A 70127-nucleotide genomic window follows, 5' to 3' on the forward strand; every position below is an offset into this window, starting at 1 on the left:
CATACACCCACACTTTGTTGCTATACTTTCTTGAGTCTCACGTTTCAAACAGGTATATGAACTAAAGTGCTCACTGTTGTCCTCCTCAGGTTTGAGGACATTGCTGCTCTGGATGGGGAGGATGATGGCATGCAAGTGATAAGACACATTCTGACTGGCTCCAAAACTTATCAAACCAGGAGTAAGGCACTGTGTGTTCTATGTGTTTGTGAAGGCCTTAGTGTGTGTTTTTATGTGGACAGTCGTATTATTTTACACACTAAGAAGCTTTCTGCCTATTCACTCCAGTGTCTATTATAAAGCATGTCTCACCACTTCAATCTCTGCTTTACAATGGTTTAATAAGTCTCACTTAATAAGTCTCACTTCACTTAATAAGTCTCACTTCACTGCGTTCTCATTCTCTCCTACAGTCAGTAGCTTAGCGGTTAAGAGTATTGCGCCAGGGCCTCCCGAGTGGCGCATTGGTCTAAGGTACTGCATCGCAGTGCTCGCTGTGCCACTTGAGATTCTTGGTTCGAGTCCAGTCTCTGTTGCAGCCGGCCACGACCGGGAGACCCATGGGGCGGCGCACAATTGTCCCAGCGTCGTCTGGGTTAGGGGAGGGTTTAGCCGGCAGGGATGTCCAATTGCGCACTAGCGACTCCTGTGGCGAGCCGGGCGCAATGCACGCTGACACGGTCGCCAGGTGCACGGTGTTTCCTCCGACACATTGGTGCGGCTGGCTTCTGGGTTAAGTGGGCATTGTGTCAAGAAGCAGAGCGGCTTGGTTGGGTTGTGTTTCGGAGGACGCACGGCTCTCGACCTTCGCCTCTCCCGAGTCCGTATGGGAGTTGCAGCGATGAGACAAGACTGTAACTACCAATTGGACACCATGAAATTGAGGAGAAAAAGGCGTAAAAAAAAAGAGCAAGGCCTGTTAACTCCTAACAACACCTGCTCCCCAGGCGTCGATGACGTCGATTAAGGCAGCCACACCGGCACCTCTCTAACTCAAAGGGGTTGGGTTAAATGCGGAAGACACATTTCGATTGAATGCATTCAGTTGTGCAACTGACTAGGTGTCCCCCTTTTCCTTTCATCCAGCAGTGGGTAGAGGGAAGTGTAGAAGGGTTACACCATGTGCACATGCATCAAGACATCACCAACAGTTCAGGAGTAAATCAAAGACTGCTATATCTTTGTTAGATAACTCCATTTACAAAATCTTGATCAATGAACGTATTCACATTAAATCCCCAATCCATATTCTCTCTGTACCTTACAGTCCTTGTTTCTGCATTTTTTTCAAAAAAGGGAGTGCGACAAAGATAAAGACCGGGACCAGCGTTGAGAGGCTGTATGAGATATGGATCCTGTTCCACTGGCCTCAGGCCAGGCTGCTACAGCCTTAACACCCCCCCTCCCACCACGCCACCACGCCACGTACTGTACACACACACTAAACCCCACAAAAGTTCAAATTCCCCAACCCTCCCAAATACATATTATAGATACATACATTTATACCTGGGACACTAATACCTGGGACACTAATGTGGGTACTAATGTGTGTTTGCATGGCGAGTGAGTGTGATCGTCAGAGTGAGCAGTAGGCTGAAGGCAATTACTGAGAGGGTTTTCTTAGAACCCTCCCTCTCAGAATTTCACCCTCCCAGGAAGCATGCAATAGTTCTAGGAATGAAGTGATTCCCATTCCCCTCCCTCGCTGACTCGCCCACTGACTCAGATTCAGTCTGACACGTTCAATCCAGCCAGCTTCTTCTGCCTCGTAGATCGGCTGGGTACACACCAGTGGAGGAGCTATAGGAGGACGGGCTCATTGTAATGGCTGGAATGGAATAAATGGAACGGTGTCAAACACATCAAATCACATGTTTGATACCGTTCCACTGACTCCATTCCAGCGAATACAATGAGCCCGTCCTCCTATAGCTCCTCCCACCAGCCTCCTCTGGTACACACTTTAACCGGGGGGGGGGGGGGGGGGTTAGTCGCTTTCTGTTATAAAGGTAACTTTAGACGTTGATGTTGCGTAACAACCCAGATTTTTTTCTGTGGCTGTAGGCCTATAAAGCTCTTTGTGGCCATTGACCCATCAAAAGAGAACAGGACATTGAAGACAGAAGCAGTATGACTTATGTTGAATATTATTTTTATAGAAAAAGGGATATGTACAGAGTTGGGGGGTAAAAAATGACCAAAATAAAACATTGAAAATACATCTCACTGGAAAACAATCCTCTGCCACAGCACGAGGGTGGGGAGCATATCCCTCATAGCACGGGGATACGCTACAGTTAGTACCACCTTTTGATTTCCAGTGAATCTCATGCGGCAGGGTTCGCAGAACTCCACTTCCCCCTCTGAGAAATACAAACAATTTCGGAAAGGTTCTTTCCCAGACATGGTCTCATGACCAACCATGTGTCCGATGTAGCTTTATTACTGACCAGTGCAGTGATGCGATTTCCAGCTACCAGGGACCTATTTCTGACAGCGCTCCTCGAGATTTAGTTGAACGGTTTCGTTTAGTTCAGCTCTGCCCTCCATAGGGGTGTAGATCACAGGACCCTCATACCTGGAAGGGATAGTCCTGCAGGAAGCGCACCAGTGGGCGTGGCAGAGGCAGTTGGTCAGGACAGTCTGTGCTGCAGTTGATGGTGAGGCGTGCAAGGTGCTGTAGGGAGGGGAAGGCCTGGGGCTTGTGCAGGGCCCGCTTGAGCTTCAGCAGTACTGTGCTCTCCTGAACTGTCCTCTGGGCAGGCTTGCCACAATGAGTTTCCTCCACCTTCCCCTGCTGCACCTTCCTCCCTGGTCCCACATAGTACTGCACCATGCTAGGAACATCAGGGAAGGACAGAAGGCTGGGTCGGGCTGGCGAGCTGGAGTCTAGCAGAAACCGGGCTCCACTGTACTGGATGCGTATACTGGTGGGGCCACGGGCAGTCCTAACAGACAGGGTCAGCATGTACAGGGGATGGCTGCTGTCTCGAATCAGAAAGGCCCCTTCTGACGCTGTCTGCAGAGCTGCATGGGCCTGACCTGCTGTGATGGCTCCCCAGTACCAGCCTGCAGAGATGGGTCAAAGGTTATTCACTTATTCAATGGTTTAGATTTGAGTGATAGGCCTGTAGTAAACAGTTGGCTGGATGAATTGAAACGCAATTATGAAAAACATTAAAACATGAAACAATGATGGGGTTTCAGGGAGCCTGTTGGACTGAGTTGACATTTTGAACATTGCATTTTGCGTTACCTGAGGTATCAAGGTAGAATGTGTTGTTGGCAATGGTGCGCAGGTCTTTTGTGGGGTCCCACTGCGGAGAGGTGCTGTGAATGCAATGAGGGGAGGAGACGCTCCCTGTCCGCATTCCTAGGTGTCCCTCTGTGGGTGTACCAGACAGTAGTGGTCTAGGGCTGTAAACAAGAGACCACAATAATAAGCACGGGACAAGTGTAGGAAACAGTAGGGGGACACTGGTATATCTAACACGTTTAACCGTTCATTACATTTCCCACTACCCTGTTATAGGATAGTCCTAACACGAGGATAGTCCTAACACGAGGATAGTCCTAACACGAGGATAGTCCTAACACTAAATGTTTGTTTTTGCATCGCTTTTGCACGCACAAAGCTCATCATTTGGGAGTGGTGGCTTTGGAAAACCTCAAATCTCTGCGTTAAATCTGGGACAGCTGCCTGCCTCCCTCCCTTGAACATTGGCCAGACAACGAACCCACACATCAAGCAGTCACAGGCTGTGAGTGCGAATTGATTGAGATGCTCCGCAACAGGTGTTAAGACTGTTAAAATTGGTAGTATTATAATATGAATCCCCATATGTACATATTCAAGCCTACATAAAAAAACTTCAAATGAGAATACCACAAATAGCCATGCACACTTTCTATATGGGGCGCTCTTGAAATGTGGTGGCATTTGCGTCCCTTTGCAACCATAATATATAATATATGCCATTTAGCAGACGCTTTAATCCAAAGCGACTTACAGTCATGTGCATACATTTTACATATGGGTGGCACAGGGAATCAAACCCACAACCCTGGCCTTGCCAACGCCATGCTCTACCAACTGAGCCACACAGGAAAAACACTTTATATTGTTTATATAGAACTGTTTATCAATGATAAAACATATTGCAAATCCTTAATACTGCAAAACTTTATGTTTATGCATTGTTTAAAGACCTTAAGGTAGGCAAATTGGCTTGTCCCAGTTGTGATGTGCAGAGTTATATTGACATGTTTTGGGGATTTCGAGATATCTATTATTTTGAATGCTAGACAGTGAACGGAAGTATTTCATATATTGTACAGATCAATAAAAACAAAGAAGGCTATAAAAATTAAAATAAATTTACTAGTACAATGTCTGTCCCTCAGTATTATGTCATTGGTGTTAGCGCCTTGAACATCACTGATTACAAAGATATACAAGGACCTTGATCATTCTCTCCAGTGGCAAACTTTTATCCGGGGAGGAGTTTTAGTCCAGTCTCCTTTTCAGCTAATTTATCACCTGATTTACTTAAACAAAAGACAGATCTCAATAGGTGGTCCAGGTGTCCTCTGACATGGCACAAGTGGGAGTGGGGGGAAAGGCCGATGACATCAGAAGGCACCTCTTTGTATCTCTTTGAATGGCCTACTGCATGAAGTTTGCACTTGTGCCTAAAAAAAAACACTATTTTGCTGAAAACACATTTGTTTACCCTTAAGTGTGTGTAAATTACTGTATTTGTACATGAGACATTGTTTTTCAACAGGAAAATATTTTTTTAAAAGCTGGAGTGCTTCTTTAATGAAAAATATTAGCTCTTCACATCCTTTTTGCAGGCTTATGTCATAGGTTAGAGGATTTCATAAGTGCTGGTGGGTCTCAATCTAATGTGTTACATGGTGTTAGTCTATTAAATGAAGGGAACTAACATTGTGAGCAACGTTATTACTAATATCACTTTAGTAAATTATTTGTAAAGGATTGATAACCTTAGATTTGAGCATTTGAGGCCTCTATTTCAGAAAATCCGAATGAATCTAAAATGTTTAATGTGTTCTCCTGAGGTTTCCATACATTGGAAACACATTTTCATGTGAATATTCTAAAATCCGCATAAAGAAAAGATGCGCATTTTCCACAGAATCCCCGACCCAACAAGGTCGAAAATCTGTCGATGTGTAACCCTAATTGCTTCTGTGAATCGCTCTTGATAAGAGCGTCTGCTAAATGACTCAAATGTAAAAAGCGTTTCTACCGATATTTCTTTAATGATTAATTTTACAAACAGAAAAGATCCCACCATGTCAAGCGTATTTTGTTTTGTCGACATTTGGAAAGATTACCGACACATTTTCTGTTTCCATCTGGTCTATCGTGACATTTGTTATCCAACATGTAGACTACTTTACGCGCATAAAAAGGTTGGATGGAAACATAGTTAGTGTTACCATCATTGGTGTTACTACTCCTACTGTTAAAACAATATTTGAAAACATTAAGCTAACATATTTACAATATTAGTTTTTTGAGAATGGGAAAAAGTACCCTACCCTACCCTACCCAAATATTTTTTCTTCAAAAATGCCACCATAATTGAAGAACGACCCACATGGATCTTATTCGATGATATTCTGTATGTTTTCTGAGATATATAGCCATACATTATGTTAGATCATATTACGTCGAAGATAAACACTTTTGCCTTTGCCTTTTGGTTTTGAATATCAACATCTAAGCATGGTGTAATTTTCCGTCAAACAGGGACAAAATAATGTGAACTTACCCCTGAACACATAGAATCATGATGGTGAGTCTTCAATACCCCATACTAGTCTAATTCCACAGCGGTTTAACAAAAATAAAGCCGGTCGAAACAAAGGAATGTGTTTATTTTGTTCTGAATGTCCCACGCATCTGTTCAGTGAATAGAGAAGTTGCGTCCGAATATCCCATGTGTTAATAGACTGTCTGTAATTAACTAATTCAAAAGCAATAGAATAAATGTATCATTTAGACAACGAGAATACAGAGCAGCAGTGCGTAGAGTGTTGCCACTAGAATGGGTTTTAAGCGTGTGAAGGAAAGACTGTGGGTTTGGCTTTTAAAATTCGCCAATTCCAAGAATTATATTCTGAGAACTGTTCAGCACACCAGCGCCTCTGACGTCATGCGGAGCTGCCGCCGACCCTGTTATAGTTTGTAAACTCCAGTCCAAACCCTCACATTTTATTTTTTGAAACATGTTACAGCGAATGCCAGTGTAAAAACAAAAAGAAATGGATACTTCCTAGTGACGAGTCTAAATTCCTCATAGTCATGTCATAGCCTTGCGCTATTGCTGCGCTTGTTGCTCTGCTCTCCCAGGAATCGGACTGCACCTTCCCCCTACTTTCCAAGAATCATGGTGCGCTTATCTCCGCCCACTAGGCCTGCTGCAGCCTGCCCTCTACTCATTCTGAGAATTGAGTAATGGGTATGCGGAACTATTGGGCTATTTCCAATAATATACACTGAACAAAAATATAAACGCAACAATTTCAATGATTTTACAGATCATATAAGGAAATCCGTCAATTGAAATACATTTATTAAACCCTAATCTATGAATTTCACATGACTGGGAATACAGATATGCATCTGTTGGTCACAGATGCCTTAAAAATGGAATAACTGGGACCTTTCCAGCCTCCAGGAAGTGTGTACAGATCCTTGCGACATGGGGCCGTGCATTATCATGCTGAAACATAAGGTGATGGCGGCGGATGAATGGCACGACAATGGGCCTCAGGATCTCGTCACGGTATCTCTGTGCATTTAAATTGCCATCGATAAAATGCAATTGTATTCGTTGCCGCAGCTTATGCCTGCCCACACCATAACCCCACCGCCACCAAAAGGCACTCTGTTCACAACGTTGACATCAGCAAACCGCTCGCCCAGTATAGTTGAAACTGGCATTCATCCATCAATCAATCAATCAATCAATCAATCAATCAATCAATCAAATGTATTTATAAAGACCTTCTTACATCAGCTGATGTCACAAAGTGCTGTACAGAAACCCAGCCTAAAACCCCAAACAGCAAGCAATGCAGGTGTAGAAGCACGGTGGCTAGGAAAAACTCTCTATAAAGGCCAGAACCTAGGAAGAAATGTCAGTTGGCTTTTCATAGCCGATCATTCAGAGTATCTCTACCGCTCCTGCTGTCTCTATCCATGAAGAGCACAATTCTCTAGCATGCCAGAGGTCATCGAAGGTGAGCATTTGCCCACTGAAGTCGGTTACGATGCCGAACTGCAGTCAGGTCAAGACCCTGGTGAGGACGACGAGCACACAGATGAGCTTCCATGAGACGGTTTCTGACAGTTTGTGCAGAAATTCTTTGGTTGTGCAAATCCACAATTTCATCAGCTGTCTGGGTGGCTGGTCTCAGATGTCCCGCAGGTGAAGAAGCCGGATGTGGAGGTCCTGGGCTGGTGTGGTTACACATGGTCTGTGGTTGTGAGGCCGGTTGGACGTACTTCCAAATTCTCCAAAATGACATTGAAGGCAGCTTATGGTAGAACAATTAACATTCAATTCTCTGGCAACAGCTCTGGTGGACATTCCTGCAGTCAGCATGCCAATTGCACGCTCCCTCAAAACCTAGGACATTTTGTGGCATTGTGTTGTGTGACAAAAACTGCACATTTTAGAGTGGCCTTTTATTGTACCCAGCACAAGGTGCACCTGTGTAATGATCATGCTGTTTAATCATCTTCTTGATATGTCACACCTGTCAGGTGGGTGGATTATCTTGGCAAAGGAGAAATTCTCGCTAACAGGGATGTATATACAATTCTGGGATCTTTTATTTCAGCTCATGAAACATGGGACTAACACTGTTTCTATTTTTGTTCAGTGTAGATCAGGGATGGGCAACATTGATGGAGGTGGGGGCCACAAGAAATATGAACTTATCATGAGGGGCCACAGTGGCTCGTGGGTCTGCATACCCACAGCCGGACTTGATGCACAATTTTCACAACAACAGATTTTGAAATTGCACCTTGTGTATTCTACTATTCTAACTCTCACCAGTAAATTGAGACCTGGACTGAGTTCCAAAAAGTTGCCCATCGTCTGCTGGAAATACAAGAACAAAAACAAAAAACAAATGATTTTAGGTTTGCCCTGACATTAATTTGCCACAGTGATTTGGTTGGTTATTTGTTCAGTAGGGTAAGCTTTGAAACAAACTGTTGTTAAAGGTCACTGAGTTCTTCTTCCTGCCTGGTCTTACCTAAGGCTTACTAATTGAATCAGGTGTGTTAGTACTGAACTGGAACTGCGTGTCCCCAGGACCAGTGAAGAACAAGGATGTAACGTTAACAACCAACACGTGTCATGTGTAATCGGTCAATATGTCATCATGTGATATATAGATGTTTGAGTTGCCTTTACTAACTAAATTCAATTAAGAAGGAATTCGTAATAACAGGGAATCTGCTCTGTGGTAATTATGCATGACGGCCTACACATGTTGATCGCCTGTGCTTATGTTATAGGAGGCCATTCGCTGCCTCAACAGGCCGGACTAGTGCTGTGGCCTGCAATAGTCTTGTCGGAACACTGCTAGAGACGTGTCATCCCTGTCCCCTCGGCGTGGCCCTAGATGTAACAAGAAGCTATAATGCAATTTGTGCTGTGTTTTTTTTATGACACAACATACAGAAAATAAAAACTATATTTTATTTGGAATTCCTCTCATTAGTATCATCTGTTTATAAAAACGTGTTTGATACAAAACATTTAGTAGCAACAGGCAAGGTATGGACAATACATTAGAAAGACAGGATTCTCCTGTATGTGACATTAGCAATAGAGAAACTTGGCTGAGGTATCTGTAAGACAACCCATTGGTCTTTAATTTCTGTCAGTCCATCTGTGTGTATGTGTAGGATGTTGTGTTTAAGAGTGACACGGAAAGACATTGAGAAAAATCAAGTGAAATCCTTAGTTTTATCCTATAGTTTAGGGTTTTCCAAACTTTTTTACTGGGGAACATCCCCCCCTCCCCCACGCACAAGCAAGCCACATCTACTTCTAAGGGCACAAGCAATGTTCATGAAATTTTGTTGGTTTAAAGCTTATTTCCCATAATTCTATACATTTTGTTATGGGGTGCAGAGAAAGTGTTGCCATTTTAAAACAAATTTCCTGCAATTCTACACATTCTGCCATTTCTTATGTGTGTTCATGTGATATCTGAGTGATTCAAAACATTACAACAAAATCAACGGGCTAAAAAAACCTAGATAAAAAAAACTTTGCTGACATGGCCTAGTTGATCTAAGCATTTCTAACAAGGTATACAGTAAATCGCTCTGAAAGGTCTGAAAACTGCTGATGCACTACCCAATATCGAAATTGCAGAGTAAGTTTAGAGTAAGTTGAAAGCCGGAGTGAGTTCCCCCTGCCGACCCCTCTTCTTTCCCATGCTTACCTTTCGCTCCCCCACAGTTTGGGAACCACTGCTATAGCTGATGTTCACGAATAGCACGTACATTATTGACACATTGTTAAAACACAAGCAAAGGCAGGGGAAAATAAAAATGACAGAAATCCCTCCATGTTCTTCTCCTTTTCCTTCTTCGTGGCCAAACAAGCAGCCAGAGGGCGTGGCAACAGGAGGAGGACTCAGGGAAGGGATGCCGAGACGACCAAGCTCTGTCCCTCTCTCTAGCTTTCCGGCCTGCTCTCCCTAGTCGCTGGGCCCTTGATGAGACGCTTGTTGCCTCTCTTCCCTGCTGGGCCACGAGGCTTGGCGAAGGCCTGCTTGAAGGCCTGCTGCTTAGGATGGACCTCATCATACAGGAACTCCTCTGTCAACTCATCCCCACTGTCAATCTCCATCTGTAAACAGACATAATAACACCGAGTAAATGCACACTTCCACACAGACACCAGAGCAGTATTGTAAAAACTCAAAGACCATATTGTGTATACAACATGTGCATTTCAACTGATTACCTTCTTGGCAACCTCCAGATGGTAATCCTTCTCCACCTCATCCAGCAGTCGACTCTTACAACTGGAGTACAGCATCCGCTCCTTAATGCTACAGCTGTACCCTGGCATGGAGTAGATGAACACTGAGAGGAAGAGAAAGAAGGCAAAGAAAAGATGGGTCGTTCCACCTCAAAAAGCACAAGAAAGAGAGTTGACACCCAATTGTTCTGCTCAGAACGAAATGATAGAAAAATAATTTGGGTTCTAACCCCTGGTTTCAAATGCTACATTTTTTTGCATTTGTGTCACAAATTCAGTGCAAGATGTCACATATATTATAATTTTCACACATTTCCAAATCATCCTAAAGTAACTCAATGATGTTACTTATAGATTGTTTGGACATGAAGCGAATAAAAATGCTATTATAGATACCATTCACTTGCGTTGGATTTGTGCCACAAATACTAAAAAGTTTGGATCCCCATTAGCTTTTGCATCTATTCTTCCTGGGATCCACAAAAAAAAAAATGATACACTGATAGATAAGGACATTCACACAAGGTAAACAAAACCAAAAACATAGGTTGCTGTCATACCTTGTCTATAGACTGCTTACAGGGTAAGGAACCCAATATGTAATTTTGTAATTTGGGTGAACTATCCCTTTAATACCTAATTGCAGGAACAGCACCACCTAGTGGTCAGAACCTGGCAATATCAGGATGTATGATGGGACATACACCTGTCAATGTCTAATTTCTCTAAACAGGGAAAACAAAGCATCACAAAATTCACTGAGAATACATTACAAAGGATGGAAAAACAGTACTCCAAGCCGCAGCTGCATACTACTTGTCAGACATATAGAACTGATACTATATACTAAACTCAGCAAAAAAAGAAATGTCCTCTCATGTCAACTGCGTTTATTTTCAGCAAACTTAACATGTGTAAATATTTGTCTGAACATAACAAAATTCAACAACTGAGACATAAACTGAACAAGTTTCACAGACATGTGACTAACAGAAATGTAATAATGTGTCCCTGAACAAAGGGGGGGTCAAAATCAAAAGTTACAGTCAGTATCTGGTGTGGCCACCGGCTGCATTAAGTACTGCAGTGCATCTCCTCCTCATGGACTGCACCAGATTTGCCAGTTATTGCTGTGAGATGTTACCCTACTCTTCCACCAAGGCACCTGCAAGTTCCCGGACATTTCTGGGGGGAATGTCCCTAGCCCTCACCCTCCAATCCAACAGGTCCCAGATGTGCTCAATGGGATTGAGATCCGGGCTCTTCGCTGGCCATGGCAGAACACTGACATTCCTGTCTTGCAGGAAATCACGCACAGAATGAGCAGTATGGCTGGTGGCATTGTCATGCTGGAGGGTCATGTCAGGATGAGCCTGCAGGAAGGGTACCACATGAGGGAGGAGGATGTCTTCCCTGTAATGCACAGCATTGAGATTGCCTGCAATGACAACAAGCTCAGTCCGATGATGCTGTGACACGCCACCCCAGACCATGACGGACCCTCCACCTCCAAATCGATCCCGCTCCAGAGTACAGGCCTCGGTGTAACGCTCATTCCTTCGACGATAAACGCAAATCCGACCATCACCCCTGGTGAGACAAAACCGCGACTCGTCAGTGAAGAGCACTTTTTGCCAGTCCTGTCTGGTCCAACGACTGTGGGTTTGTGCTCATAGGCAACATTGTTGCCGGTGATGTCTGGTGAGGACCTGCCTTACAACAGGCCTACAAGTCCTCAGTCCAGCCTCTGCCAGCCTATTGCGCACAGTCTGAGCACTGATGGAGGGATTGTGCATTCCTGGTGTAACTCGGGCAGTTGTTGTTGCCATCCTTTACCTGTCCTGCAGGTGTGATGTTCAGATGTACCAATCCTGTGCAGGTGTTGTTACACGTGGTCTGCCACTGCGAGGACGATCAGCTGTCCGTCCTGTCTCAGGCGTCTCACAGTACAGACATTGCAATTTATTGCCCTGGCCACATCTGCAGTCCTCATGCCTCCTTGCAGCATGCCTAAGGCACATTCACGCAGATGAGCAGGGACCCTGGGCATCTTTCTTTTGGTGTTTTTCAGAGTCAGTAGAAAGGCCTCTTTAGTGTCCTAAGTTTTCATAACTGTGGCCATAATTGCCTACCATCTGTAAGCTGTCAGTGTCTTAACGACCATTCCACAGATGCATGTTCGTGAATTGTATATGGTTCATTGAACGAGCATGGGAAACAGTGTTAAAACCCTTTACAATGAAGATCTGTGAAGTTATTTGGATTTTTACGAATTAGCTTTGAAAGACAGGGTCTTGAAAAAGGGACGTTTCTTTTTTTGCTGAGTTTAATTGTTGGGATGGGATTTTGATGGGGTGTGGTGGGTCTATGGATGGCTTTTGTCAATTTATTTGTATTCCTCATGTCTTACTCATTGTTAGAAAAAAGTTGGGTCCAAATCAGATGTTAGGTACTATATTTATTGAATATGATATGAATCTTAGAAATTAAAATGGCCAATTTGGGTGCAATCAATTACCTTCATTTCTCAAAGAACAAATTATATTTCAACAAAATAATGTTGCAGTAATGCTAATCATATCTGTTTCTAACTACAGAAAAGATTTCAGAACAATCTGAGATGGTGGGTGTCATGGCTTGCAGAAATGACATGGAACAACCGAGATATATTTTTGCATTCTAATAGGAGATTGGACCGGCTGTAGGATTGGCCCTCATTGATGTGCTCTCTGTCACCTGGAGTTGCATGTCAAATGGTCCAGGACAACAAAAGCACAAAAGGACAATGCCCAAGCACTAATCAGCCCTTCATCCCTCTGAGGGGCCAAAATGTATAACTCTGTTACAGTCTCCAGAGGACTGACTGTTGAATGTGTGATAGAACAATCCTATAGTATCCATGTTTGGTATCTATGTGAAACTTGTTCACTGAGGATAACTCTGATGCTATCTATATGGATGTATGAGCTCAGACTGACCAACAGATTCCAAGTAGTCCCCTTCATGAGAGTGTTTATAGAGGAAGAAGTGATATCTGGGCGTATCCGTGGGAACCCTGCAAGGCAGCTCACTGGTCTCTGTCGGGTCGGAATGGACCAGCTCTATAGTCTCTTTCTCTGTGTCCAACTTCTGCAACACACAAATATAACACATCTACCACTGAGATGACTGTGTATGGCTCAGTCAGTGTGCTTTGGGTCAGAATACATTGGTCAGTCATGGTGAGAATGTGGCCGCTAGAGATATCAATATTTGTATTTGGTTGGCTAATGGCATTTCTATATGGCTCACCAGCTGTATGTAGTTGATGCTTTTCTGTGCGAGTTGTTGTAGAGCCTGTTTGGCTTCCTCCTGCAGTGGGAAAGCAAGGCCCTGCAGTGTTTGGTGCTTACTCTCCACACTGGTCTCTGTTTTCACCTGCAGGGGTCAGCATACACACTAAATGAGACACCCACGTCATTGCTTGAATGATAATGCAGGGTGACCAAGGTCAGACACAGAATAAAAGACGGTAGTGTTCACATACCTACACAACACATGGGTGTGTAAGGCTCTCTCTCTCCCTCTGCCTCTCTCTCTCTCTCTCTCTCTCCCTCTCTCTCTCTCTCCACCTCTCTCTCTCTCTCCCTGTCTCCCCCTCTCCCCCTATCTCTCTCTCCCTCTCTCCCTGTCTCCCCCTATCTCTCTCCCTCTATCTCTCTCCCTCTATCTCTCTCTCCCTGTCTCCCCCTATCTCTCTCCCTCTCTCTCTCTCTCTCTCTCCACTATCTTTCTCTCCCCCTCTCTCTCTCCCCCCTCTCTCTCCCTCTCCCTCACTCTCTTTCTCTCTCCCCCTCACTCTCCACCTCTCTCTCCCTCTCCCTCTCCAAAGAGGAGGCTAGAGTTATTAATTCCCCTCAAATAATGTTAATCTTGAATTTGGTTTACAATCATTGTTAAAGTTGATACATTCCATTATTTGGGCTGGTGGTTTTTAGTATACTAGGATTAGCAGTTTTCTGTATCCCAGTTGCCAATCATGCAGGGTGACTGTAAAAAGCATGGTCATTATTTAAGGGGAATGTGTGAGCCTCTTTATCTTAACTAACGGGGAAATTCACCGTTCTGTCCTCAGTTTGTGAAAACACACATGGTCACACAGACACAAGCATGCATGTCATAATAACTCACCTGCTTAACCCTTCCCTAGAAAAGTAACGACAACGAATCGTTAGAAACTGAGACACTGGGTGAAAACTGTACACATACACTGTGACTGCAATAAGCTGTGGGGTTGACGACATCACTGTAGGCGATGTTTGTCCCCTCACCTCGTTGATTTTGATTCTCCGCAGCTCCTGTTCAGCAGCTGTGAGTGGGGCAGGGCCAGAGCTGGAGGACACGTGACGCTGGTAGCCCTCGAGACAGATGTCCTCCTAGTGAGAGCAAATAAGAGGCCAGTCATTCAGGAAAGGCTGAGAGCCAACAGTTCTAGCCTCATCATTAGTCATGTGAGACAGAATAACCAAGATGACGTCAAAGGGGTTTCAAATGGCTTCTACTGTACCTCCACTGTGCCAAACATCTCATCCTTCACATGACCACCACCAAACTCTTTCTTCACTGTGGCACGGGTGGCAGCGTACAGCATCTTCTGTCTCACCTGCAGTGGACATCAATGGGTGAATGAGACATGGATCAGTGAAATGTGTTTGCTGTGAACATGAGAATATGTGTGTTGCACTGGTGCAACTTGCACGTACTGGAGATTGGTCAGGAGACCAGGAGATGAAGATCCACTCGTATCCCTGGGCATTCTGGGAGTCGAGGCGGTACAGGATGTAGCAAGGCTCCTGGTCGTCCAGCAGAGGAAGTAGGAAGTGGTCATAGTCCTGGTCCCAGCTCTGTGTCGGCTCTCTGAACGCCCCAAGCACCAGCTGCTCTGAAAAAACAGAGCACAACTCATTACACACCTTGACCCATGCTTCAACCTTTATTATTCAGCTACACACACACACACACCCTTCATCTCTTTCACTTCATGCACTCTTCTGGGGCTCATCTTTCAACCCCTCTCGTGCTTTTTGTCAACACTTTGCTTAAATTAGCCTCAACACCTCAATGAACTATTCATCAGGTGTCGGGATCTAGGATATTAATCTCACTGGTGTATGGAGACCAGCCATTGAGTTGAAACTGTCACTGATGGACAGTGGCCTTGCAGTCCTGTCCTCGATGGCAGTTTTAGCAAATCCTCTCTCAATAATGTTTATAACATCTGAAAAGAGTGTCACGAAATGATCCAGGGTCACTTAGTTTGGCATGCACAACAACAGAGGAGCTTCTGTGTTTAAAATGTGATCCGTTGGTGGTATTTACTAGAAATCTTTCACTAATTGCTAGGACTATCAAATGAGGTCACAGACAAGAATGCACACATACACTCACGAAGAATAACGTAACAACATCCAACCACAAACAGAGGATCAAAACATGAAGGCAAGTGCACACATGCCCATTCTTCAACCTGCATACACACATAGACCAAAAGTCCAATGTCCTTGAGGGGTGCAGGGGGATTTCTTGACCATCTATCACTGCAGTTGCTATTCTGAGCCCCAACGCATTCCAACTATCAGCACAGACACATACTTTCCATCAGCCAGTCACACACACGCACGTTTTGTTCTTCTATCCTCATGGGGACATAAAATGTATTTCCATTCCAAATCCTAGTTTCCCTAACCCCTGACCCAAACCCTAAACCCTTATTTTAACCCTAAATTAACCCTAAACTAAAAATACCCTTTGTCCTCATGGGAACGTGGGAAATGTCCCCATGAGATAGAATTTTCCTTGTTTAACTATCCTTGTACGGACTATTGGGGATTTTAGATTGTGGAACCAACCCCCACACCGATACCCCCCCCCCCCACACACATATATATTTTGTCATATTGCTGAGAGTTGTCTGAGGATAGTATTGAGTGACCAGCTACTAAGGACCAGTGTTGTAGGACTCGAGATCTCGAGTCCAGTCTCGAGACCACATATTAAGTGTCTCGGGCTTGTCTCGGTGTCGGATACATTTATACTTGGTCTTAAATCGGTCTCGGACAGTGAGGACACATAATTTCTTCCTGAGACCAGCGGAGAAAAAAACTAAATTATCCTCTTCCATTCAGTCAGCTCATAAAACTGCTTCGCCAGGTCAAATATATACACTTATTGAAAGATGAATCTATTACAGACATGTTTGGCAGTGGCAAACCTATAGGCCTTCAGTGTGTGACACGTTCGTGATTCTGAAAGGACAGCAACCGTAATACCAGCTCACTCATGTAGTGAGTAATGCACTTGTTGTAAAACCCAAAGGACCAGTGGTGTAGTGGAGGGTATAGGCAGGTATACGCTGTATACCCAATTTGTTTTCAATGGGCACTTCTTAATCCCTACTGGTGTTTATCAAAGTAGTGTAGTAGAGGCAGTGGCGACCCATCATTCGGGGCAGAGACCCACTTGTTTTGCATGTTATTTTGGCATTAATACGTGTCACATATCAGTTTGCAAACAATATCAAAAAATGTAATCATAATTTAGTTAATAAAGCCACATACTCAAGAAAACAAAAAAGAGACCATGTTTGTAAGGCAGCTCCAAAATGCAGGTGGGTAGGGGTTGGTAATGTTCTCTAGTTGCACCGGGATTGGCTCAGTGTTCTGTCACTCATGGGGACACTAAGTCACCACAAAATCTACGGGTAGAGCTAAAAAATTCAAGCCCCTTAGGTGCTACCATAGAGTTACATTAGCAGTGTCCATCCAAAAAGGCTCAAGGTCATTGGCCACAGATAAAATGACGTCAAATCACGTTATATCTACCGTGATTTGATTGTACTGATCATGTCAACATCATATTTTCATAATCTTATCTAGCAAGCTAGCAGTCGTCATCATGAATCAAGTTGACAATCTACTGGCAAATCCTTTTCAATCCTTGTCATATGAAAATAAATAATGAAGAGAAATTAATAATAAAACGTATCAGTGCTCATCGGCCATTGGACATCAACATTACAAAATGAAATTGCAAAATCAATAATGAGTGGTTTGGAAGGAATCAGTGGCTAACTGCAAGCATTGCAAAGCAATCACTAGCCTGCTATTCAGTGGAATGGGTGTTTGGTCCAAGTCTGGGTTTAAGGGTCTCTTTTCCAAACTTAAAAGGATAAAGATTTAACATTGGCCATGCTGTCAATCCAGCATGACTTCTGCCACGCTCAAAACAACTGGAAACTTGGAAGTGGGAAATCTCAGACTTCAGTCAGTTCAAGCCAACTGAGAACTCTGAAAAAATTTTGCTCCGAATAGGAATATAACTTTTGAATGGTCATCCAACTCGGAATTGCAAGTCGGGAACCTGGGCCCTCTTTCTAGAGCTCTGACCTGAAGATCACTGACGTCATCATGATTCGACCTTGTTTTTTTTCTCAAGTTCCCAGTTGAATGCCAGACTTTGATGACAAAATTTGCCCACGAAGGACTGCCGCGCCACCTTCCTGTTCAAGTGAGCACAGCACAACAAGGTAAGTCCAAAAATGTATTGCATGCTGCTGCATAAATTATGTAATATTCCAGGGAGATATGTATACTGTAGCTAAGAAAGTAATACTAAGTGTATGTTGAGTAGTAAGCTGTTAGTATCCCATGTGCCTCTACCTAATAATCTGGTCCCTTTGCCCTTTAGCTTACTATTCTTACTTGGTGGTGCACATGTAGCCTATAGCTTGTTTTAGAGAAATGTAATAATCAAATATATTTATCCTACGGTTCTTACTTGGTGTACAGGGAGAATACTGTAAGAAAGGCCCATGTTCCGAATTCTGTCGTAGTACATTTCAAAAGTGCTGAACATATAGTTAAATTGACCAAGTCCATCCTAGCGCGCTCATGTCTTAATCAAAATTACGGATTGCCTCTTATCCACTTGTCGTCTCCTTATGCCATAGTTTGTACATCTCAATTGTCATTAGAAACCACATTTGTTTAAGCAAGTCAGCCATATCCGCTATGTTTTTTTAAATGCAGTAAATGAGGTTGAATGAACTGTTTCGCTGTCAGACAAGGCTCCGCTGATATCCAGGTGTAGCAGTGGTAAATTATTGGGACTGCTGTTGAGACTCTGCTGTTGGGACAGCTTTATGTGTAGGCCCAAACAGTTTGTGGCCACCGTTTGTCACCCTTATAGTGCAATGAACCTATTGTTTAGTGTTGTGGCTTTGCCGGCATGCATCTAAAACAATTATTTTTGAGTTTGCCTCACCAAGATTTACATGCTAAAATAACCAATGAGTGGAGGTATACGACTTATCAATGATGTAGTACAGTAGAGAAATCATGCACAAAGTAGCCTACACAATCGCAAAGTATGTGAAATATATTCACATGCGCGACACACACATAGCCTAGTTTCAGTGGAATATCATCTGCAGGCAGCAAGAGTATGCAGCTCTCAACTGGTTTTGGCATGAAGCAGCTCACAGAAGAATGACATCAGTAGCCGGTAGGGTAGGAAAGACATTTCAATTTATGATATCTACCAGTAAATGCTAACTAAGGAAACAATGGGTATGCAAACCAGGTATTGAAAAAGTGTATTCTGAAGTGTTGGTTAGGCTATTTGTGATGCACAATTGTCATTATGCGCTGTTTGCATCAGGGGGCGTATACAGTACATACATGGATAGGCCTGGGTGGACACTGGGGAGCCGGGCCCTGATAGGCCCACCCAATCTGAAACAAGATATGAAACAAACAGACAATCCTAATATCTGTAAAAAAAAAAAAAAAAATCCCAGTTAATGCTACAAAACCAAATTTATAAAAGGTTTTAAAAATAGGTTATATTTGTCTCAATGTTCCAACACTAAGGCATTGTTGGCAGAATAGATGTATGGAGTTCAATGCATGATTAATATAATTCACCAATACATTGCTATCAGGTTGTAAATCACAGCTGGCCTGGTACATTGTTTGCTGCCTCCATTCGGGATGCACTGTTTCAGTTTCAATGACTCAATATTCTGGACAAAAACGGACGAATGTAACTAAGGCTGGGAATGTCAATACAGTCAAAATAGCAAGGGCAATGATCACAAGTCAGTCATAACGTAGATAATAGGCTAGCGTATCTATTTATGTAGCAAGCTAAAAACACGGAGCCTAACGTTAGCTAGATAGTTGGCTAGGAGGATGTCATGTCATGCCATTGGAGGAGTGGGTGAGTAACTGACTTTTTCCCCTCATGTAGTTTTTCGGTGACTATACACAGCTAGAGATGCAGATGTCATTTGGTTAGCTAGCAAGAACTTGAGCTACTGTTATCCAGTTAGCATATCTCTTGCGTTCGCAAATTCACTCTGGCTATCTACCACTCTGGCTATCTACTCCGATATCAGAGCACTCTTGTCTGAGTGTGCCAGAGTGCAGAAATACTGATGAATTTACGAATGCGCAACACCCACTGAATATGACCAGTGTCAGTAAACATAGGCAAAAAAAGGTAATAGTTAGTCAAGAACGCTCCAGATAACATGTAAACAGCCTAACCAGCTCTGCTACAAGAGTAAAATAGTCAGAGTGAGGTGTTCTCTTATTTGTGTGTGGATGTAGCTAGCTAGCAAACTAGCCAACTTTAGCCAGTTAGCTTGGGTGCTTGGTTGGGACAAGCATGTATTGGCAGGCAAGCTGCAGAAAGATGAGGAGGCTACAGTTCCCCATCGTTTATCAGTGCAATTTTGACAGCCAACTAGCTGAAAAAGTTTGAGAGAGTTTATCTAATGTTCCTTCGTTAGATTTGAGCTCATCTTGCTGATGTTGTTGTTGATGTGCATAACTGAGGCAGAGAGAGCCTACCTTTTCATGGTTGTTTGATCAATATAACTGTGAAGTTCCCAAATGTAAGATGTTTATATATTTGCAGAAATCCATTCAGGTGTATTTTGTGGCTTTTGGCGAATGCGTTCTAATGATCTAAAGCCATGCTGTTGCTACTACCTGTGAACACACAGTTCAGTTCAAAGTAAATGATGGCAGGCCCATGTGGCAAAAGCCTACTGTGGCTCTGATTGGCTATAATGCATCGGTCTGTGTAGACTCCGGTCCTGGACAAGACATGTTTATATTCGGTTTTATTTACTGCAGTGTCTATTAGTTGTCCAAACGCATGGCCACTTTCCCACTCTATATTGCTATAGAGTTTTCACAAATGCCTTAGTATACATAATTCCCAAACATTCTAAGAATTTATGAAAACGTGAAAATTACCATTTAAGTGGTTGTTTATTCAAATTTTGTCATATTCTTCCTGGGGGGTGTATATGAACATATTTGAATAAGATTCATGTTGCTAAAATGCTGTCAGTTTCACTTTAAATGCAACAATGTTTCACACACAAGTTATTTTCAAAGAGATGGCTAACAACAGCAAGTGCGCTGCAAAAAAACCTACAGTTCCACTCACCACACGATAATCATTTGAAACTTAACTTTTTGTTGAAAGTTATTCTTGAAAAGGGAGAAGCTAACAAATTAGCAACAACATCCTCTTTGATAACGCCTGCTGCAGCCGCTGCAAACTAGCTGACAACAAAAGCTAGCTAACTATCTAGGTAGACTGTGGGAAAACTACTGCTCGCTATTGCGCAGTGACCTGTTGGCCTTCAAGAACGTAGAAGTTTGCGTACATTTTTGTAAAAATGGTCCCACACATTAAGTCAAAATGTGATTGGTTGATTCCACTGTCACTCCAAAATGGTGCCCTAATACCTACAGTAGATAAAGATACCTTTATCTACTGTAGCTTCTGATGGCCTAGCCAATGGCTGACTTAGCTAACTAGATTTATCTCCCCAGAGACCAGCAAAGAAAAATCCTGACTGGATATTTTTTTCTCTTCAGTGTTACTGTTTCCTTCCCAAGCACAAATGGAGGAGATTAAATCAGAACACCATTGAAAATAATAATCGAATAATATTTTTTTTTAAAAACCTTACAAGCGGACTACACCGCTCGCGTCGCGTGCGCGCGCATTGCAAAATAAAATACATTTAGAAATCTAAATTATTCAATTGTTGCACCCACACTACTCACTCGCGTCAACGAGCGTCTGCGTTGCCAAGGGCTAAAATAGAAGTCAGTTCTATTTGTGACGCAGATCGCGCTGCAAGTCCTGCCTCTCCCATCTACTCATTGGTTTATGGAAGCAGGTACCCACGTGGCATCTCCTCATTGGTTATAACCACGTGGGTGACTGAAAGACGAACGAGGTCGGTGGTGGTAATGCACCTAATTTATGAAAGTTGCCAATCGCAATATAAAGTCAAGAGAAGAAAAAGCCTGGAAGGAGGAGAGATGACTAGAAACGATTCGGTTGAACGGTTTTCTGTGTGGATTAATTGGCGGAGTAGAGGACGTTGTGCATTTCAGGTAAAATAACAACTAAATGTTTATATCCCAGGACAAATTATCTAGTAACAGCAAGCTAGCTAAATAGGACAAATTAGCTAGCAAGTGCAAGCTAGCTAGCTAAATTGCCATAAATGTTTAATGCTTTTCGATCTGTCCCGTGTCGTGATCGAGTTTGGTGTGGGGGGACAAAATAAATGTATGCACGATGGCGCACACGCGCAGCCGGTTTGGGTTCCGTGTTAGCCCTTCTCTGAAGGCACAGAAGGCCCATTGTTCCCCACTGTGTTTGGGTTAGTAATTTTCCCTCAGCATGCATTTTTCTGAAGAATCCATACATTGTTCTGAAATATGAACACATAAATACTGGACATTTTTTACTCTTATTATGGTGATGATTTGACAAAATTACAATCCTGGTCTTGAATTGGGCTCGCATTTTTCTGGTCTCGGTCTTCACTCGGTCTTGGACCCCTTGTCCCCCTCCCCATCTCGGTCTTGACTCGGTCTCGGCCCCCTCCGGTCTTGGTCTTGACTCGGACTTGATTTGCTCTGGTCTTGGTCTTGAATCGGTCTCGCTTTAGGTGGTCTCGAACACAACACTGCTAAGGATACCAGACTACTGAGAGAACATGTGACCTATGAAACCAGTCAATGAAATAACAGAAACACAAATGACATACTTAGCCAGCGCACAGGGTGACGACAATGTAAGATATTCTCTTTCAACATCGGCATAAAAATATGAGTGAACACCGGGATACAACATGGTACCTACCACTCCATGTATGCCTATCAGCCGATTAGCCCAGTGACAGCCCCAAAAAGCCCAATAGCCCAGTAACAGCCCCAAAAAGCCCAATAGCCCAGTAACAGCCCCAAAGAGCTTAATAGCCCAGTAACAGCCCCAAAGAGCCTAATAGCCCAGTGACAGCCCCAAAGAGCCTAATAGCCCAGTGACAGCCCCAAAGAGCCCAATAGCCCAGTGACAGCCCCAAAGAGCCCAATAGCCCAGTGACAGCCCCAAAGAGCCCAATAGCCCAGTGACAGCCCCAAAGAGCCTAATAACCCAGTGACAGCCCCAAAGAGCTTAATAGCCCAGTGACAGCCCCAAAGAGCCTAATAGCCCAGTAACAGCCCCAAAGAGCCTAATAGCCCAGTGACAGCCCCAAAGAGCCTAATAGCCCAGTGACAGCCCCAAAGAGCCCAATAGCCCAGTGACAGCCCCAAAGAGCCCAATAGCCCAGTGACAGCCCCAAAGAGCTTAATAGCCCAGTGACAGCCCCAAAAAGCCCAATAACCCAGTGACAGCCCCAAAGAGCCCAATAGCCCAGTAACAGCCCCAAAGAGCCTAATAGCCCAGTGACAGCCCCAAAAAGCCCAATAGCCCAGTGATAGCCCCAAAAAGCCCAATAGCCCAGTGACAGCCCCAAAGAGCCCAATAGCCCAGTGACAGCCCCAAAGAGCCCAATAACCCAGTGACAGCCCCAAAAAGCCCAATAGCCCAGTGACAGCCCCAAAGAGCCCAATAGCCCAGTGACAGCCCCAAAAAGCCCAATAGCCCAGTGACAGCCCCAAAGAGCCCAATAGCCCAGTGACAGCCCCAAAAAGCCCAATAGCCCAGTAACAGCCCCAAAGAGCCCAATAGCCCAGTGACAGCCCCAAAGAGCCCAATAGCCCAGTGACAGCCCCAAAGAGCCCAATAGCCCAGTGACAGCCCCAAAAAGCCCAATAGCCCAGTGACAGCCCCAAAGAGCCCAATAGCCCAGTGATAGCCCCAAAAAGCCCAATAGCCCAGTGACAGCCCCAAAAAGCCCAATAGCCCAGTGACAGCCCCAAAAAGCCCAATAGCCCAGTGACAGCCCCAAAAAGCCCAATAGCCCAGTGACAGCCCCAAAAAGCCCAATAGCCCAGTGACAGACCCAAAAAGCCCAATAGCCAAGTGACAGCCCCAAAAAGCACAATAACCCAGTAACAGCCCCAAAAAGCAGCAGACAGACAGGAGACCTCAAACAGGATATAAAAAACTGTCCAGAAAAACTTTTAAGACAGTGTCACTGTACCCCTCTTGCATACTGGGCTCCTGAGTGGGCAGCGGTCTAAGGCACTGCATTTCAGTGCAAGAGGCGTCACTACAGTCTCTGGTTGGATTCCAGGCTGTATTACATCCGGCCGTGATTGGGAGTCCCATAGGGCGGCACACACTTATTTACAATGACGGGTTTGGCCGTCATTGTAAATAAGAATTTGTTCTTAACTGACTTGCCTAGTTAAATAAAGGGGAAATAAAAATAAATAAAAAATCCTTGCCTGACTGTTGGCCCATAGGCCTCCTGGAAACAAGCCCAGACATCAGAGTCTAGACACAGCCCTTAAACTACCCAGAGACAACCCAAAAAAGAGCCAGACACCACATCCATATCAGTCAGAAAGTCTCAGATGACTACAATATGACAAATGGCCCAGATAGAGTGTCAGTAGGCCCAGACAAGATGTCCCAAACAAAATGTAAACATCCCAGATGTACATCATGAAATGTCCTGTTGCCTCATGGTCTGTTTCACACATGCACAGTCTGGCACATAGAATGAATGCCTTTCACACAGCTAATGAACAGCTGCACTACCTACATGGTAATTCTTATTGGAAAACAAATCATGATGTCTAATGAATGTTATATTTATTGATTGCACCTCAGGTGCTGAGGTGCAATCAACAGGTGTTGTCATGGGCATCATTAGACAGTGAGTCCAATGAGGGCTCAGATCATATTTTCCATAACCCTTCTGAATGAGAGTTCAATGTAACTTCATATCTCAACTGGATCATATAAACCTTGACAACATGCCGACCATTACAAAGTTGAGTAAAGCTGTCAGTCTCTCTTGCAATCCCTTTCATCAGACATCATCTGACCAAACACATGTGGCCACAGTTACCCAACACATTGTGAAATGTTTGTTTTTTGTTCAACTCAATGACATCTCCATTAACATCATACACACAATTTAGGGACTGAACAGCAGAACAACAAACAACATACCAGGCGGTGTCAGAGGAAGGCCTAAAGAATTGCCAAAGCCTTCAGCCACCCAAGCCAAAGACGGTTTACTCTGCTACCATCGGGCAAACAGTACCAGAGCATCATCTCTCGGACCTGTAGGCTCCGAGACAGCTTCTACCCCCAAGCCATAAGACAGCTATATTGTTAATCAAATGGTTACCCGTCTATCTGTATTGACCCTACCTGTGCACACTCACAATACTATACACTCGCATACACTACACTGGCACTCTCACACAAACTCACACACACATACCGACACCGCACACACACACACACACACGTGCGCGGCTGCTGTTCTTTCTTTTACTGTTATTATTATCTATCCTGATGCCTAGTCACTTTACCCTGCCTTGTACATATCTACCTCAAATACCTTGTACCTCTGCACAGTGATATGGTACTTCCTGTATATAGCTTCATTCTTGTGTATTTTATTGAGTTACTATTTTTAACTCTGCATCATTGGGAAGGGCCTGTAAGTAAGCCTTTCACGGGAAAGTCTACACCTGTTGCATTCGGCGCATGTGACAAATAAAATTTGATTCGATTTTTGGGTTAACTCTCACACACACCTTCACAAATACACACATCCTAATACAAACACACAGTTAGAACAATTTAATCACATAATAGGTTAAATAATTAAAGTTATCAATTTAATATAGATCTTATGTCAACTCTGCCTGACCAAGATCCCTCCAGTCCTGCCAAGATCCCTCCCTCCCGCCCCTGGCTCCTGACCCAACCACTGTCCCCTGGGTTACTCACCGTCCTGGATCCGCACCTGGATGAGGCGGACAGCTCCACCCCTTGCTCTGGCCAAGAACTCCCTTAGTTCCGGCGTCACAACAAGAACCAGAAACATTGTGGGTCAGCAAGAAGTCTGTCCCACCCTCCGGGTGCTATAGGGGCGAGGGGTTGAGAGACAGAGACGGTAGAGCCAAGCCAAGTCCCAGAGCGGACGGTGGAGATTCAGCCCAGACAAAGAGAGACACAATGAGATAACCTGTGGCAATAAAAGCGCTGATAAAGCCTGTCTAAGTGTCTGAAATCGCTGCGTGAGTGTATGAGGTCTTTGAGTGAGTGGGACAGTATGAGAGGGGGACACAGCTCGAGTAACTGGGGCAGGATCATGTGCGTTCAGAGAGGGAACCTGATCCCCTCTCTCCCAAATTTAGCTGCCACTGACTGTGCTCCCCACCCCCACCCCACCATGGTCTGCTTGAGAGACGAAAAAGTGACCCGAAAACCTTATAATCACACTCACCTGAGCCCCTGACCCAGTGACATTTCTGTTAAAGGGTTTTCAACTATGTTTAAATGTGATTTGGTGCACTGGAGTGAAGTGGTTGGAGGACTGAGGATTCCCATGACAAAGACTGACAAAGATATGTCTTTGGTGGACATGTATGGTATGTTTATGGCACACTGTCACAAGGGAACATTTGTGTTAATGCACAATTAACAACAATGAAGAATAACAATGGTCCAAGTATTGAATCTAACGGAACACCCGTTAATTATATTTCTAAGTGATTGAACTTAATGCCCTCCTTTTGTAACACTGATTTCTATTATTACCTAGAAAACCATTTCCAAAGCCTTTGGGCAAACCCCAAGTATGTTCAGTTTATCTAAGAGAATGCGATACCAAGTAGACCAAAGGCCTTGGTCAAATCAATGAATATGACCCCTGTGACATAAACAGCTGTGCTAAGTTCAGCCGTGGCAGGCCATTCCCTGGTGCGTGGTTGTCTAATACCGAAAGGAATTCAGATCATGAAAGAATCCCATGAATATTAACAGCATTCTATCCCAGTTTATTTGCTACTGTATGTCTAGGATCCAGTTTTTTTTAAATGTATTGTTTAAACCAGATCAAAATGATCATGTGTTGACTGAAATCCTGTTCATTAATTGGAAGCGTTGACTGTCTTCTGAACACCTCAGCTCATGGATGGACCTATGAACGTCACAGTGTGTTCCGGCCATTTGAGTGTTCGTCTCTCCTGAGACACCTGCATGAACTCTCCACAGTGGTTTTAGGCATGTAACTAGTTAGTGGGGTTTTTTGGTCACCTTTTATAGAAGACGTCAAAGTGTGTGTTCTACTGAAAAGCTACACTAAATGGATTATCAGAAAATAAGAAGCCCCCTTGCATATTATTATGTTAGGTTTAAGTGTGAAAGTGAAACTGTTAAGTGAGTTTCTGATACAGGTGTTGTCAGACTCATGAGGTGCCATCAACAGTCAGGTTTTGTCATGAGTATCGTTAGACAGTTTTAATTGAACTATACACTGAATGGAAAAAACATTAGAAACACCTTCCTAATATTCAGGGCATGGACTCAAGGTGTCAAAAGTGTTCCACATGGATGCTGGCCAATGTTGGCTCCAATGCCCCCCACAGTTGTATCAAGTTGGCTGGATGTCCTTTGGGTGGCGGACCATTCTTGATACACATGGGAAACTGTTAAGTATGAAAAACCCAGCAGCATTGCAGTTCTTGAGACTCAAACGGGTGTGCCTGGCACCTACTACCTTACCTTGTACAAAGGCACTTAAATATTTTCTTGCCCATTCACCCTCAATGGCACACATACACAATCCATGTCTCAATTGTCTCAAGGCTTAAAAATATTTGTTTAACATGTCTCCTTCCCTTCATCTACACTGATTGACATGGATTTAACAGGTGACATCAATAAGCTTTCACCTGGTCAGTCTATGTCATGGAAAGAGCAGGTTTTTGTAATATTTTGTACATTTGTGTACATCCTCTTCTACTCCAGCAAATTCACTCACGCTCATCTCTTGAATGGGCCAGGAAGGATTTTGCTTTTGAATGACCGTTTCTTTTTTGTGGACTGTCAAAATCAAACCAAAGTATATAAGAGCGTTGTTGTAATAGAACCCAAGATCGTGTTAATTGTACATTTTAATTTCCCACTTCACAAGAACTCTTTTGTTGTTTGTTGCAGCAAACAGCTATAGTCAATTTCCACATCCGTGACGTCAAACCACAGCTTTCAGAGCATCGCCAATTGACATTGTTCAAAGGTAAACATGCTCCTTTCCAAGAAGACAGTGATAATGCAGTCTAATGTAAATCTTGTGGGTTTTTTATTTTTATCACCACTAGTAAGTTTGAGTTTCTCTGTGGGCACATGCATACTTGTATCTCATCTTTGGCCTATTAGCCTTACTTCAGGGGCATTCAGTAGACTTTTATGACTTGGTGGGTTAATCATTCCCATGTCCCTGCTTGCTTTGTCATACTTCCATAACTTCAGTAATGTGCGCCGCCCTTTGAGTGGCTGTGCAGGTATGGCGGGAGGGGCTATTGAATAATACGTGAAGGGTAGATTGTGCCAGAGGTAAAGCACTCCCTCCTGTAGATATGAACCCGTCAGTTGATACGAGTCTACAGACATACACACTTCACTGCAGGTAGTCTAGCAGTTAAAAGTATTGGGTCAATAACATAAAAGTCACCGGTTGAAATCCCCAAGCCGGCAAGGTAGGAGAAAAAAAATCTGCTGTTTTGCCCTTGAGCAAGACAGTTAACCTCCAACACCTGCTCGCCGGGCACCGATGTCGTGGACTTCAATTAAGGCAGCCCCCTGCACCTTTAGCGCAATTGACTAGATACAGTATCCCCTTTCACTTCCCATTAGAAATGTACTGTGCTAGTACATTATTTCACCAACTGTGCTAATGATGTGTTGTTCACTGACAGTGTATAGGTAGAAGTAATCTTGGTTAACCCAGAACTAAAGTCTCACGGAATTGGCCAGCTGCTCAATTAAGTTCTGGGTCCATACATGTTAAGGGATTCGTGAAATGCTATAACGAGGAGCGGAACTGAACCGAGGTACTCCACCCCCCCTCTGCAAGTAACGGGCCGAATGTTCCATACCCTTCAGAAGTTCGAAAGATAACACCTGCGAAATCATGATTTGTCCAAATAACCAGTGACGAAAAACCAGAACATAAAACCCACTGCTGCTCAAATCCTACGCATCCCATTCAGTCCCAACAGATTGTGCATGTAAACTGAGAATCTTTTCCACATGAGATTATGGTAGAACCTGTTTAGGAACATAAACAGAACACACATTTCACCATTCATTCACACACAGAAGTCAGACACTTGTTAGAAAATGAAAACATATTTAATGTTACAAGTATAAAATAACAGAAAATCAGACCATTTATATACCTGAAGTCCTACATATTTACAATCAACTTGATTTATCACACAAGCCATAGACATTTTTTCCTAGAGCTGGATGTGCTGACACCTGCTGGTTTTAAATGGGATCTCACTTCGCCTGTGGCCTCCATCAGTGACCCACTCAAGAGCATCTCTCTCTCTCTCAATCAATCGTCAATGGTGGGCAGCCAGAATGCCTGCAGAGGACAAAACAGACTTACTGAGTATTCATGTACTATATGTGAGATTGGTGTGCATTCAACCCAAGTAATCTTACCATGTTTGAGCAAGCACTAGCAAAAGTCATGAATTTGGGGTTGAACTGAAGGCAGGTGACAGGACCCGTGTGCTTCCCATCCAGAACAGCCACCTTCATCCCACTCTCTGCATTCCAAACATGGACCTTCCCATCCTCAGAGCCTGAGAAACAACCACCCATCAGACCACAGAAAAAAAGAGGGAGCTGAGCTAGACTGTTTTTAGGTTAGGTTTAATTTGCAGTTTCAAATAACTACTAACAAACAATACTGTGGTAGAATGGGAAGACAATTGGAACTGTCCCGTCTTACTTTACAGAACATAGAGCCTGTCACCTCACCTACCCAGTCTGTGTGGACTTACCAATCATAATGAACTGAGAATCAGGAGTGAAGGAGGCCTCCAGCGTCACAGCTTTGCTGTTGTTGTAGCCCTACAGGACAGAGGAGAGCTTCTATAAATATAGGCCGGTCATCTCTCTTGTATTGCATGACAATATCCATTTACTAATAAACATTTACGTCTCGTACAACTTGCTGTTGGTGTTAAATCTATATCAAGAGTATCCAACAGTGTCCGTCGTGATTTTAAGTGTCTGTAAATGTGTATGAACTCGCACCCCAAAGGAATGCATCACAGCTCCCTTGAAGGCGTCGAGGAGGCGGAGAGCACCCCCATTGGTTGAGACAAGGATGAGCTTCCCATCGTTGCTGAACTTGAGTCCTGTCCACTCACACGTACGGTCGTACTGTAGCTTGAAGGTAGCAAAAGGACCCTATTGAGAAGCAAACAAAACAAAAACGCTCTGAAGACAGCCATCTACCACCGGCCCCCACCTGAAGCTCTAAATACAAACGACCAACACAAACACACAGAAATAGAACACACAAAACAGAGAACACGCCACCATCTGTACCACATCATACATTCTTTCCTAAAAACTCAAAATAGTCATAGTCCTGAAATGACTTACCTTGTCAAAGGACCGCAGGTCGTACAGTTTGACCATCTCCGAGTTCACGCCAGCAGCAAAGATCAGACCCTCCGGATCAAATGAGCAAACTGGCTTCCCCTGTAGGTGCATCAGGCCCTGGTAGTGTGATGGAGAGAAAGAGACAGAGGAAAGGCACATTTATTCCAGCACAATTAGAGAGGCTACCTAGAGTCACTTGATCTGCAATGTCAAGGAGAATTAGAGAAGGGAACCAACCTGGCAGTTTGGAGACCGCAGATCCCATAGCCGGATTGTCTTGTCTAAAGATCCTGAGATAAACGTGTCATCCACAGGGGACATGGAGAGAGACGTCACTCTGAAACAACATTCAAGTTAAAGGTACAGAAACATCTACCATGATGAAATTAACACCTGATATTTATATATATAAAAAAATAAATGGTTATACAAACAATAGTTAAGTAATAGTACAGTAATGCAGCCTAAACTATCCCTCAGCCCATTGGGTCTCTCTGCTTCAGTCCTCACCTTTTGTTGTGTCCGGGGAAGTACCGGATGTACTTGTTGTCATGGAGGGAGAGGTACCGGATAGTGTCTGAAATGATCAAAACGGCATGGGGTTATGGGCAGAAGACAAGACAGCATGACATTTCAACTGATCACCACACCACTAAAGAGCAAGTAGAGCTACCGATGCTGGAAGCAATGTGCACTGGGCAGGTTGGATGAGTGGGCTCCACCCTAGGCAAGGCAGTGGCTTGTACAGTTAGCTCCTGTATTGGGCAGAATCACAGACCCTCAAACTGTACAAACAACTACCTCAGACCAGGGTGAGCTTGGCCGACCGCCTCAGGCAGAAGTCAACACGGTCAGGCTGTCGGGAAATCCATGAGAACAATCTTCAGCATGAATACAATAAGTAACTCCTAAAAGACGCAAGACAAGAATTACATGGACAACTGCTTATTTAAAGAGCCTGATTACAAATCTCCTCTTCGCACTAACGTACCATCAATTTTGTTGGAGCTGTACACCACAGTGTTGGCTGCATGCGTGTACCTGATGAGATCCACTCCATACTTCTTACTATAGAGGGTCCGCTTGGGTCTGGACCAGCACAGGATGGAGAAAGAAACAAAATAACATTAGATTGCTGGCACAGAAACTTCTAGCCAAGCCAATGTACATCTTAAAATCCCCATAACATAAAGGTATGAAAACGGGAAGTGAAAGGTGATTCCTAGTCAGTTGCACAACTGAATGCATTCAACCGAAAAGTGTCTTCCGCATTTAACCCAACCCCTCAATCAGACAATCTTAATAAGCGGGTAACAATTGCCACAAATATCTGGACTAACACGTTTTTTTGTTTACGTCGACTACGGACACAATACTACACCTAACACGCTTGTGTGAAAATGAGATGAAATATAAGTCATCGTTTTGTTACCGATCTACCAAGCCAGACATAAATCCTCTCAAACCCCGCTAGCTTCTGAACTCGAGCCCGAGGATTGTGCATTACGCAGTAGGCCTCACTACAACTAGCGGAACAGATGCTAACTACAGCACATAGGTCGGCCTACCGTAATAACATGCAGTGCGGCAAAATCAGTCGATTTAAGTTCATTTTATGTATGTCTTACTTTCCCTCCTGGCAGTCGTATAAAACTAGGGAGTCGTCGTCGCTGCTAGAAATGATGGTTTCGCCGTTTGAGCTGAAATCAAAACAGTTGATTTTGTCTGAATTTTCCCGGAAAACCTTTGCAACCCTGAAGCTCCGCAGCACATTGTCCGTCAGCTTCATGATGGCCTCTTTGATTGAGGGGGCGCAGACCCTCGTTTTTTACTGAATGTAATATTTGAGAATGTATTTCAGTGCTTTTTAAAATACAATCGTTACTATTATGTAAATAGAACTTAACGTTTCAAAAAATTTAAAGAAAGCCCGCCTGGGATACTCGTTATCCGAGTCATGGAAAAGCACCGCCTTCGACACGTCTGCTACGCGCAAATTCCACAAACACGCGCATCAATAACTCTCGCGATACATACAACTATCGCGGTAGTCAGTTCATGTTTCGCGCACAACCAATCGCTAATCGACAAGAAAAGAGCACAGGAAAAAAAAAGCGAGCAGATAAATATTTTTAACTACGCATATTTACAATACTTGTAACTAACTTATCCGACATACAATAACCCGTGCGGTGCCTGTCAAATCAAGGATAAATGAGTTTGCAGTCATTGCTTTCGGGAAATGATTGCAGACCCTTCTTTTTCGCAGCTTTTGAAAGGCGGTTACATGCATTCATAGCTCTGTATAATACTGTACGTTTCCTTGAATTTGTTCTGGACCTGGGCATCCGATTGGTTCCTTCATGAACACCACCCCTCGAGCATCTCATTGGTTCCTGCATGAACATTGCAGTCAGCTCAGCTTTCCCCATTGAGCTTGTCTCTGTGCCTCGATCTAGGTCGCGCAAAACTTAAAATGGCTGTGTTCGCTTTAGCAATCTCACTGGAATAAAGACCTCATCCATTCCTGTCGTTATTGAAAGAGATTGTGATAATATCTCAAAACAGGACTACTTAAATGTTAGATCCCTCACTTCCAAGGCAGTCATAGTCAATTAACTAATCATAACCTTGATGTGATTGGCCTGACTGAAACATGGCTCAAGCCTGATTCATTTACTGTGTTAAATGAGGCCTCTCCTCCTGGTAACACTAGTGACTATATCTCCCCCGCATCCTGCAAAAGCGGAGGTGTTGCTAACATTTATGACAGCAAATGTAAATTTACAACAAAAAATGTCTGCGTTTTTGTCTTTTAAGCTTCCAGACATGAAATCTATGCTGCCTACTCAATCACTTTTTATAGCTATTGTTCAATCAAATACAACAAGTGTAGACCTTACCGTGAAATGCTTACTTACAAGCCCTTAATCAACAGTGCATTTAAGAAAATATTTACTAAATAAACTAAAAGTAAGTTTACGGGCCATATACAGCATTCCTCACTGAGTTCCCTGAATTCCAATCAGACCTTGTAGTCATGGCATACAACTCACATTTTTGGTGACTTCAATAGTCACAATGAAAAGTCCACAGACCCACTCCAAAAGGCTTTCAGAGCTATCATCGACTCAGTGGGTTTTGTCCAACATGTCTCCGTCACAGTCACACCCTGGATCTAGTTTTGTTCCGTGGAATAAATATTGTGGATCTAAGTGTTTTTACTCATAATCATGGACAATTGTACCACCATTTTATTACGTTTGCAATCGCAACAAATAATCTGCTCAGACCCCAACCAAGGTTTATCAAAATCTGCACTTATAAATTCTCAAGACAACTCAAAGATTCCTTGATGCCCTTCCAGACTCCCTCCACCTACCCAAGGACGTCGCAGTACAAAAATCAGTTAACCAAATAAACGACGATAACTTAAACATGAACAGTTTTAAATGTTTTGAAATCTCACAGTATCAACTTTGTTGTAGCTTTCTTTTATGCCTGCTACGTTACTGCAGACAGTCATCTGAGCCATCCGATTGGCCAACAGTAGGCCTATAGTGCACTTGATTTGCTCTCCGGGCCCACCGGGAAGGCAGAGTATGTACCTTCAGACACATTAAATAGTACAAAATGACAACAGTTTGCCTACCCGACACGCAGGACAACTGAATCGGGTGAACCTATCGCAACAGCCCGAGACAAATAAAAAAGAATAGGAACACAAGGGTTTATCGTTGGGTTTTTTACAGAAATGTTTGGCGATCGACTAGGAATGCTTTGGAGATCGACCAGTCCCAGTTGGTGACCACTGCTTGTGTGAAGTTCAACCTTGTGCTTCTCTCTGTAGGCTGATAGTTCTGCGTGTCAGTCTCGGGGCTACTTCACGGGCGCCGTTTAGAGGGAACATTGCTGGCCACCCCTCAGAGCCTGGTTCCTCTCTAGGTTTCTTCTTGGGTTCCTGCCATTCTAGAGTTTTCCTAGCCACCGTGCTTCGACATCTGCATCAAATCAAATTTTATTGGTCACATACACATATTTAGCAGATGTTATTGCGTGTGTAGCGAAGTGCTTGTGTTCCTAGCTCCAACAGTGCTGTAGTATCTAACAGTGGAGTAGTATCTAAAAATGATTCTCGACAATACACACACATCTAAAAGTATAAGAATGGAATTAAGAAATATAAAAATATTAGATTGAGCAATGTTGGGGGGACATTGACTACAATACAGTTGAATAGAATACAGTATATACAGTTGAAGTCGGAAGTTTACAAACACTTAGGTTGGAGTCATTAAAACTCGTTTTTCAACCACTCCACAAATGTCTTGTTAACAAACTATAGTTTTGGCAAGTCAGTTAGGACATCTACTTTGCATGACAAAAGATTATTTCACTTATAATTCAATGCATCACAATTCCAGTGGGTCAGAAGTTTACATCATGGCTTTAGAAGCTTCTGTTAGGCTAATTGGTATCATTTGAGTCAATTGAAGGTGTACCTGTGGATGTATTTCAAGGCCTACCTTCAAACTCAGTGCCTCTTTGCTTGGCATCATGGGAAAATCAAAAGAAATCAGCCAAGACCTCAGAAAAAAAATTGTAGACGTCCACAAGTCTGGTTGATCCTTGGGAGCAATTTCCAAATGCCTGAAGGTACCACGTTCATCTGTACAAACAATAGTACGCAAGTATGAACACCATGGGACCACGCAGCCGTTATACCGCTCAGGAAGGAGACGCGTTCTGTCTCCTAGAGATGAACGTACTTTGGTGTGAAAAGTGCAAATCAATCCCAGAACAACAGCAAAGGACCTTGTGAGATGCTGGAGGAAACAGTTACAAAAGTATCTATATCCACAGTAAAACAAGTCCTATATCGACATAACCTGAAAGACCGCTCAGCAAGGCAGAAGCCGCTGCTCCAAAGATTATACTTTTTGGAGAAATGTCCTTTGGTCTGATGAAACAAAAATAGAACTGTTTGGCCATAATGACCATCGTTATGTTTGGAGGAAAAAGGGGGATGCTTGCAAGCCGAAGAACACCATCCCAACCGTGAAGCACGGGGGTGGCAGCATCATGTTGTGGGGGTGCTTTGCTGCAGGAGGGACTGGTGCACTTCACAATATAGATGGCATCATGAGGAGGAAAAGTATGTGGATATATTGAAGCAACATCTAAGACATCGGTCAGGAAGTTAAAACCTGGTCGCAAATGGGTCTTCCAAATGGACAATGACGCCAAGCATACTTCCAAAGTTGTGGCAAAATGGCTTAAGGACAACAAAGTCAAGGTATTGGAGAGCCATCACAAAGCCCTGACCTCAATCCTATAGAAAATTTGTGGGCAGAACTGAAAAAGCATGTGCGAGCAAGCCTGACTCAGTTACACCAGCTCTGTCAGGAGGAATGTGCCAAAATTCACCCAACTTATTGCAGGAAGCTTGTGGAAGGCTACCCAAAACGTTTGACCCAAGTTAAACAATTTAAAGGCAATGCTACCAAATACTAATTGGGTGTATGTAAACTTCTGAGCCACTGGGAATGTGATGAAAGAAATAAAAGCTGAAAAAATAATTCTCTACTATTATTTTGGCATTTCACATTCTTAAAATACTGACCTAAGACAGGGAATATTTATTAGGATTAAATGTCAGGAATTGTGAAAAACGGATTTTAAATGTATTTGGCTAAGGTGTATGTAAACGTCCGACTTCAACTGTACATATGAGATGAGTAAAGCAGTATGTAAATATTATTAATGTGACTAGTGCTCCATTAATAAAGTTTCCAGTGATTCCAAGTCTATGTATAAAGGGCAGCAGCCTCTAAAGAGCAGGGTTGCGTGACTGGGTGGAAGCCGGCTAGTGATGGCTATGTAACAGTCTGATGGCCTTAAGATAGTCTCTCGGTCCCAGCTTTGATGCATCTGTACTGACCTCGCCTTCTGGTTGATAGCGGGGTGAACAAGCCGTGGCTCGGGTGGTTGATGTCCTTGATAATCTTTTTGGCTTTCCTGTGACAGCGGGTGCTGTAGGTGTCCTGGAAGACAGGTATTTTGCATCTTTCCACCTTCTCTACTGCAGTCCCATCAATGTGGATAAGGGCGTGCTCCCTCTGCTGTTTCCTGAAGTTCACGATCAGCTCCTTTGTTTTGTTGATGTTGAGTGAGAGGTTATTTTTCTGGCACCACTCTTCCAGTGTCCTCACCTCCTCCCTGTAGGCTGTCTCTCGTCATTGTTGGTAATCAGGCTTACTAATGTTGTTGTCTGCAAACTTGATTGAGTTGGAGGCGTGCGTGGCCAAGCAATCATGGGTGAACAGGGAGTACAGGAGGGGGCTGAGCTCACACACTTGTGGGGCCCGTGTTGAGGATTACCAAAGTGGAGATGTTGTTGCCTACCTTCACCATCTGGGGGCGGCAAGTCAGGAAGTCCAGGACCCAGTTGCACAGGGCGGGGTTCAGACTCAGGACCCCTAGCTTAATGATGAGCTTGGAGGGTACTATGGTGTTGAATGCTGAGCTATAATCAATGAACAGCATTTTTACATAGGTATTCCTCTTGTCCAAATGGGATAGGGCAGTGTGCAGTGTGATGGCATCATCTGTGGATCTATTGGGACGGTAAGCAAATTGAAGTGGGTCTAGGGTGACAGGTAAGGTAGAGGTGATCCTTAACTAGCATCTCAAAGCACTTCATGATGACAGAAGTGAGTGCTATGGGGCGATAGTCATTTTGTACAGTTACCTTTGCTTTCTTGGGTACAGGAACAATGGTGGACATCTTGAAGCAGGTGGGACAGCAGACTGGGATAGGGAGAGATTGAATATGTCCGTAAACACTCCAGCCAGCTGGTCTGCGCATGCTCTGAGGACGTGGCTAGGGATGCGGTTTGGGCCGGCAGCCTTGCAAGGGTTAACACGCTTAAATGTCTTACTCACATTGGCCACGGAGAAGGAGAGCCCACAGTCCTTGGTAGAGGGCCATGTCGGTGGCACTGTGTTATCCTCAAAGTGGGCGAAGAAGGTGTTTAGCTTGTCCAGAAGCAAGACGCCGGTGTCCACGACATGGCTGGTTTTCACTTTGGAGTCCGTGATTGTCTGTAGACCCTGCCACATACGTCTCGTATGTGAGCTGTTGAATTGCGACTCCACTTTGTCTCTGTACGGACGTTTTGCCTGTTGATTGCCTTACAAACAGTGTAGTTATTCCCTCCGTATATGGCCATATTCCCAGTCAACTTGCCATGATTAAATGCGGTGGTTTGCACTTTACGTTTTGTGCGAATGCTGCTATCTATCCACGGTTTCTGGTTTGGGTATGTTTTAGTCACAATGGGTACAACCAAGGGTGTCGTTAAGGGGAGGGGGGAAACGTGAATGATTCATGGGGCCCTAGCCTGGTAGGGGCCCGTAATGTTTAGAGAATTATTTGTTTATAATTGAAAAAATGTTAGACAAAAACATCTGTGATGAAAATTAAACGTATAACCATAATCAGATTAGAAATCTCTACACAACCATCCCGTTTCGGGAGGAGAAGGATGGATGGTAAGTCAGTGCAGACGGCCTGCTGAACTGAGTAGCCTAGCTAGCCAATATAGCTAGCTTGATAGCTTGCTAGCTACAGGTAGCTGCCTACCGTGGACTCACTCGGCTCGGTCAGAGCAGTAATTATTAACATGATGATGATGAGCTACCACTACCAGCTATGGATAGCTAATTAGCTATTATTTAGATAATATTCTAACTGTATTCCCCAATATGTGTGATATTTGTTAGCTAGCTAGACTAAAATGTAACACCTAACCTAATGTAGCCTACCTATCCATACTGTAGATGCTGCTACTACTACTGCTGCTGTAGACAACGATCCCAACATGAAGTTGAAACAGCGGAACCTTGGAGCTGAGGCAGTTTTGTAGCAGCAGCAGCATAACTAGACCATTTTTAAATTGTAAAGTTAGGCACGATGACTTAGAATACATATTTAAGTGTGTATTTGATATGTATACTATTAAGTTCTCTTTCAGTAGTAGATTTTTAGTATGGTAACCTTTGTAGGAGCGAACATTAAACCTAAAATTCCCTTTGTTTACTCACTTCCTAGTGCCTAGAGAGCCCCAGGTAGGCGGAATCTCAGTGGAAAGCTGTCAGACAGACTGATGCAGAGAGGAGGAAGAGGAGTTAAAGAGTAGCAGCAGTGCCAGAGAAGGAGTGACAGAAGAGTTTGAATAAGCAGGTAATAAGGGAAAGGAAGAGTATGGACAGATTTAAAGTGAAGAAGATAAGGTTTTAGATGATCCAGCACTGTGGCCAGAGAAAGTACAAGACCATGACAGAGAAGCTATTGTTCGCAGACTAGCCAACAGGTGTGGTGAGGAGACAGAACTGTATAAAATCATGCCCCCAGACTCAGAAGGCAAACCATTCCCCAATTTACAGTACAGTAAGTCAGCAAATGGAAGAGAAAAGGTACAGAGACTGGCTTATTTATAGTAAGAGTGTAAAGAAATTATATTGCATTCCATGTGTTCTTTTTTTCTCATGAGCAAAGTAAACCATCACCCAGCTCTCTGAATAGTAAGGACGGCTATAAGTTATCAGTGAAATGGCGGAGAATGTATGACACACTACCAGAGCTTGGGGATGGTGTCTCACAAGAACTGTTACTGGAAATTGACAAATCTGCAGCATACTGTAACAACAGCTACAGGGATAGACAGTCAGCTGCAGAAACAAATCCAGTCTGAAATGTATGAAAACAGAGTACTTGTAGAAAGGATTTTGGATGTGACACTGTACATAGCATCTAGGAATCTGCCATTCTGGGGGAAATCACTTAATCTTGATGATGTGCATAATGGACATTACCTACTGTAGGCTTATGTTGTCAAATTATGACCCGCTATTACGTCAGCACATACAGAAAATCAGGGATCAAAAGAAAGGAGCACGACTGACTCATTACCTCAGCCCTGAGAGACAAAACGACTTCATAGGAATATGTGGTCAAAGGGTTTTGAAAACAATACTTTATGAAAGAGAAGATGCAATCTATTACCCGGTTATATGTGATGGAACTCCAGACATTTCCCATACTGAGCAAAATGTATTATTGGTGAGATATGTACACAAAGATAAAGTTCAGGGAACAGGTAAATGGGAAAATAATTGAACGTTTTCTTGAATTTAAAGACTTTGCTAGAAAGACAGGCAGTGAAATTTCTGAAATGATTTTGAGAGCATTGGAAGGGCATGGTATTGACATAGCAGATTGCCTTGGTCAAGGTTATGATAATGGTGCAAATATGTCAGGGAAAGTGAAGGGAGTTCAAGCACACATACTGCAAAAGAATCCACTGGCCACATACTCACCTTGTGCCTCCCATACTTTTAATCTTGTGGGTGTACATGCAGCACAGTCGTGCCAAGAAGTATCAACCTTTTTTGGCTGTGTGAATCGTCTTTACAATCTGTTCAGTGCCAGCCCAGAGCGATGGGCTATTCTCAAGGAAAAGACTGGCTGCTGTCTTAACCTCCTTTCAGACACGCGATGGAGTGTGCGTATTGCTGCGGTCCGACCAGTGGCAACTCATTTACCGCCTATCATCAAGGCCCTATACGTGCTTCTTGCTACCTGCAGCCTGACAAACCAAGACAAATCTGAGGCAAAAAGTCTGAAAAGCTACTTCATGTCTTTCAAGGCAATCTTCCTGCTCACTTTCTGGGTAAAAGTTTTGCAGAGTATTGAGAATAGAAGCCTAACTCTTCAGTCAGGAAATATTTCTCTCATGGAAGCAGCTCACATTAAGGCACTACAGGAAGAAATACAGGCTCTGCATAGTCAATGGGACACTCTTCTGGCAGAAGCCTCCACGGTGGCAAATTAAATGGGTGTAACTACTCAGTGAACAGAGGAGCCGTCAGAAAAAAAGAAAATGTTTCCCTGATGAGACTGAAGATGACAGCAGATGAACAGAAGTCAGACACTGGATTTCACAACTGTGTTTTATGTGGCTCTGGATAGTGTAATCAGTCATTTGGACATGCGGTTCTACACGATTGCAGCTATATGCGAAGAGTTTTCACCAATACTTACATTTAGCAAAATGACTGAAAACCAAATTTGTGTATCTTGCCACAAATTGAGAAACAAGTACTTCAAAGATCTCACAGATGGATTTGAAAATGAAGTGCGACATCTAAAGACAATATATGGTGCCACTTTTCAGATGGTCTTTCACCTGTAGAGCTACTAAATGCCATACACAAGATGCAGCTAAAGTGCATTTTTGGAGAGGTGTGCATTGCACTGCGAATCTTCTGTACAATGCCTGTAACAGTTGCTGGAGGTGAACGTGCCTTCAGTAAGCTCAAACTTATAAAGAACTAAGATCTACAATGTTCTAAGACAGGTTGAACAGCCTTGCCATCCTTTCAATTGAAAACCAGATAGCAAGAAAATGTTACTTTAAAGACATTATAAATGAGTTTGCTCACAAGAAGACTCGACACAGGGCTCTTGGTGCAGTGTAACCTCTGAGTTTTGTTTACAGGGAACAAACAAGGACAAATGACATAACCTGTTCTACCCAAGCCTGCCCAGGGATGGGCAAAATACTGTGTGAGTATTTTCTGCTATGGTTTATTTCCTGTTGAACTTACTCAGGAATGCCCACATAATGTCTCGACACTACAGTTGCAGTTTCACAGATGCTTGTTCTCTGTAGGTACCACATTTATGCCTGCAGTCCACATAGGTCAGGAATTGTTATTTATTTTGGGTATGTTATTTAGGCATATATTTAGGAATTATGCATAGGGCAGAAGAGGGTTAGCCTTGTTTATAAGAATGTAATAAATTATTTCATCTGAATGGATCATTGGTAATTTCTTCATTAAAACTGACTACAATACCATATTAAAAAAAGATCACCAATTGTGTAGTTATTTATAATAAAGCATAAAAAATCTCATGACACAGCTTTTGTTAACATTAGGAACCAAACATTTTTGCAATACTGTTAATATAGGTAAAGGATGAAGGTGGAAACTAGAATCTGCACAATTGTAGTATAGAGCAGCAGAAGCTTATAGTTAGTACATTTAAATCAGTACGTTATTTTAATCTGAAACATTCTGATTTCTATGTTAGGGGCCCGGTATAATTTTTTTTCATGGGGTACAACATCTCCTATACACTTCCTGATTAACTCAGTCACCATATCCAGGCTGCATCACATCCGGCCATGATTGGGAGTCCCATAGGGCGGCGCACAATTGGCCCAGCGTCTTCCAGGTTTGGCCGGGGTAGGCTGTCATTGTAAATAAGAATTTGTTCTTAAAGGTTAAATGAAAAAAAATCTGTGGCTTGTCTGTGTTATTCTCAGAGGCTACCCGGAACATATCCCAGTCCGCATGATCAAAACAATCTTGAAGCCTGGATTTCGATTGGTCAAACCAGCATTGAATAGACCTTAGCACGGGTATTTCCTGTTTGAGTTTCTGCCTATGGGAGGGGAGAAGCAAAATGGAGTTGTGATCAGATTTGCCGAAGGGAGGGCTGGGGAGGGCCTTGTAGGCATTTCAAAAAGTTGAGTAGCAGTGGTCCAATGTTTTACCAGCGTGAGTACTACAGTCACTGTGTTGGTAGAACTTCGGTAGCGTTTTCCTTATATTTCCTTTGTTAAAATCCCCAGCTACAATAAATGCGGCCTCAAGGATATGGGGTTTCCATAAAGTCCAGTGTAGTTCTTTGAGGGTCGTCGTGGTATCAGCATGAGGGGGGATATACACGGCTGTGACTATAACTGAAGAGAATACTCTTGGGAGGTAATACGGTCGGCATTTGATTGTGAGGTATTCTAGGCCGTCGTAATGCTGGTGGTCGTAATTCTGGTGAGTTACCGTCGCTCTGATATCCAAAAGTTATTTCTGGCTGTATGTAATAACACAAAACATTTCCTGGGCTAATAATGTAAGAAATAACACACAAAAAAACAATAGTTGCTTAGGAGCTAGAAGCAGAGCTGCCATATCTGTTGGCGCCATCTTACTTACTCATTGCTTGCTGTTTGGGGTTTTAGGCTGGGTTTCTGTATAAGCACTTTGTGACATGATGTAAAAAAGGCTTTATAAATATATTTGATTTGAATCCCCACCCCTCCATGTCAGCTAGCGGGAGCAACACTGATAGTGTCCTTCCCTCCCGCCTGCCGAACACCTGCCCTCACTGTTATTAACAGAACTACGGGAAAACAGTGTCTGACGGGCAGGGGAAAAAGATACGGTCTCCCGGTCGCCCCGCTAGCACAGCAGGTGGGAGGATGGGGACACACCATGTGCTAGCTAACTAGCTACCTTGCTAGTTAGTGATACCGTCTTCTAGCTAGCATGCTAGTTAGCTAGCAAATGGTGTCGCCACAGATTTGGTGTCGCTTCCCACCTGCTGTGTACCGGACTAGCTGGCTAAGCTAGCACAGTGTCCTTCGGTCCCACCTGCCTTTGCCATCGTTAACAGATCTGTAGGAAAACAGTGCCCGACATGCGGGGACGAAGGACACTGTCTACCAGCGTACAGCTAGCTAGCTACCATTGTCGCCCCCGCCCCTTCTTCTGTGGGGTTTATTGGTGGCTGGCATCCAAGGTTATTGTGCAAAGTTAACGCCACCTACTGCACTGGAGCACCCCCGCCTCCCACAACTTAAAAAAATGACCAATAGAAGTATAAAGAGGGGTTCCTGCAGATGCAGGAATGCCCCAAATTGCAGGCCGCAATTGCACCCTTCTCGCCCATCTTGATGTTAGAGTTATAAGTGAAAGAGGTTTGAACATTAACCACTCATTCACTCCACAAGGTGGCACAGGTGGCCCTGTCCTCATTCCAAAGCCAATATTTTATACCAATTAGCTCAAACTGAGCAGCACTGCTGTTGGGTTGACCCTGTATAGTCCCTGATTGTACAAAATCATCTGAAGACAAACACACAGCCTGCTCACTTTTTTTCTGCCCTATGGTCAAGCTTGAGTCAATCATTACACGGAAGATACACATTCAACTTTGCGACACTGCCTTAGTGCTGATCCTGACTCTGCAAGTACACAGCTCTCACACAGAGGAAATCCAGAGGTTCCCCATACCCTGTGTAGGCAACCTCACTAGGATTCTCTCATAATGACTTGAGTCTTGTCAACTAAATGCTGAGTGAATATGTGGTTATTTGATGTGTTGTGTGGGCATCTCAAGGTAAGGGACAGAAGGTCAACTAGTAGGCCCCTTTGTCTTTACTGGCCCTTGTGGGGGTAAGGGGATCCACGGTTTTCAGACATGCGGGCATGGGAGGTGTTTGCTACAGGTGTGCAACCAGACATTGTGGTGCGGCGGGGTCTGGAGCATACAGGGGACACCTTCCTAGTGAATGGCCACAGCTTCACGCTCAGAAACAACCTTCACCTTGTGGACTTTGGCAAAAATGTGTCAGGTATGGCTGCCGAGGCAGAGAGGATTGTGGGAGACCACTTGGTGAGAGGAGTGAGTGCCACACGGGATAAAGGAGACACTTCAGCAGCATGGGAAAGAGTAAGCAACTCAAACTAGAATAAGTGTTTGTGGGTGGGATGGGTTGGTTGGTAAATTAATTTCTCCTCAGCCAGATGTGGTTGAAGAATGGAAGTCGTATCACAGTGATGGAGGGAGCTAAACACAACCTGCCAGACGCTGATACTGATGCCCAGGGAGCAGCCGAATGTATCAAGAGGCTGGCCAGCACACTGACAGAATGACCTGTTGCTTGTACTAATTTCAAGTAAATTGATACCGAACTACTACCACAATTTAATTGTCGAACAAACTATATAGTTATTACTTCATTTGAAATCACCGAAGCTACAGGGTGTCCATAAATATCTTTAAAGCCCAGTGCAGTCAAACACTTGATTTTACTGTATTTTATACATATTTCCACACTATGAAGTTGGAGTAATACTGTTAAATTGTGAAAATAGCATAATGCCCATTTAGTGTAAGAGCTGTTTGAAAAGACCGCCTTAAATGTCTACCTGTTTTGACCTTCTATGGTGACATCACCGTGCAATAAATTAGTTAGACCACAGAGAAAAAGTTCAAAACTATGCCAAAAACAATTGTTTTATTTCTCTCTCCACTCAGTCAGTCCTAGGCTAAATTCTTGCTTGAAAAATTGCTCTATGCTAAAAAAAACATTTTATTACACCATTTTAATTAAACAATCACAGTAAGACTTAATTGTTACCCAGAAATGATTTTATAGAGATACATTCTGCTGCATTGGACATTTAACACATGTAGGAGGGTCTGCACTCTTGCCTGCCCCAGTCCCACTCATCTCTCTTCAAGAAAAACAGAATGTTACACACAGACTGGCTTGGTGTTGGGGCTACCATTCAGGAGCTTAACTCTGTTCGCCATGCCGTCGTTATTGAAGGGAGGCGGACTTGCACACTGCGCTCACCCTGCTCAGATAAGACTCTAACTCTACTAGCTCATTATAGAGCTTTCACCCAAAAACCTAAACTTCGTGCACATTAACTTTTATATTGTGGTCATATTTGGTAAAATACAATTTCCCTGTTAACATTTTCTAAACAGGTGGTGGCCCTGGTTCTGCCTGATGTAATCTGAGATCCCCTGGATTTAAAAGCCCAGCGGCCCCACATTGTAGACTGAGGCGTGGCCTGAGGAGATTTGGTCGGTGCTGGACCGCTATGGGCTAACCGCAGCCTCTCTTCCCACCTCCGTCAAGCAGGTCCCCGGTGGGAGGAGGCTGGAGAGCAGTCAGACAGGGTGGCATTTGTTCTCAATGCTGTGATTGGCTCCAACAGCATTGCTCTGGAATGCGCAGGGTGACGTGTGGGGGAGCTCGGATTCCGTCCAGTTGTGCTGTCGCCAGTGGTGTGTGGGGACGTACAGTCTGTCTCGCCTTTATGGTCTACTGGCTCACTTTCCCTGCTCCCGTGACGAGCCCCCTCCTGAGTTGCCTGCTGAGATTCTGAAGCTGGGGCCCGAGACGGGCGTGGAGAGTTGGGATTTGTGCGTGCCATGCAGGTGCTTGGCGTGGGGAGGGCTGGAGAGCCACCATCTGCTGGCTGGGGGAGAGCCCACTGCGCAGTTGACAGGTAAGGGGCGTGGTGGGCAGAACCAAGAGTTAGCCCTGCGAGTGGGGCTGGAGCTGGGAGGCATGGCACTCCCTCCGAAGGGTCCCCTGTTCCTGAGTGGTGGGACAGATGGTCAGGATGGCCAACTGAGGCAGCAGGGGCGGTCATAGACGCAGGGCTTGGAGAAGAACCACGAGCACAGGGGCTAGACACTGAAGGCATCCTCATTAACAATGATTCCTTCACCTTTTCACACCTGTCTGGTCGGCAGTGACTGCTCCTACCAGGGTTAATGGGTACCAATGTGATGGATGTGCACATCCTGCTGATCCCACCAATCCCCATAGTCGTGTCTGGTCGTTGATGAAGACGATGGCCTGAAAGCAGCTAAGCACACATTTCAGTATGAATCCATACAGAGTAGACTTAAATATATTCAGAGCGCAGCTTTTCGAAGTTGACCTTGCCAATTATACCCCTTCCCAGCAAGCCCTTCTGGAAGTCCACGTTTAATTTAAAAAGTCGCAGTTAGTTATGTCTATAATAAATAATGAATACCGTAAATTGTTTACTTTTTGGTTATTTGTGGAGTGTTCTTGTACAGAGCAATTGTGGGTTGTGTGCTGGACATCATATTAGAAAATGAAAAAAAATTACTAAATGTGATTAAAAAAATAAAATTCTTTAGAATCTACTAGTCAATTGCACAAGACCATAAATTACAAAATGTACAATTAAATAGCCTTCTCCAGGTACCTACCTGCACCTGAGACAATAAAAGGCATTAATGGCCTTCACTGTTTTATATTTTTATAGCAATCAGAAGAGTCAGAGGCCTCATGCATTTGCTCCTTCTCAATATGGAGGTTCCAGCCATAGAAGGGGTGTACAACGAGTATAATAATGTAAGTCTGTCAAGAAAAAGAAATCAGAGTTCGAGGGGAGCTGCCATTTGATGTAAGGCTTCTATCTCTGACCACTTTCTCCACAGTAGTCTTGCTCCAGTGCACTCTTCATGAATTACTATGTATCCTTGCTCCAGTGGAAATAAAAACAGCTCCTTATTTATACAATAATATATGTTATGAACATAACAGCAGTCACAACTCACAGCAGTTGTCGAGTCTTTTCAGATTCTGTCTACCGGTAGATTAGAATAACATTTCAGTTCAAGCTACAACCAATCAGAGGACACAGACTTGGATAGATATTTTAATGGCTCACCAATCAAAGGCGGTACAAATTTACATGAGCTACATTTTAAAATATGAGATTTAAAAAGATATGGCATATGAGAGAATATCTTAGCTTATCGCATGGTGTGGCTGTCTGGATGTAAACTGAGCCTGATAACAGTTACCTCTTCATGACAACCGTCCGGGGGAAAATAATTTTTCAGCGTAGAGTAAGGAAGTGTCTGCAGGCCCACCTCATCAATGAACTCCAGCCCATTTGAAAAGGCACAACATATCAAGTCTGTGTCCCCTCAGCAACTCTGTCTGATTAGACAGAGAGCAAGTAGAATGTAGTCCAACTTGTTATGTCCCGTCTGTCACTCACGGTGTGTCTTGATGGTGTCTCCTGCAGCACTCTCCCTGACAGATAGAAAACATTATCACAATCACGCACCAATGTAACTCACCAATGTAACAGACAAAGAAAGGAGTCACACACCTACTGCTTTTTTTGTTGTAATTATAATATATTTTTGAATAGAAAAACACACATACAAATGACAACATACCTAAGCTCACAAACATCTACAGTTGAAGTTGGAAGATTACATACACTTAGGTTGGAGTCATTAAAACTTGTTTTTCAAACACTCCACAAATTTCTTGTTAACAAACTATAGTTTTGGCAAGTCGGTTAGGACATTACATTGTGCATGACAAGTAATTTTTCCAACAATTGTTTACAGGCAGATTATTTCACTTATAATTCACTGTATCACAATTCCAGTGGGTCAGAAGTTTACATACACTAAGTTGACAAGGCCTTTAAACAGCTTGGAAAATTCCAGAAATTATGTCATGGCTTTAGAAGCTTCTGTTAGGCTAATTGGTATCATTTGAGTCAATTTAAGGTGTACCTGTGGATGTATTTCAAGGCCTACCTTCAAACTCAGTGCCTCTTTGCTTGACATCATGGGAAAATCAAAAGAAATCAGCCAAGACCTCAGAAAAATAATAGTAGACCTCCACAAGTCTGGTTCATCCTTGGGAGCAATTACCAAGTGCCTGAAGGTACCACGTTCATCTGAACAAACAATAGTACGCAAGTATAAACACCATGGGACCACTCAGCCATCACACAGCTCAGGAAGGAGATGCGTTCTGTCTCCTAGAGATTAACGTACTTTGGTGCGAAAAGTGCAAATCAATCCCAGAACAACAGCAAAGGACCTTGTGATGATGCCTGAGGAAACAGGTACAAAGTATCTATATCCACAGTAAAAAAGTCCTATATCGACATAACCTGAAAGACCGCTCAGCAAGGAAGAAGCCGCTGCTCCAAACCGCCATAAAAAAAGCCAGACTACGGTTTGGAACTGTACATGGGGACAAAGATCGTACTTTTTGGAGAAATGTCCTCTGGTCTGATGAAACAAAAATAGAACTTTTTGGCCATAATGACCATCGTTATGTTTCGAGGAAAAAGGGGGATTCTTGCAAGCCGAAGAACACCATCCCAACCGTGAAGCACGCGGGTGGCAGCATCATGTTGTGGGGGTGCTTTGCTGCAGGAGGGACTGGTGCACTTCACAATATAGATGGCATGAGGAGGGAGCAAAATTATATGGATATATTGAAGCAACATCTCAAGACATCAGTCAGGAAGTTAACGCTTGGTCGCAAATGGGTCTTCCAAATGGACAATGACGCCAAGCATACTTCCAAAGTTGTGGCAAAATGGCTTAAGGACAACAAAGTCAAGGTATTGGAGAGCCATCACAAAGCCCTGACCTCAATCCCATAGAAAATTTGTGGGCAGAACTGAAAAAGCGTGTGCGAGCAAGGAGGCCTACAAACCTGACTCAGTTACGCCAGCTCTGTCAGGAGGAATGGGCCAAAATTCACGCAACTTATTGCGGGAAGCTTGTGAAAGGCTGCCCGAAATGTTTGACCCAAGTTAAACAATTTAAAGGCAATGCTACCAAATACTAATTGAGTGTATGTAAACTTCTGACCCACTGGGAATGTGATGAAAGAAATAAAAGCTGAAAAATCATTCTCTCTACTATTATTCTGACATTTCACATTCTTAAAATAAAGGGGTGATCCTAACTGACCTAAGACAGGGAATATTTACAAGGATTAAATTGTGAAAAACTGGGTTTAAATGTATTTGGCTAAAGTGTATGTAAACTTCCGACTTCAACTGTACATCACCACACCTGCCCAGACCCACCTGCTCACACCCCCATTTCCAGCGCCCACATCACTCTCTGCCACATGGCCTAAAACTGCACAATTTTTTCCCTCTCCGTCCCCCAAGCACTTTCAACATTTAGATAATAAAGAAATTGACCTTTATATTGTGTTAACAATAGAGGATTGGTTGATTTCCAGTTTAAGTATACGTTTTTTCAAGATGATTGACGAGAAAAGTATCATCAAAATCATTGGACTGCAACCTCATAAGCCATGTCTTGAAATATGCAGACAGACGGATTAAAAGTACTTTTATATTGTAATACTTTGACAGCCAACCTAACTCCGCCCATAACTTTTGGAATTTACAGCATTCCCAGAAGGCATGGATTATTGAGTCATTGTTAGTTTTACACTAAGACATGACTCTGCCGTTGTGCTGTAGAATTTGCGAATTCTGCCCCGTGTAATAAATTATATACATTAGTTTATACAGTGAGGGAAAAAAGTAATTGATCCCCTGTTGATTTTGTACGTTTGCCCACTGACAAAGAAATGATCAGTCTATAATTTTAATGGTAGGTTTATTTGAACAGTGAGAGACAGAATAACAACAAAAAAATGAAGATAAACGCATGTTAAAAATTTTATAAAATGATTTGCATTTTAATGAGGGAAATAAGTATTTGACCCCTCTGCAAAACATGACTTAGTACTTGGTGGCAAAACCCTTGTTGGCAATCACAGAGGTCAGACGTTTCTTGTAGTTGGCCACCAGGTTTGCACACATCTCAGGAGGGATTTTGTCCCACTCCTCTTTGCAGATCTTTTCCAAGTCATTAAGGTTTCGAGGCTGACGTTTGGCAACTCGAACCTTCAGCTCCCTCCACAGATTTTCTAATGTGCTTCTTCTTGAGCCACTCCTTTGTTGCTTTGGCCATGTGTTTTGGGTCATTGTCATGCTGGAATACCCATCCACGACCCATTTTCAATGCCCTGGCTGAGGGAAGGAGGTTCTCACCCAAGATTTGACGGTACATGGCCACGTCCATCGTCCCTTTGATGCGGTGAAGTTGTCCTGTCCCCTTAGCAGAAAAACACCCCCAAAGCATAATGTTTCCACCTCCATGTTTGACGGTGGGGATGGTGTTCTTGGGGTCATAGGCAGCATTCCTCCTCCTCCAAACACGGCTCATTGAGTTGATGCCAAAGAGCTCCATTTTGGTCTCATCTGACCACAACACTTTCACCCAGTTGTCCTCTGAATCATTCAGATGTTCATTGGCAAACTTCAGACGGGCATGTATATGTGCTTTCTTGAGTAGGGGGACCTTGCGGGCACTGCAGGATTTCAGTCCTTCATGGTGTAGTGTGTTACCAATTGTTTTCTTGGTGACTATAGTCCCAGCTGCCTTGAGATCATTGACAAGATCCTTCCATGTAGTTCTGGGCTGATTCCTCACCGTTCTCATGATCACTGCAACTCCACGAGGTGAGATCTTGCATGGAGCCCCAGGCCGAGGGAGATTGACAGTTCTTTTGTGTTTCTTCCATTTGCGAATAATCGCACCAACTGTTGTCACCTTCTCACCAAGCTGCTTGGCGATGGTCTTGTAGCCCATTCCAGCCTTGTGTAGGTCTACAATCTTGTCCCTGACATCCTTGGAGAGCTCTTTGGTCTTGGCCATGGTGGAGAGTTTGAAATCTGATTGATTGATTGCTTCTGTGGACAGGTGTCTTTTATACAGGTAACAAAATGAGATTAGGAGCACTCCCTTTAAGAGTGTGCTCCTAATCTCAGCTCGTTACCTGTATAAAAGACACCTGGGAGCCAGAAATCTTTCTGATTGAGAGGGGGTCAAATACTTATTTCCCTCATTAAAATGCAAATCAATTTATAACACTTTTGACATGCGTTTTTCTGTTTTTTTGTTGTTGTTATTCTGTCTCTCACTGTTCAAATAAACCTACCATTAAAAGTATAGACTGATCATTTCTTTGTCAGTGGGCAAACGTACAAAATCAGCAGGGGATTAAATACTTTTTCCCCTCACTGTATACTGTATTAAGCGTACATTTTCATTAACTGTAATTTCATTAGTTATTTTCCAACATTCAGTTTTTCGGTCTTGGTTCCAATAGTTTATATATTTTTTAAAGAGATAGTCAGTTGGGTAGGCTCTCTCCAAGGTTTTGTATATCTTACTTGTCATATGAATATCATTTTCTGACTCAAATAGGATTCCCTCAAGATTGCTCTGATGTTCAAAAGATTTTGAAATGAAATTTCTTCATAGGAAAATTGAATGCATGTACGTGAAAAAACATTTTTTTATTGGTCAGTCCAAAATTGCTTTTTAATGCAGTCATGGAAATAAATGTATTTCCTATTACCAAGTAATTTACGGTTTCTATGCCTTTAGTTTTCCATGTGGACCAATTTATCAGTGAATTCTGAAAAGCTATCCAAGGATTGTTCCATAAGGATGCGTTTTTAGGGAGTGATATTGGTTCTTGTAGAATATGTTGAATTTTTTTCCCATATTGTTATAGTGCTCTTAACTATGAATTTGTTTATGTTCTTTCGCTTTATCCTTTGAAAATAGACACGTGAAAAGATTATTGGAATGAGCATGCGCATCTTCAATATGTACCCATCGTTCCTCTTTAGTGCATTTAACTATATGTCGCAAGTAAAAAAGCCCTGGGTGGTGAGTTGATTACAATTCCAAGTCTGGAAAGTTAAAACCACCCTCAGACTAAGGAAGATGTAAAACTTTCCTTTTTGTTCTAGGAGTGTTATTTGCCCATATAAAAGTCTTATGACCAAGTATACTTTTTTAAAGAATGTCTTCAGTGGGATAATTTGTATTACTGAGAATAAGTATAAAAACTTTGGGAGCCATGCCATTCTGAAGAGGTTTATTCTACCTGTAAGATTTATGGGAAGATTTTTCCATTTAATTAGATCTGCTTTCATATTGCTGAGTGATGGGATAAAGTTATCTTTATATATTTGTGGTTTGTTGTCACTTATTAAGCATCCTAATTCATTTTTTTGTGGTCCACTTAAAGGATTACTGTAGATCATGAGTATTATTTTTCCTATTGCCATGATTTCATTTTTTGCCCATGTAAATGGCATAGCCTGATATTTTAAAGTTCTGAAAATATTTTTTTGCAAGGGGGGGGCATAGAGTTTAATATTGGTCAGGAATATCAGGAGATAATCTGCAAATAAGTGTGTGTGTGTGAACAGCTATCATTATTGGTAAACACACACACACACACACACACACACACACACACACACACACACACACACACACACATATATATATATGTTTACCAATAATGATAGCTGTTATGTTTCGGTCCTGTCTAATTCTTTCTGCAAGAGGTTCAATTGCCAGTGCAAACAGAAGGGGAGAGAGAGGACATCCCTGTCTTATGCCCCTTTCTAAAGCAATTTAATCAGATAATGTATTGTGTATATTTTTGCTTTAAAATATGTGTATATTTTTTATTCAATTCATTATTTCAGCTGGAAAGTTGAAAGCTTCCAAAGTTTTGAATAGAAAAGGCCATTCGAAACAGTCAAAAGCCTTTTTCTGCATCAAATCTATATCTTGTTTTTTTGCACAATGCATTAAACTGAAACGTTCTTGTACACTGAGTGTACAAAACATTAGGAACACCTGCTCTTTCCATGACAGACTGACCAGGTGAACCTAGGTGTACGCTATGATCCCTTATTGATGTCACCTTTTAAATCCCCATGAAATCAATGTCGACAAAGGGGAGGAGACGGGTTAAATAAGGATTTTTAGACAATTGAGACATGGATTGTATATGTGTGCCATTCAGAGTGGGCAAGACAAAATATTTAAGTGCCTATGAACGGGGTATGGTAGGTAGTAGGTGCCACGCGCACCGGTTTGTGTGTGTCAAGAAGTGAAGCGCTGCTGGGTTTCACGCTCAACAGTATCCCGTGTGTATCAAGAATGGTCCACCACCCAAAGGATATCCAGCCAACTTGACACAAATGTGGGCAGCATTGGAGTCAACATGGGCCAGCATCCCTGTGGAACACTTTTCACACCTTGTAGTCCATATGCCCAGACGAATGGAGGCTGTTCTGAGGGCAATATTATGGAAGGTGTTCCAAACATTTTGTATTTGTGCGTCTATTTTTAATAAAACAGTTTGATTGATATGTATCAAGTCTGTTTTAAGTGTTTATTTTATCTTCTGATAATTGAGGGTTGATGAGTCTAAGGCTGTAGGATCAGTCTAACCCTTAAGAAAAAAGATTGCAGTCAGAGTGCAGTATAACTGCAGTATAACTGCATAACTGCAGTACATTAAATGCAGTATGAATCTGCAAAACCTGCTTCCAAAATACCATACTGCACATTTACTGTAGTTTCAAAACGGCAATCTTTTTTTTTTTAAAGTGAAATATTGTTTCTGATTTATATAGATTTTCATAGCTTTTAAAATTGTAATTAATTGTGTTGTTTCTAATTAACGCATCTTTATCTTAAAATTATAACTATTGGCGTGTATTCATTTTGACTGCTGCAAGATGTTTACCAGGTTTGTTTACCATTAAGTAGTATGCTTTATTGGAGTTCAGCCTGTAGTTGTTTGCTCTCTTCAAAAGTAAAATATCATATTCCTGCTTAAGTTCAGAAATGTTATTTTCTTCCTTACCTTGTAAATAAAAAATGTTTATGGACTTTTTCGAAAATAGTGATTTTATTTTTGTTCAATAAAAATGTCTAACTTTTGCAGAGTATGAGATCATCATTCCCCTAATGTACGCCTTAAAAGCATCCCAAATGATATAGGGGGGGTCAGCTTTTCTCTATCTACATTTGTAAAGGTTCTTTTTTCATTTAGGTACACACACTGCTTTTAACAGTAGGAAGCAACCAACTAGCGTTAACTAAACTCATAATGGGAAAATCAAATGTGTGGAGTCCAGTGAATAGCTAGAGAAAACGACACTGTATTGTGACTGTAGAGAACAAGTCAGTATTATGGGTACCTGGAGGGAGACACATGGATGCTTGGACACCTACCATCCACTGCGGTGAGGTGCAGTGTCAGGTGTGCCTCCATTCTGTCCACTAGTACCTAAAATGTTAGAGCACAACAATACATGTTAGCTAGCACTTCATGGCAGCTAGCTTCGACCGCAACTGGATTCCAATTTGACGGGACATTGGGTTTATACAGATCAAGCCCAATGTCCTGTCAGAATCCAGTTGCGGTTGAAACTACATGGCAGTATGCCTTTCAGACATAGAACTAGTACAATTTGAAACGGCATGGTATTTGAATGCTTCCATACAGTCGTTACAAAGTAGGTAGCGGTCAAGTTCGTTTTGCATGGCCCAGTGCCCCGAGTGGGTGGTGTTCACTTCAGGACCAATGGATTGGTCTAAAATGAGCAAACTGCCCATCTGGGGCACTGGGCCATGCAAAATGGATTTTCCCAGTGTAAAGCATAGCACAGGGAATTTGACCAAACTTTACTTGCTGATACTTCCTCAATTCCCGACTTGGAAGACAATGCATGTCTTCTAAACTTCCATGTTTCTGTTGCAAGTGGTCAGTTATTCAAAAAATATATATATGTTTTGCTACATGAAGTAATCCAACAATGTGTACGCCGCGATCTTGTCTATTTCAAATCTTATCAATGATCAAGACAAGTGAGTGTCATCCAATGATGTATATAAACCCTGGATTGCTGATGCTACTGTATGTTTCGGCAATTGCGAGGCTTTGAAGCCACCGGTCAGCCATATTGGCACTCCTGAGCAGTCCTCTAAATTATAGAAATTAATGGAGTTCTACAGTATTTCAAGAACAAAATTACACGTATATAAGTATTTTTTATTTTAGTGGGGACAGTAACATTAGTAATCTCAAAATTATACTAAGGAAAATTTTGATTTTTTTTTCAGCTCAAATAATATAATTTCAAAGTATACATTCGTGTCTGTAATAGAATAAACATTGTAAAAACAAATGTTGACATTAATAAATGCTTTTCTAAAGTTTCCAAAATATATGTTTTACACTGGCAGTGATGGAAAAAGTACCCAATTGTGATAGAAAATGACTCAAGTAAAAGTCACTCAGTAAAATACTTGAGTAAAAGTCTAAAAGCATCTGGTTTTAAATATACTTCAGTATCAAAACACTATAAATCCTTTCAACTTCCTTATATTAAGCAAACTAGACACCACAATTATATTTTATGGATAGCCAGGGGCACACTCCAACACTCATGCATCATTTACAAACAAAGCATTTGTGTTTAGTGAGTCTGCCAGATCAGAGGTAGGTCAGAGGTAGGTGAATTTCACCATTTTCCTGCCCTGCTAAGCATTCAAAATGTATTGAGTACTTTTGGGTGTCAGGGAAACTGTATAAGAGCAAAAAGTACATATTTTCTTTAGGAAAGTAGTGCTATAAAAGTTAATGTTGTCAAAAATATAAATAGTCAAATAAAGTACAGATACCATGGCTTGACATTAACTTTTTAGCCACTTGTCCTCCGGAAAAGTACAACAGCCTTTTTACTTGAGTCAAGTCATTTGTCCCACCCCTCAAAAATGGTCTGTAACAAATACATTAATAAATTGGGTTGTATAATGCAAGGAACCACTTCACAAAATAACATTCATAATTATCACTGGTATTGACAATGGAAGGCTGCTGGTCTCTGATCCCATGTGGTATATATCTCCTGCCGTTGTGGCCTTAACTAGATAATAAGCCTAACTACACAATATGTTTAAATTGGCTAGTTGACTATTTAGCAATTAGCATGTATTAATGTCACTGTTATGTCCGATGTCCTAAAATTACTTTTCACCAGCACTTGTGTATAATCGCAAATTGCCGACATGCAGTTGATACGGGGTGCGAAGTTGATGAAACCAATGCTGAATACTCAGGTTGTAAAACCGTTAATCAAGCACTCAAAATCATCTAGGATTCTCCTCTATTCAATACTGGCCATGTAATTTTGACAAAGTACGAAAATATTCTTAGAATAGCCTAATTGACAAGTAACTCCTATGCTGTGAAGATCTACCCTGTTCACTGAATATTTTAGCCTTACAAATAGATAAACATCTTAGTTAGCTACCTCGCCCATCTTAGCCATTTGATCCCTGGTTCATTGAATGAGGAAATTATTTTACAAAAAAGTATTTTGTTGTAGTTGTAATGTTGCAGGGTGGCCAACCATCCTCCAGGAGAGCTACTGGGTGTGCAGGCTTTTGCTCCAGCTCTGCTCGAACACAACACATCGTACACATCGTAAAAAATCAGCTGCTCAACAGGACCTTGATAAGTTGACTGGTGTGTTTGATCAGGGTTGGTTCAAAAGCCTGCACACCCAGTAGCTCTCCAGATGGAGGGTTGATGGACAGGTTTTATACTGTAGCCTATCAGTGCAGTATTTTACTTTGTGGGGGGGTTTAGTACCTTGCTTAATCTGTATATAATTTACGTGCTGCGCAATGTCTCTCGCTCCTCTGGCAACGGCCCACTGGCACACACATCATGACTTTTACAGGATTTTTATTGCTGACCAGAAATTTGCTATAACTGGGCAAATAACTCACTATCAACGAATATGAACAAAATGCGGCTAAGCTTGCTGTGATCTCAAAAACGCATCTCCCGACTGCATGATTGACAGACCGCTTGTGCCTGTCAATGCAGGCCTACAATAATCATACTCCCATGTGCTCTGCAGAGATTGGTTAGATAGAGGACAGTGCAAACACATTGGATCCGGAGGACACGGATCCAATTCTGATCGGAGTAGCCTAAATTGATTGATAGTGTTTTTTGCGTGAATTTTTTTTTTTTTACTTGTCCATTTGGACAACATAAATCTGTTTTATCCCTTTTTTTTGTACTTGCCCTGGGCAAGTGGACAAGCCTTAACCTGTTTAGGATAGGGGGCAGTATTTTCACGGCCGGATAAAAAACGTACCCGATTTAATCTGGTTATTACTCCTGCCCAGAAACTAGAATATGCATATAATTGTTTGATTTGGATAGAAAACACCCTAAAGTTTCTAAAACTGTTTGAATGGTGTCTGTGAGTATAACAGAACTCATATGGCAGGCCAAAACCTGAGAAGATTCTATATGGGAAGTGCCCTGTCTGACCATTTCTTGGCCTTCTGTAGCCTCTTTATCGAAAATACAGGATCTCTGCTGTAACGTGACATTTTCTAAGGCTCCCATAGGCTCTCAGAAGGCGCCAGAACGTGGAATGATAACTCTGCAGTCCCTGGGCGAAAAACAGTAGGGGTTTTGGAAAGTAGTCGTTCTGAGAACAATGACACTGGTGCGCGCGTGCATGTGACGACTCCATTTTCTACTTTCAGTGTTTGAACGGATACAACGTCTCCCGGTTGGAATATTATTGCTATTTTACGAGAAAAATCGCATAAAAATTGATTTTAAACAGCGTTTGACATGCTTCGAAGTACGGTAATGGAATATTTTGAATTTTTTTGTCACGATACGCGCCGGCGCGTCACCCTTCGGATAGTGTCTTGAACACAAGAACAAAACGCAGCTATTTGGATATAACTATGGATTATTTGGAACCAAAACAACATTGGGTGTTGAAGTAGAAGTCCTGGGAGTGCATTCTGACGAAGAACAGCAAAAGTAATCCAATTTTTCTTATAGTAAATCTGAGTTTGGTGAGTGCCAAACTTGGTGGGTGTCAAAATAGCTAGCCATGATGGCCGGGCTATCTACTCAGAATATTGCAAAATGTGCTTTCACCGAAAAGCTATTTTAAAATCGGACACCGCGATTGCATAAAGGAGTTCTGTATCTATAATTCTTAAAATAATTGTTATGTTTTTTGTGAACGTTTATCGTGAGTAAGTTAGTAAATTCACCGGAAGTTTTCGGTGGGTATGCTAGTTCTGAACAAAACATGCTAATGTAAAAAGCTGGTTTTTGATATAAATATGAACTTGATTGAACAAAACATGCATGTATTGTATAACATAATGTCCTAGGAGTGTCATCTGATGAAGATCATCAAAGGTTGGTGCTGCATTTAGCTGTGGTTTTGGTTTTTGTGACATTATATGCTAGCTTGAAAAATGGGTGTGTGATTATTTCTGGATGGGTACTCTCCTGACATAATCTAATGTTTTGCTTTCGTTGTAAAGCCTTTTTGAAATCAGACAATGTGGTTAGATAAAGGAGAGTCTTGTCTTTAAAATGGTGTAAAATAGTCATATGTTTGAAAAATTGAAGTTTTTGCATTTTTTAGGTATTTGTAATTCGCGCCACGCTATACCATTGGATATTGGTGAGGCGTTCCGCTAGATGTAAGGGGTTTAATATCAAGCTCTGGATACCCCCAAAAATACTTAAGTAGTACTTCAAAGTATTTTTTACTTTGTTAAATTATATCAGTGGTTCCCAACCAGGGGTACTGGGAACCCTGGATGTACTTGAAGATTCATGAGACCATATGCCTACTGGTAAAATGCACATGAGGGGGTACTTCAGGGGTACTCCAGGTAGACAAAATGCAGTTGGTGGTAGTGTAACCAAAAAGGGTTGGGAACCACTGCATTACACCACTGTGGGGTGGGGGAGTGCCAAGATGGAGGAACAGTGGCTTCAACACAGCTGTACAGCACCCCTATCAGTCAACTTTTCTTGCCCAGTGACCCCAGCCCAGGCAAACCAGGAATCCCCATCATATGTCAGCAAAAAAATGTATAATCAAGTCTTGTCTTATCAGTTAAATAATAATGGAAAGTATAAGTAAACCAAATATATATTCTGGGGGATTTGTTTTTGTGAAAAATAATTAATGAATACTGCTAGCTGCAGTTCATATCCATATTATTAATATTTGATTCAGTGATTGAAATGATGACCCCCGTCCTCGGTAGCCTATTGGGCAACGGACGCACTTCTTACCACGAGATCGCCTTGCTATTCATGTTGAATGCCAATTTGAACTAAGCAAGCTGCTAAATCTACTGCGTAGGCTATTGGGGGCTGTAGGCTACCTGCATCTAGCTAACCAAACCATGGCAAAATGGAATTACAATCATAAACCCAGATTTTAGTCAGTGGGCCTAGCCTATGACAAATCAATCTTCCAATAAGCCATTCCTAACGGTTTATAGTCTTAACATCTGGCACAATTGCCAGAAAATAGCCTAACATTCGTTTTTTGAAGTGTATTTCTTTATTAGTCACATTAGGTCGCAATAATTCTTATTTTAATGGAAAAACGAATTTTGCTTCTAAGGTCGTTAAAAGTTACATCGAGATTCCTTCGTAATTCTGTCAAGGTTATGGAGAGTTAATTGGCTAAATGTGGCAACTCGACTGAGCTGCAATTTCAGGCCTTGTGGGCAGATTGTCAGTAGTCATTTATCAAGGCTACACCTGGCAACCCTGAACTCTAGGGACAACCTTTAAAAAATAATTTCTATATGAAACATTGTCGGCCCAAATGAGTCAGATTACCCAATTGTTGTGGTCTGGCACATGGACTCAAGTCAGGAATTGGAAGTATCGGTTGGACGAAAATCCTCTGTACTATATGCTTTACACTACTTACTGTGTAACGGCTGTATGGAAGCGTTCACATAATCACCACCGTTTCAAAGTGTAGCTACTTGTAGCTAGCTAGCATGGACCTAAACGTCATGGGGGCAAACATTATATGATGAATGTTAACTAGTTTCCTGTAGCGCTCACCTTGTCGGTAATACATATCGTTCACAGTGTTTCCGTAAACTCTCCAAGCGAAGTGGATGGCAATGAGACTGACAACAAGCCAGCTAAACAAGATCTTGAATATTGACACTCTCATATCATTAGCCAACCAGTCATCCACAAATTCGGAAAGAAACGACACAAACCCGTCCACAATACGGGATAAAAACTCGAAATCCCACGGCTCTTCCATTTTATAAAACGCCACCCAACGTGTATGATTTGTCAAAAAACATGCCTTACCCAAACCAGCTAACGTTAGGGCTGACTGTTACAATTCGTCAAAAATATTTGAGTGAACTCAGAGATGTAAATATTTGCTTTTAGTGTTAGCTACATATTTCAGAGATTCTAAACCCAGAGACGCAACATCGCGAGACTTCCGGGAACGCTTGCGAAACAGATGAAGCAGACCAGGCCACAATAAGTCATACAGCAGGATTAATACACGCTCTTCCGGCTCAGCGGCTCCAGAGACATGCTCCGACCAACAACTGTCTGTCATTTTCGCGCACAAAAATAGATCATGAGCATAGAGAATAAAAATACATGTTTAGAACTGATAATTGATCACATGGTGCAAGAATGACTGCAAATAATTGATTATTGAATGTTATCGATGGACACAGCTTTGTAACAGCAAAACATACACAGCCCGAACTTCGAATCGTTTGGCATTCAAGCAATGCATTGCGCCAAGAGTCGTTCACAATCTAGTCCGGTTGAGGCACAACCAGTGTATACATTTTTTTTATTTGTTTGCCTAACAATCAATAATTGTACACTGTTTAAAGTATCAGTCACAAATTACATCTCCAATAAGCCCCCTATGGTGAACGACAGGCTTGTAGAATCATGACTCTTTTGAGTTTTCAGCTCGCCGGAATAGGGTCCTGCCTGCACGCTATGATATGTGAACGAGAGGCTTGTAGAATCATGACTCTTTCGAGTTTTCAGTTCATTATCCACCGGTAAGGGGTCCTGCATGCTGTGGGTATTACTGACTCAAATGAACAAAATTAGTCGAAAGATTCATTCTTTTGACTGAATGATTTGAAAAGATCAGTCAGTTAAAAGAGCTGACTTTCCCATCACATGTATCATTGGTAAATTGTGACTGACTGACTGATCTACAACTAATAATCAGTATTTATTCATGACGCAAGGTGATTTGTAGATCAGTCAGTCGGCAGTCGCCTGCAATGTCGAACAAGAGAAGTTAAAAATTCTTAGTTAATTTTTTCAAAATCTAAAAGGCACAACCTAGATTGGGCCAATGTCTACAACAGGTGTAGAGTTAACCTTACCGTGAAATGCTCACTTACGACCCCTTAACCAACAATCCAGTGTTAAAAAAAATTAAGTAAGAAACATTTAGCAAAATAAACTAAAGGAAAACGAGTAACACAATAAAATAACAATGATGAGGCTATATACAAGGGGTACGGGTTGGTCGGGGTAATATGTACATGTAGGTAGGGGTAAAGTAACTATGCATAGATAATAAAAAAAGAGAGTAGCAGCAGCATGTGTGTTTGTGGCGTGAATATGAGTGTCAGTGTAGTATGTTTGTAGTTTGAGTCCAGTGAGTGTACATCGAGCCTGTGCAAGAGAGTTATAAAAAGCTTTGTTTAAACTGCAGTACTGTAGCAAAACTACAGGAGCAGTCGAAACCGTGCTTCTAGACCGGCTCTGGCACGCACTCTGACTGGGGAGGGGGAGTTCCTCCTCTCATTGGTTTATTACTTGCTCCATCTAAATTACCATTGGCCAACGTATCCTATCTGCTGTCACCATTGGGATTCCGGATGTGCTGTTGAGTGTAAAAATTGTTTTTCGGCAATTTGCCTACCAGTTATATGGCCTAAATTCCCGTTATACACGATTTAACAACGGAATATCAAAACGTAGGTGAGCTTTGTTTTTTTGTACAATATTTCAAGTTATATCAGTGTGCGTCAAAACTGGGGTTTTCGGGAGCACTGGAATGTATTTTGCTGGCTAGTGTGTGTAGTGAGGGGTAGCCTGCAATAAAAACATGCAGGAAGAAAAGCTAAATGAATCAAATCTAGCTAACTATCTTATTTGCTAACTAGCTAGGTAGGTAAATTAATCCAATTAGCTAGAATAAGATACGTTTTCATTTAAACCTTATGGTAGTTGGCTATGATGACGTTAGATTACAAGGCGTTTTCATTTAGACCTAACGTTGGCATTGCAATGATGATGATGTGTTCAGGGCCCGGTTTTCCAAAAGCATCTTACGGCTAAATATATATATATATATTAGTTCCAAATTATGAACTTATATGAACTTAACAATAAGATGCCCTGGTTTGGATGCAAATGTGCTTCCCCCTGTCTGTGGCTTTAGCTGTTTTAAGAAACGAACGACTCAAGTTGAAGTTTTAAAGCGTTATTAGTCGATAAAGCTAACGTTGCGAGTAACATACGGCTACTTAGCTATGTTCTTACTGCAGGGGCTTTAATCTTATCAAGATGCCATTGAAGGCTTGCTACCGAAGCTAAAGCCACATCTGCTGACCCATTTTGAACCTGGCTCGTCATCTAGGCGTTAGCTACTTGCATTACCAGTTTGTGGCCAGGTGCGTAGCTCGAACCCAAGTGGTGTGCTGTTGTAGGATGACATGAACTGTTAACTGAATATCAAATGAATGACTAGTATGCCAATGAATGCTTCATTTCCTGTGATTTACAGTGTCTGTGATGTCAACATGGAGAGAGATGACAGTCAAGAAAAAGGAGAGACAGGGGAGATAACAAGTTGTGATCCACCCTCTGCTGACTGCATCCCGTCAACTGGTAATGAAATGCCTTTCTTATGTCATGTGACATCTAATCCAGAATGAAAGTTAGCTCATCTTTAACCCTCTGGAGTCTACTAAACTAACATCTGGAATTGTTTTAAGATGGTCATACCAAGGATCATTTAGATATTTCAGTTGGAAATTTAGGACCTCTTAGGTGTACAACATATTTGATGAAATATTGAATTTGGCCTTACTGCTATTAGCCCATAGAAACGCATTGAATTACAGATTCAAACATGGAAAAACAGAAGGAAGTTTGTTTTGAAGTGTCTGTGCTATATCTGACACACTTTTCACTGCAGATGCGGAATGCCTGTATCGGAGGATGCGGTGGATTGAGACGCAGCCCATGCAAAAAAAACATATCTCTAGCTTCAACATACTATTTTTATGGGGATTGTTGTATTATACTAATTCGATTTCCCGCTGGGCTGTGGAGATTGACTTGAGGTTTAATGGCAATGTAGCTGATCTTGAAATGCTTCCACAAAGAAAGTAGGGAGATCTGCAGTGTTTGTGATTATTTTACTGAGTATTGTCTGATTTCCACGTTCTTCTTATCACACTCCTGCCCTGCCCTCTGACAATCACACAGTTCCTGAGCCTGCTGGAACAGTGGGAGGAGACAAAAACACCAATGTGACTTTAGAGGAGCCTACATATCCACCTATATCAGATTCTATGGGAGAGAAGGGACTACAAGCAGCTCCTGACCAGGATCTAGAACAGGCTCCTGTTCTGGTAAAGGAGGAAGAGACTAATGCGTGCGGTAAGATAGAATATCAGAACTGTTCAGGTGGTCAACCAGAGACTGTCCCAGAGGAGGTTTCAGCTGAGAATGGGCAGGATGACTCAGGGGAGTTTATGGTCACTATTTTGGCCAGGAGTAAATTGGAGGAGCAAGGTGTGGGAGTGAAGAGGCGTTCCTCTCCACTGTCAGAGACTGGCGCCCCAGAGGCCCCCCCATCCCACCGGGACGAAGACGTGACGGCGGAGAGCTGGAGGCAGCACAGGAAGCATGTGTTTGTCCTGAGTGAAGCAGGGAAGCCCATATACTCCCGCTACGGCAGTGAAGAGGCACTGTCGTCTACCATGGGAGTCATGATGGCACTGGTGTCCTTTGTCCAGAGTAGTGACAACATGATCCGCTCTGTCTACTCAGGTGAGAATTTCTAGAATTTCCTTACGTTCATGACTGACAATAACTGTTACTGAAAGTGTAATGAATTGTTCACCATAGGTGTTTATTCATCATTATTTGCTCCCCCTGTACAGCTTTACATCCTTTTTTCCCCTCCATGTCTGTACTCTCTACCCCCTCACCCTCAGATGGGCACACAGTGGTGTTCATGCAGAAGGGTCCTCTGGTGCTGGTGTCTGTGTCAAGCAGCCGTCAATCAGAGAAGCAGCTGCGTGGTGAGCTCCTTTACGTCTACTACCAGATCATCAGCATCCTCACCCAGGCCAGCATCGCTCGCATCTTCCAACACAAGAAGAACTATGACCTGCGGCGACTACTGGCCGGCTCCGAGAAGATCCTAGACGGCCTCCTCAACCTGGTGGACTCGGACCCCAGCTTCCTGTTGGCAGCGGTGCACTGCCTGCCATTGGTCTCCTCTCTCAGGGACTCCCTCAGCCAGATCCTGCAGAAGGCCATCACCCCAAACCTGGTCTTCTCCATCCTCATCGCCAAGAACCAGCTGCTCACCATCGTTCAGGAGAAGACGGTGATCGAGGACGCCAGGCTGGAGCCTGCTGACGTCCACCTCCTGCTCAACCTCATTGGGGCCTCCTCTGCCTTCCAGGCCGGAGAGATCTGGACTCCCATCTGCCTCCCTCTCTTTAACCCTGACTGTTACTTCTATGCCTACATCTCCTACCTGGACCCCCCAGAATGCACTGTGTGTCTGCTGCTGCTCTCCACGGATAAGGAGGCCTTTTATGCGGTGGCAGAGTGTAAGAGGAGGATAGAGGTGGCCATGCTGGCTCAGAACTCCCTGAGGCTCATAGCCAAGGCCCACTCCTACAGCGTGAGCCAGGTGGGCGTCTCAGACCTCAGGCACTTCATGTACAAGCCCTTTGACGTCCCAGACAACCACAAGCAGCTCACCCAGTTCACCAGGTAGGTGCTTTCTATTCTGTTGTCCTTTTGTAACCTTTACCCCGTGAATGATTATGAATGATACACATCGGTCTAGTTCATGTAACTTCTTTTCTTTTTTTATGTACTTTTTGGACTAAATATATTCTGGATACTGGTTCTGCAATGTGTTTAATGTGCAGACAGATGAGCCTACACACATAATTACTCAAAAAAGGAATGTCAAAGGGGAGATGTGTAATATGTGAAAAACATGTGCCTCAGGTCAGATCATATGCCACCTCCAGTAGGCCTGTTGCATTTTACCATCCTAATATTAAAGAATCATAGAAATTGAAAGTGCATGATATCTATAATGATACTAACAAGATTGTATAATTCTCACTGTAAGAAAAAGCCAAATGACCTATTTATCTTGATTGGTAGCTTTGGGTTTGTTATTAGACGAGTTGTACCAGTGAACACAACCTTGCAAAATCTTATACAACTGGGGAAATAAATATTCCCCACGCGATGCTGCGTTAGACTGAAATGTTAGCCTGTCTAACTTACATTAGAGCTTGATCAAAGTTGGGGAAGCAAACATGTATATTTTGCTGAACGCTGTTTGGCAATTCCATTTTCATGTACAGTTCATTCGGAAAAGTATTCAGACCCCTTGACTTTTTCCCTTATGGATTCAATTGTTTTACACACAATACCCAATAATGACAAGGCAAAAACATGATTTTAGAAATGATTGCATATTTATAAAAAAACTGAAATATCACACAAGTATTCAGACCCTTTACTCAGTACTTTGTTGAAGCAACTTTGGCAGTGATTACAGCCACAAGTCTTCTTGGGTATGACGCTACAAGCTTGTCACAGCTGTATTTGGGGAGTTTATCCCATTCTTCTCTGCAGATCCTCTCAAGCTATGTCGGGTTGAATGGGGAGCGTTGCTGCACAGCTATTTTCAGGTCTCTCCAGTGATGTTCGATCAGGTTCAAGTCTGGGCTCTGGCTGGGCCACTCAAGGACATTCAGTGACTTGTCCCGAAGCCACTCCTGCGTTGTCTTGGCCATGTGCATAGGGTTGTTGTCCTGTTGGAAGGTGAACCTTCACCTCAGTCTGAGAACCTGTTCCAGAGCGCTCAGGACTTCATCAAGGATCTCTCTGTACTTTGCTCCATTCATCTTTCCCTCAATTCTGACTAGTCTCCTAGTCCCTGCTGCTGAAAAACATCCCCACAGCATGATGCTGCCACCACCATGCTTCACCGTAGGGATGGTGCCAGGTTTCCTCCAGACGTGATGCTTGGCATTCAGGCCAAAGAGTTCAATCTTGGTTTCATCAGACCAGATAATCTTGTTTATCATGGTCTGAGAGTCTTTAGCTGCCTTTTGGCAAACTCCAAGCAGGCTGTCGTGCCTTTTACTGAGGAGTGGCTTCAGTCTGGCCACTCTACCATAAAGGCCTGACTGGTGCAGTGCTGCAGAGATGGTTGTCCTTCTAGAAAGTTCTCCCATCTCCACAGCGGAACTCTAGAGCTTCGTCCGGGTGACCATCGGGTTCTTGGTCACCTCCCTGACCAAAGCCCTACTCCCCTGATTGCTCAGTTTGGCTAGGCGGCCAGCTCTAGGAAGAGCTTTGGTGGTTCCAAACTTCTTCCATGTAAGAATGATTGAGGCCACTGTGTTTTTGGGGACCTTCGATGCTGCAGAAAGTTGTTGGTACTGTTCCCCAGATCTGTGCCTCGACACAATCCTGCCTCGGAGCTCTACGGACCATTCCTTCGACCTCATGGCTTGGTTTTTGCTCGGACATTCACTGTCAACTGTGGGACCTTACACAGACAGGTATGTGCCTTTCCAAATCATGTCCAATCAATTGAATTTACCACAGGTTGACTCCAATCAAGTTGTAGAAACATCAAGGATGATCAATGGAAACAGGATGCACCTGAGCTCAATTTTGAGTCTCATAGCAAAGGGTCTGAATACTTTTGTAAATAAGATATTATTGTTTTATACGTTTTAATAAATGTTCAAACATTTCTAACAACATGTTTTCACTTCGTCATTATGGAGTGTTGTGTGTAGATTGAGGATCCTTTTTTTAATTGAATACATTTTAGAACAAGGCTGTAACGTCTGAATACTTTTCAAATGCACTGCATAATGTCTGATGTCTTTTTATTTATTTTTTGACATTTGTGTGCTGTCGATTTCAGCCCAGAGATGGAGGCTCCCTACAGCACGGAGGAGGAGAGGATGAGGCTGCTGGACCTGTACCGCTACATGCACGGCCGCATCCACAGCTCCTCCCGGGCCCTCAAGCTCATCTACCACGTGGCAGAGAGGGAAACGCTGCTGGCCTGGGTATGTCACTCCCACAAGGATTTACACGTGGAAGTGTTACTATGGGAAGCTCCAAGAAGCTCTCTGTACTGGAGGCTGATTTAGTCTGGAGTGTTGGTCTCACTGACCTGCATTCCGGTGTAGATATGAAGTGAGCTATTGCTAGCATTTATGCTGCGTACTTTTCAGTTCGATGGAACGTAACAGTAATTTACAAAGTATTTGAAACTGTTGAAATGGATCTGCTAAGTCAGCTTATTGCAATCTTTGTCCTTTCCTCTATAGGTCACAAGTAAATTTGAATTGTACACCTGCTTCAGCCCCTTGGTGACTAAGGCTTGTGCCATTAACGCCATAACCAAGCTTCTACGGTGGATCAAGAAGGAGGAGGACCGTCTCTTTATCCGATACCCACCCAAGTATTCAACCACGCCCAACCCCAGCAAAAGCTCCCGAAGGTCTGACCAGCAGGATTCAACAGATAATGGCTTCATGTCTCTACTATAGAGCTGCTCTGTCTCTGCTTAGCTCCGGCTATTCCACTCTGTCAACACGTAGTTTGTACACTGGTTCTACAAGAGGTTTGGCACTGACCACATCCTACATCTTTGGGTACTTCATTGAACTTTGACCACTGGACTATTTAAGGAGAACTTGCCTTTGACACTTTCAGACTCTTCTGTACCTTTATGAGAAAGCATGTACAGGGACTGCATTAACGCTTTAGATTACAGTCGAACAAGTTGATGTTCAGGGAATCTGTGAAGAGAAGGCAAACATTTTTAAATTGGCTAGTGGTGAAACATTGAAGGTCATTTTCAATGATATTGAGTTTTTATATTGTTTTATTCTATTGTAACAAAGGTGAGAACTTCTCGAATGCATCATATCAAATACTTCTTACATATAACTATTTCATTTCAAGCTTGGTCATTGACACTGTAGCACGACACAAATTAAATGGGACTACCTACATTAACGACAAGAACTACTCTTGAATTTGTTTTCAACTGCCTTCATAATTATTGCTAGAAACCTTAGATGTTGACAGGGATTGGACATAGGATTTAGTTTAAGTGTGGTTATTGGTGGGATGAACAGGAAATTAAAAATCATGAGTCTGATTTTTTGAAATGTCATCTTCATGAAAATTGGAAGGATTACCACTTCTGTGGATATTTGTTTTGATATGACATGATCTCGACATGTTCTCAATTGATACAATTGTTTGACTTGCATGTTATCTTTGCAGTTTAGTTTGTAAATAATGTTAACTCAGTTAATTATGCTCTGGTAATGTAAATATTCAGTTACATTGTCATTCTATCCTTTATTGCTGGGAACCAAATTCTTCACCCACAGTCTACTCTAGTCATCCTCATATACTTTTAAGTACCTGATGGTTCAATGCTTTGTCCAGCACACTCAGAAAATCCCACATTAGAGTCCCAATTTGTGGGATTCTTTATTCAGAGACACTTCATGCAAATTCTTGTTGGATAACAGGATCAACTATACTGGACTTTGTGTCACGTCCTGAGTGGTGGCTGTTCAGGTTTGGCTGTTAGGAATATTATCTACAGTATTCATGTTCATTCGGTTCTTAAATAAATCCCAGGTTGCACAAACCACCTTGTCATTCTTTTATAACGGCATGTTCGATTTTTCTGAGACTAAGAACAAACAACCATTTAAAACAATTTATTTCTTGTGAGAAAATATTGTTTCAGACAGATTGTAGATCTTGTGGTACAATTCAAATTAGAAGATCCAGAAGTCCTTTGCCACCTCAGTCAAGGAGGCTGGTGCACTTTTATGCCGTGCCAACTGACCACATCTCAATAAGTATTGTCACTGATACAAATAGCTACAGAGCTTCGTACATACATTTATTTTTAAATAACACTTTCAAATTGTCACACGATGTAAATTAAAATCTATTTTGATTTTTTGCATTCCTTAAATTACTTTGTGTATTATAAACACAGACATTTACATATTTACAAAAGGATGTGCATATGCTTCTACACATGCACATAAGAGTTATATCACATTTTCTTTTTATAGCTATGGCTTCACAGCTCATATATTCTATAAACCTTTTCTAACTAACAGATTGTGCTTTTCAAGTCATTGGAGGTTTGGCAAATAATATTTAGCCAAGTTATTGACCTTGTTAAAAGTGGTTGCAGTGACCGCTGACATGACCGGTGAGAAACAGCATCATCTCCATTGTCCTGACTAGACATTCAAAAGTCCTCATGTTCCATCAAATAGCTGCAACAAGCATACCATTTTCATTTCATATTAAAAAAATAATAATAAAAGAACAGAAAATTGCTTCACAATGTGTAAAAATATGTTGAAGAAGCATGGTATTTCAATGACAAAATACAATCTGAATATGCTTTGAATCTAGCAAATCCCTTTTGAGGATAAAATAAATACAATGTATTTACTTGATGTGTTGATTCACTTGGCCTAAAACAACCATAATATTACTAGACTCATTGCAACGGAGTGGTTGTGTAAAAGTCATTAAAAACTAAGTCACAATGAATAATCACATTTTATCATGTCTTTTAGGAACTCCTCTCACATTTCCCCCAAATTCCAAAATGATCATGTTCACCCGAAGAGATGAGAGTCAACCAGACCATCACTCATTTCAGTATATCAAACCACTCAAATTCCATGTCCACCTTCTGGTGAATTAATGAAGATCGGGTCGTTCTTCTCTCACTCAAGCTCTTTGTTATTGGTTTGATCCCTCCTAACCAGACAGATTGCGGTGGATTTGCACACTGATAAAAATCCTTCATATGAAATTGGAGGGGTTGAAACTGAGGTTCCCCTTGGCGTGGTTCATAACGTGGTTCAGGTGTATCATGGCACGGTCGTATGCCGTGTGTACAGACTTGCGGACGCTGGGCTTCTTTCCCTCCATCAGCCGCAGTTTGTCCACTGTGTCATCCATCCCCATTGGCAGCAACTTGTCCCGTGGCAGCCATTGCCTGAAAGGCAGCAAGATGGTTCAACAGAACGACAAAAACAATAGGAGGGAAAGCTCTTTAGACCAGCTCTATTTTCCTGGATAGTCACCCGTTAAAGTGTCCTAGGGTAAGGAATGTTTTTTGGGATACAATATGAGGGAATCAATAGACACCCACATCAACTATCCAGCAACTATGTGAATTATCATTCAGCAGAACGCTCATCTTTACTTTCTTACCAGGTCCTTTTGGTGTCGAAGAACAGCACGAGGTAGTGCCTCTCCCCTGTCGCTTTCTGCCTCCGCTCCCCCAGTTTGAGCACGTCCCCAGGAGGCACGGGGATGGGGATGCCGTTGTGAAGAAGCCCTTCCTGAGGCATGTCAGGGTCAACAACCTGGGGAAATCAATTGGAAGTTTATGTATCCTGTAACTCTCTGTGCTACAACAACGACTGGTAAAGTCAAAATCAACTACATCTAAAAGAAGGTAACTTGTCAACCATTACGTGTGCCAAACCAAAAA

At 42.6% G+C, this 70127-nt stretch overlaps 6 protein-coding genes and 1 pseudogene across 14 annotated transcripts in view; 2 read left to right on the forward strand and 5 right to left on the reverse strand.

Moving 5' to 3' along the window:
• Window positions 1-2140: 2140 nt before the first annotated feature.
• Window positions 2141-6089, reverse strand: cish (cytokine inducible SH2 containing protein). The gene is made up of 3 exons (NM_001141213.1): window positions 5808-6089; window positions 3260-3420; window positions 2141-3072 (listed from the first exon to the last, which is right to left on the reverse strand). Exons 1-3 carry the CDS (start codon window positions 5825-5827, stop codon window positions 2576-2578), a joined length of 678 nt encoding a protein of 225 aa, NP_001134685.1. The 5' UTR covers window positions 5828-6089; the 3' UTR covers window positions 2141-2575.
• A 2653-nt stretch (window positions 6090-8742) lies between these two features.
• Window positions 8743-25659, reverse strand: LOC106582800 (twinfilin-2). 2 transcript variants are annotated; one of them, XM_014166237.3, is made up of 9 exons: window positions 25335-25659; window positions 14798-14976; window positions 14602-14697; window positions 14366-14470; window positions 14226-14240; window positions 13347-13472; window positions 13034-13184; window positions 10038-10159; window positions 8743-9920 (listed from the first exon to the last, which is right to left on the reverse strand). In XM_014166237.3, the coding sequence occupies exons 1-9, from the start codon at window positions 25429-25431 to the stop codon at window positions 9747-9749; spliced, it is 1065 nt and encodes a 354-aa protein (XP_014021712.1). In that variant the 5' UTR covers window positions 25432-25659; the 3' UTR covers window positions 8743-9746. The 2 variants fall into 2 exon arrangements, with proteins under 2 accessions (XP_014021712.1, XP_014021713.1); XM_014166238.3 differs by lacking the exon at window positions 14226-14240.
• A 3061-nt stretch (window positions 25660-28720) lies between these two features.
• On the reverse strand, window positions 28721-32504 carry LOC106582801 (WD repeat-containing protein 82). Of its 3 annotated transcripts, none has more exons than XM_014166240.3 (9): window positions 32355-32504; window positions 31006-31103; window positions 30525-30591; window positions 30252-30351; window positions 30015-30131; window positions 29661-29816; window positions 29405-29474; window positions 29061-29203; window positions 28721-28980 (listed from the first exon to the last, which is right to left on the reverse strand). In XM_014166240.3, exons 1-9 carry the CDS (start codon window positions 32444-32446, stop codon window positions 28951-28953), a joined length of 873 nt encoding a protein of 290 aa, XP_014021715.1. In that variant the 5' UTR covers window positions 32447-32504; the 3' UTR covers window positions 28721-28950. The 3 variants fall into 3 exon arrangements, with proteins under 3 accessions (XP_014021715.1, XP_014021714.1, XP_014021716.1); XM_014166239.3 differs by lacking the exon at window positions 32355-32504 and adding an exon at window positions 31643-32179; XM_014166241.2 differs by lacking the exon at window positions 32355-32504 and adding an exon at window positions 31583-31608.
• Window positions 32505-43347: 10843 nt separating this feature from the next.
• LOC123729724 (glycerate kinase-like) lies at window positions 43348-45516 on the forward strand (annotated as a pseudogene).
• Window positions 45517-46351: 835 nt separating this feature from the next.
• Window positions 46352-59730, reverse strand: LOC106582802 (T-cell leukemia translocation-altered gene protein homolog). Of its 2 annotated transcripts, none has more exons than XM_014166242.3 (3): window positions 59321-59730; window positions 53614-53668; window positions 46352-46747 (listed from the first exon to the last, which is right to left on the reverse strand). In XM_014166242.3, exons 1-3 carry the CDS (start codon window positions 59529-59531, stop codon window positions 46705-46707), a joined length of 309 nt encoding a protein of 102 aa, XP_014021717.1. In that variant the 5' UTR covers window positions 59532-59730; the 3' UTR covers window positions 46352-46704. The 2 variants fall into 2 exon arrangements, with proteins under 2 accessions (XP_014021717.1, XP_014021718.1); XM_014166243.3 differs by having other exon boundaries at window positions 53580-53668; window positions 59321-59726.
• Window positions 59731-61099: 1369 nt separating this feature from the next.
• mon1bb (MON1 secretory trafficking family member Bb) lies at window positions 61100-68240 on the forward strand. Of its 4 annotated transcripts, none has more exons than XM_082967384.1 (6): window positions 61100-61249; window positions 62058-62161; window positions 62765-63331; window positions 63445-64291; window positions 66486-66633; window positions 66898-68240. In XM_082967384.1, the coding sequence occupies exons 2-6, from the start codon at window positions 62074-62076 to the stop codon at window positions 67117-67119; spliced, it is 1872 nt and encodes a 623-aa protein (XP_082823510.1). In that variant the 5' UTR covers window positions 61100-61249; window positions 62058-62073; the 3' UTR covers window positions 67120-68240. The 4 variants fall into 4 exon arrangements, with proteins under 4 accessions (XP_082823510.1, XP_014021723.3, XP_082823511.1 ...); XM_014166248.3 differs by having other exon boundaries at window positions 63499-64291; XM_082967385.1 differs by having other exon boundaries at window positions 61100-61245.
• Window positions 68241-68298: 58 nt separating this feature from the next.
• brpf3a (bromodomain and PHD finger containing, 3a) overlaps window positions 68299-70127 on the reverse strand; it is a 20858-nt gene continuing 19029 nt past the window's right edge. For both annotated transcript variants that reach the window (XM_014166245.3, XM_014166244.3), the window contains 2 exons: window positions 69845-69999; window positions 68299-69626 (listed from right to left, as the gene is read on the reverse strand). In XM_014166245.3, the coding sequence (XP_014021720.1) occupies window positions 69431-69626; window positions 69845-69999 (351 nt within the window). In that variant the 3' untranslated portion in view covers window positions 68299-69430. The remainder of the gene's footprint in view (window positions 69627-69844; window positions 70000-70127) is intronic.

This window comes from Salmo salar, chromosome 22, assembly GCF_965601325.2.
Source record: "Salmo salar chromosome 22, fSalSal1, whole genome shotgun sequence".
NCBI classification, from domain to species: Eukaryota; Metazoa; Chordata; class Actinopteri; order Salmoniformes; family Salmonidae; genus Salmo; species Salmo salar.

What these genes read in the sequence shown, in the direction of transcription:
- cish (NM_001141213.1), bottom strand. Translation starts at nt 5,827, where the DNA reads ATGATTCTATGTGTTCAGGG. An exon ending in ATGATTCTATGTGTTCAGGG is followed by an intron (nt 3,421 to 5,807) that starts GTAAGTTCACAT and finishes TCTTGTTTACAG; the next exon opens with CCCTAGACCACTACTGTCTG. An exon ending in ATTCTACCTTGATACCTCAG is followed by an intron (nt 3,073 to 3,259) that starts GTAACGCAAAAT and finishes CCATCTCTGCAG; the next exon opens with GCTGGTACTGGGGAGCCATC.
- LOC106582800 (XM_014166237.3), bottom strand. Translation starts at nt 25,431, where the DNA reads ATGTTTCTGGTTCTTGTTGTGACGCCGGAACTAAGGGAGTTCTTGGCC. An exon ending in GGACTACTTGGAATCTGTTG is followed by an intron (nt 10,160 to 13,033) that starts GTCAGTCTGAGC and finishes TCTTCCTCTCAG; the next exon opens with TGTTCATCTACTCCATGCCA. An exon ending in ATCTGGAGGTTGCCAAGAAG is followed by an intron (nt 9,921 to 10,037) that starts GTAATCAGTTGA and finishes GTCTGTTTACAG; the next exon opens with ATGGAGATTGACAGTGGGGA.
- LOC106582801 (XM_014166239.3), bottom strand. Translation starts at nt 31,803, where the DNA reads ATGAAGCTGACGGACAATGTGCTGCGGAGCTTCAGGGTTGCAAAGGTT. An exon ending in TACGACTGCCAGGAGGGAAA is followed by an intron (nt 31,104 to 31,642) that starts GTAAGACATACA and finishes GTGCTGGTCCAG; the next exon opens with ACCCAAGCGGACCCTCTATA. An exon ending in TTCCCCGGACACAACAAAAG is followed by an intron (nt 30,352 to 30,524) that starts GTGAGGACTGAA and finishes ATGTTGTTTCAG; the next exon opens with AGTGACGTCTCTCTCCATGT.
- LOC106582802 (XM_014166242.3), bottom strand. Translation starts at nt 59,531, where the DNA reads ATGGAAGAGCCGTGGGATTTCGAGTTTTTATCCCGTATTGTGGACGGG. An exon ending in CGATATGTATTACCGACAAG is followed by an intron (nt 53,669 to 59,320) that starts GTGAGCGCTACA and finishes CTAACATTTTAG; the next exon opens with GTACTAGTGGACAGAATGGA. An exon ending in GCACCTCACCGCAGTGGATG is followed by an intron (nt 46,748 to 53,613) that starts GTAGGTGTCCAA and finishes TCTATCTGTCAG; the next exon opens with GGAGAGTGCTGCAGGAGACA.
- mon1bb (XM_082967384.1), top strand. Translation starts at nt 62,074, where the DNA reads ATGGAGAGAGATGACAGTCAAGAAAAAGGAGAGACAGGGGAGATAACA. An exon ending in CAGCTCACCCAGTTCACCAG is followed by an intron (nt 64,292 to 66,485) that starts GTAGGTGCTTTC and finishes TGTCGATTTCAG; the next exon opens with CCCAGAGATGGAGGCTCCCT. An exon ending in GGGAAACGCTGCTGGCCTGG is followed by an intron (nt 66,634 to 66,897) that starts GTATGTCACTCC and finishes TTTCCTCTATAG; the next exon opens with GTCACAAGTAAATTTGAATT.